At 36.3% G+C, this 67,301-nt stretch overlaps 4 protein-coding genes and 1 long non-coding RNA gene across 7 annotated transcripts; 4 read left to right on the forward strand and 1 right to left on the reverse strand.

The window, feature by feature from the left end:
• The first annotated feature begins 4,329 nt into the window (after positions 1-4,329).
• LOC131601449 (uncharacterized) lies at positions 4,330-6,055 on the forward strand. The gene is made up of 2 exons (XM_058873263.1): positions 4,330-4,665; positions 5,739-6,055. Exons 1-2 carry the CDS (start codon positions 4,479-4,481, stop codon positions 5,858-5,860), a joined length of 309 nt encoding a protein of 102 aa, XP_058729246.1. The 5' UTR covers positions 4,330-4,478; the 3' UTR covers positions 5,861-6,055.
• An 8,354-nt stretch (positions 6,056-14,409) lies between these two features.
• Positions 14,410-16,218, forward strand: LOC131650984 (uncharacterized). The gene is made up of 2 exons (XM_058920689.1): positions 14,410-15,609; positions 15,760-16,218. The coding sequence occupies exons 1-2, from the start codon at positions 14,410-14,412 to the stop codon at positions 16,216-16,218; spliced, it is 1,659 nt and encodes a 552-aa protein (XP_058776672.1).
• A 22,765-nt stretch (positions 16,219-38,983) lies between these two features.
• On the forward strand, positions 38,984-45,683 carry LOC131629307 (uncharacterized). Its single transcript, XM_058900099.1, has 3 exons — positions 38,984-39,912; positions 40,859-42,100; positions 44,848-45,683. The coding sequence occupies exons 1-3, from the start codon at positions 39,452-39,454 to the stop codon at positions 45,449-45,451; spliced, it is 2,307 nt and encodes a 768-aa protein (XP_058756082.1). The 5' UTR covers positions 38,984-39,451; the 3' UTR covers positions 45,452-45,683.
• LOC131629313 (uncharacterized) lies at positions 45,625-46,641 on the reverse strand. The gene is made up of 2 exons (XM_058900104.1): positions 46,267-46,641; positions 45,625-45,924 (listed from the first exon to the last, which is right to left on the reverse strand). The coding sequence occupies exons 1-2, from the start codon at positions 46,492-46,494 to the stop codon at positions 45,772-45,774; spliced, it is 381 nt and encodes a 126-aa protein (XP_058756087.1). The 5' UTR covers positions 46,495-46,641; the 3' UTR covers positions 45,625-45,771.
• Positions 46,642-51,860: 5,219 nt separating this feature from the next.
• On the forward strand, positions 51,861-55,483 carry LOC131601453 (uncharacterized). Of its 3 annotated transcripts, XR_009283667.1 has the most exons (6): positions 51,861-52,152; positions 52,926-53,010; positions 53,313-54,281; positions 54,386-54,557; positions 54,684-55,149; positions 55,237-55,483. It is a non-coding gene; the product is annotated as an uncharacterized LOC131601453 (long non-coding RNA). The 3 variants fall into 3 exon arrangements; XR_009283665.1 differs by having other exon boundaries at positions 53,313-54,557; XR_009283666.1 differs by having other exon boundaries at positions 52,926-53,006; positions 53,313-54,557.
• The last annotated feature ends 11,818 nt before the right edge of the window (positions 55,484-67,301 follow it).

Raw genomic sequence — 67,301 nt, forward strand, 5'->3', positions numbered from 1 at the left:
TATAATTAACTTTTTATTGTATAAAACTAGTATGATACTCGTGCGATCGCATAGATAAATATATTTTATATAGTTTAAATATTTTTGAGTGTACATGTAACTTTAAAATAAATTATTTAATTGTAAAATTAATAATAATTATATAAATCAAGTATTAAATAAATATAAAATAATTTATGGGATGGAGAAAAAATTGTACATTTGAAAATAAATTTTTTATTTTTTTTAAATAAAAATAATTATTAATTAAAATAAAATAGGTATTGTGTTGATGAGCCGTGAGATATAAAATTAGTTGTGATATAAAAAAATTAGTTGTCTGTATAACTATTGATTATTATTCAATTTGATAAAATAAATTATTAATTTTTTTTAATTTTAAAAATTAATATTTTTAGTAATAGTTTGGTTAGCTACTATTTGTTTCCTCTGGTTAACTAGAAATGGTATATGCTTTAGAGATGAAGGTTGTAATGTGAATAATACGGTATGGGGGATAAAATCTTTGGTTTGGAAATGGAGTTTTATAGGAGAAATTACCCATTCCATTTGTAGTTTTTACAAATTTAACAAAGATCCTTTGTTATACCTTTCGTAACTCTAATTGATTTGTAATTTCTCTTTTGTCGGGGTTTCCCGTTCTTGTGTAAACAGGTTTTGAGAACCCTTAGTTCTCTACTATATAATATCCTTGCTTACACAAAAAAAAATAGAATTGATTAAAAATGTCGTAAAAACATCACATTGTAAACTTATTAATATACGATTAAAAATAGTCTACGATAACATTTTATTAAAATACACTCTCGACTACAGTATTTTGTTTCCTACAACTGATGAAGGAAAAGAATGCAAGTTAATGGGATACAATGATTCTAGTTGGTGTAGTGATGTTGAGGATCGAAAATCCACAATAGGTTATGTGTTTATGCTAGGTGGTGCACCAGTTGCTTGGAGTTCGAGGAAGGAACCAGTAGTGGCACTATCGTCGTGCGAAGCAGAGTACATAGTTGCTTCTCTCTATGCATGTCAAGCAACATGGATGGTGAATTTGGTCGAAGAGATTACAGCAAAAAACCATGGAGCAATTACCCTGAAGATCGATAATATGTCAGCTATCAATCTGACAAAGAACTTGATAGCACATGGTCGAAGCAAGCACATCGAAAAGAGATTTCATTATCTTCAAGAGCAGGTAGCTAAAGGGAAGATGAATATGGAACACTGCAGAACTGAGAATCAGATTGCAAACATCATGGAGAAGGGAGTGCATGTCGAAGTATTCAGAAGACTAAGAGCTATAGTGAATATAGATAACTTAGACACAATGAATTAGGTGATGTGTTGAAAGTTTAATTCCTTGTGTCGAAGCATGTGCTCGACAAATACAAGGAGGTGTCAAAATATCTAGGTAGTTTGCTAGATAGGATTTCGAATAAGGCTTATCTTAGAATGAGGTTAAATTCTATTTTGGGGTTTTGTCGTTTTGGGCTTTATTTGGCTTAGGGAGAAAGCTAACCTAAAACTATAAATAGGGAGTGACCCTTATTATTTGAAAACGATTATAATTCACAATTTTTGCAGTTGCAAGTGAATAACAAAATTTCCACAGTTTGTGGACTGAGAGAAATCTGTAGAAAATCATCTTCTTCCTTCCCCTTATTTTCGTAAACCTTATTTTTGCTTCTCAAATATTCTTTCTTTTCTTTCATTGTCATTGCATAGTGATAGAAATTCCTCAAAAGTTTGAGGTGAATTCCAATAGATATTGCTTTCTTTCTTGAAAGACAGTTGAAAATAGATTGCATATAAAAGAGAAAATAGTAAGCATAACAACTGTACAAGTTAATGAGCAAAACATACCTATGACATCGAATCTTCATGTCTCAACCTCCACTTAAACCCTTTTTCCAAAAACAGAGACTAACCCAGTGGCGGAGGGAGAGTATATTAAGGGGGTTCAATTGAACCCCCTGTTTTTTTTAAAAACAGTCCAAATTCCTATATAATTTGCTTTTTGAACCCCCTCAAAAAAGAACTTTGCACCTTTACTTCAAAATTTAAATTAATCATTTGTTCTTATTTTTATATTTCCTATTTTCTCTAGTTCCAAACTCTTTCAAAAAATTGTGGTATTTATTTATTCCATCAAAAATTTTAATTTAAGTGTATACTATTCATGATTATTTAATATAATGATATTAGAGTTTGTTTTATTTTCTAATAAACTTTAGAATTTGCTCTCTTTAAGAGCGTTGACATTTTATTTGCCGATACATACTAGAAAATACATATAAAAAATATTTTTCTTTTAAATTTTTTTCCCTAAAATTCACTTCATAAAATATTAATTAAAAAATTATTAAAAAATTCTTGTATTATTGTACTTATAAACTCAAATATTAATTTAAAAATTATTAAAAATACTTATGAACTCAAAAATCACTTAATTACACATTGTCACTTAAATACTGGTGAATTTAAATCATGAAAAAAATAATTTTCTGTGAGTTAAACTCCTTAAATATTGATAAAAGACGTATTCATTAAATTTTATATAGAGTTGATTATTTAATACTTTCGCATAAAAAACATGTAGAATTTAGTTGTAAAGTATGTATAATTTTATAAATAAAATATATTTTTTAATATATTGTTATAATTATTAACTAAAAATTTTAAATTTGCACCCTGGACCAGGTTCCTGGCTCCGCTGGACAAACCTAAAATAAATTAATAAAATAGAGGGATTGATAAATAGAAAATGAAGGATAAACAACAGTGAAAATCATATAATCAACCATCAATGGTGGAAATCAAACTAGATTACATTGCATACTTACCAGATTTAAAGACACATGGCCTTTGAATGAACAACTTTATTAGTTTCATTTTCCATAAACATGATCTCGCTAGAAAACCATTAAAAGTAGACTCCGAAAAAAAGTCTTTATCTTCCTCAGCTGAAGTTAAGAACAACTTGAATTGTCAAACAAACCATTTAGTAGTCAAGTTTTTGTTTCATACTATTGTTATGTCAAGTTATTACAACCTGCAATGTTTTGTTTTATATTATTGTTATGCATTATAGTTAACTTTGCTACTAATTTAATGTTTTACTTTTATAACAATAATTAATTAATATATAATTGTAAATTAATCATAAAATTTTTTTTATAACAATTTTTTGAAACTGAAATTAATTATTTATAACAATAATATATTTATTTTAAGATGTAAAGCATATAAAAAAATGATGACATTCAAAATTTTACTCGTGGAACACACGGGTACACGCACTAGTAGTGTACTAATAGACTAATAGTATATAGCAATGCTGATCTACAATCAAACTATTAAAAAAAAAGTCTACCAATCTACTCAAATTATTCTTTTTGTTTCAACAATATACAAAACAAAAAGGACTAAATTGTCTTTTCTTTATCCAACCATTTTATTCAACTTACCAAACAAATCAAAATGCAACACATGTCCCCCAATCTTTCACTTTTCAAATTATCATTTTTCTTTTCTCTCTCAAATATTTTCACTTTCATTTTAATTTTCTCTCTCAATTTTCTCTTTTCTTTTTTATTTTTTAAACATAAATAAACTAATAAATTGAATTAACATAATTATTAAAAATATTATTTTCAAATGTCAAAATTATTCATAATTATTAAAAAAATATTTTCAAATGTCAATATTTCTATTTTCTCACTGAAAACTATCAGCAAAATACATATTTTATTTTAATTAGCAATTACTTTTATTTGAGACACAAAATTCTTATTTTCAAATGTCAAAATTTTTATTTTTCTCACAGGACACTATCAATAAAATATCTACATGTTTATTTAAATAAAATCTATTTCATATAAATAAATTTGTAACGACACACAATTAGTTAAATTCACGCAATTTTTTTTTATAAATATTGCTTTCAATATGCATTTGAGTATAAAACCACCATACAAAATTATTCTAACATATGCAAATGCATGAATATTGTTATTCTTTATATAATTATATTTATCATTTAATATTATAAATATCTAAACAAATTATTTATATATATATATATATATATATATATATATATATATATATATATATATATATATATATATATATAATATAATATCAACTAAATGTACGTACGGGTGATTTATTAGTTATTTTATAAAAGAGGTGGACTATATTTTAATTTTTAATTTACATTTTAAAATTAAAAACATTTAATAATAAGCAGAACTTTGTTGAATTGAAATGTTCTACTACTAAATAAAAAATTGATAAAGAAACCGAATATATCCAATAGCTTACAAATTCTAGAAAGTGAACCTTGAAGACAAAGTCACAAAGCAAAAGAAAACACCAAAACCAATCGACACACGTAACTCGTGCTGTTCATCTAAACAAATTCAGCTGAATCTGCAACAACTTGAAGGAGACAGAGAGTGGAACAAGTAAGAAAAATGTACGTAGATCACGCGTTCTCGATTTCCGATGAAGACATGATGATGGAGACATCTTACACGGCGAATAACAAACCGCCGATCAAGGAGATCGGTCTCGCCATTGCTCTTCTCGTCTTCGGAACCCTAGGGATCATCATCGGTTCTCTCATGGCGTATCATCACGTCGGCGGCGACACCGCTCACGGTAACGACCGTTCTCTTTTTTCTGATTCTGAATTGTTATTTTGTTTCATAATTGATTGAACAAGTTATATCTTGTTGTTGTTTCTTATTAGAAATTAGGGATGCTTAAGGATGAAAAGGGGAATTTAAAGGATTTTGATATTGTGTTAGGACTTGTTTGGAATGGAAATAATTGTTTGTTCTAAGCTTAGGAAGAATTTCTGATTATTTGTAGGTAGTTTTGGAGAATGTTATATAAAGAAGATTTTAACAAGAATCTTAATTAACTTTTTAATTTGAGCTTATACATTCGCAAAATCACTTGTAAGACTTTTTAGGGCTCACTAGCACTTACACCTTTGAAAAAAACATATGTAATTACGTTTAATTTATTAATTTTTTTTAAAATTATTACAGTGTTCTGTCAGTATTGGTGCTGTGTTTTGAGTGTCAGTGTTTCATAGGTTTAGGAGAAATTGTGTAAACAACTTATATCATGTTTTTAAGCTGATTTTAGCTTATTTTCATAACATTTTTCAAATAGTTTATAGTTTCTACGAAAACATCTCCACTCTCTGTCTTGTCTTTTGTTATATAAATAGTTTATACATTAGCAATCATATGATAAGTCCTCCTCATGTTAAGTGTTGAATTAAGTTGTGGTATGTCCAAACAAGGCATAGGTTGAGAGTAGCTAGAAAACTTAAATTACTTATTGTCTATCAGTGTTATCAAATATCCGCAATTGTGGCGCTATGGTGGGTATACGTGGCAGTTTTTGGGCTCGCTGCAATGGTAAATATCACCTGATATTGCTGGTTTTTCCGCCATAATCTGCTATACCGATGCCGCATAGCTTCTAGTATGGCAGAATTTTGGCTCTCCACCATGGACAACACTATTTAATTTAGTTTAGTATCATTCACCTTTTGGTTTTAGAAGTGTTTGTAGAAAAATTTATCTTGTGTAGCTCTTACTCTATTTTCCGAGTAACATGAGAATAATTGCACTATAATTTTACCCGAGCATATGATTAATAGCAAGTATTTTGGGTTTTGTTGTTGTTTTTGATTTTTTTTATTGAATGATCTATAGGTCTTTTCTTTGCAATACTGGGATCGATCTTGTTCATACCGGGCTTCTACTATACGCGGATTGCATATTATGCTTACAAAGGATACAAAGGGTTCTCTTTCTCTAACATACCTCCTGTATAGTCTTCTCAAGTAGCATCCTTGTGTATAGATCTTCTATGGTTTTCACTTTTTTTGTTGCTCTTTTGTTTATTTGTTTTGCCTTACATCTAATATATATTTACATGGACTACAAATGCTCTGAACAAATATATTTACAGCTACTAAGAATTTATATTGTTCTATAGAATGAAGAATCAATCTTCCTGCTTTGAAATATTTTTACTGCTTTATAGTCAAACTTCTTTTATGGAATCCACCCTATCTCCCGTTACCTTTAGCAAATGCTGTGATGAATAATAGAAGCATGGTTTTAACTTTTAAGAGTTTTTTCCTTTCTTTTTTCGCTTACTTTCTTTTGTTAGTTGTTAAAGTTCAAGAAACTCATAGGGTATGGGTCAAGTACAACTTCATGTCTTTGAATTGAATGCATAAAAACCTGCATACTGCTACTGCATATTGAAACTTCCAGCATGTGCATAATATTCCCCGATCAGGATTAAATGTGCACCTTTAGTTGAGCTAAGGAAGTCGCAGCAGTAGGTTTAAATGCATGGATATTTTGCACATGGCTCATAAGAGGTCAGATGATAGGGAAGACTATGTATTTACCTCATAGTAGAATGATTCTCATACTTAATTAACCAATCAACATAGAGATTGACTTCTCAAAACACATGATACATAATAAGTATGGAACACAATAGATTAGACTATTAATCTTTAGAAGTAATGAATTGTATGCATGAAACTCTAACTAAATTTTTGGGGTCAACAACTAAATAGCCTTGATACTATGTGATTATGCGATGGCTTTTAAACGACCATGTTGTAGAAGAAGAGTGATAATAAGATGATTATTGACAAAGCTCAGTCAATAGCACATAACATTGACCATCATTGGAGGAGAAATTTGCAAGTCAGTTAGTCTTCACATTCAATTTCAGAAGACTTGGTTTTGGAGGTTACCATAAGGATAAAAAAACTTTGAAAATGACTAAATATATCATTCAAGAAGAGATGAATTCATCTCACTAAGACTTTGATGATCACCTTGAAAATGACATTACATTGACTTATTTCTGAAATTCTTGGGGCTGGCTGGATTATTCTCTTTCATAATAATAGACAACATTAGTGTTTTCACAATATATTCATCTATGAAGGCATATCGAATAGAAAGATTCACAAATTCTCAAGAAGATTCTCCTATCTTTTCTAAAATGTGCTTGAAGAAAAGAAGTTGAAATAGTTCTCCTAAAATTATATAAATGTTTTGCAAGACTACTACATGAAAAAGAAAGGAAATTTCTTTGGCCACCTCCCAACCTTCTAGTGCACCTCTGGTGAAAAACCCAAACTACCCCTGACTTCGGAAATGTATTTTTGAAATGCAAGAAAAAGGTGTTTTCGGAGATGCATCTCCGAAAGCGCCTTTTTTTTTTTAAAAAAATTGTCTTATTTCGGAAGTTCATTTCCGAAAACAGCATTTCGGAAGTTCATTTCTGAAATACTGCGCGTTTTGCAGATTAAGCAAAACAACCCCCCTCCCCCAAATCATTTACCCTAATTTTCTTCCAAACTCAACCCCAAAGAGATTTTTCTGCAAACCACTTCCAAGCTACATCAAAGGCTCCATCTACTTGCTCTATTACATTCAAAAGTCCTCCAATCTATTCAATCGGTAAGCATTTTGATTTTAAGATCTATGATTAAAATTTATATTAGGGTGTTTACAAATAGAAAAAAATGTATTAGGTTAGGTTTGTAATGATATTTAGGATGTTTAGAATGTGTAGACATAGGTTTGATTTAGGATTTTGGGGTCTGCCATTGGAGGTTGCAGAGAAGTTCTGCGCAGGGGTGTTTCGGAAGTTCATTTCCGAAAACACCTCCATTCCCAGTTTCGGAAATGAACTTCCGAATTGTATCAGAAGTGCAATTTTTTTAGTTTTTTCTTCTGTCTCGCATATTAATCGATTTCAATTGTTTACAGGAACATGTAAGGCAACCAACCAGCACGCATCAGACAGGGTAGAGAGACCCAGACTGCGTCGGTTAGACGCGAGCGGGCGGCGGCGCAGCTGGCGTCGACACAGGGACGGGGGCAGGGCCGGGGACGACGTGTGCGAGTTCCCGTGGACGTGGGAGAGGGTACCTCTACATCTGGATCTAGGAGTCGGCTGGCTCGGGTATCTTCTTCCCGCCAGCGAGAGGAGGAGGAGGAGGAGGTGGCAGTGCCATACCACGAGGCGGAGGGGTACCGGATGTTGACCCTCCACCCGAGGAGGAGGATGAGCGGGAGGACAGCTACCCGGGAGGGTCCTTTGATACTTCCGTGCTGATTAGCTACCACGATCACGTCGCTCAGCGTATCTGGGAGGGAGAGGTATTTTTTATAATTTAACCGTTTATAATTTAGACGTTTATTCGATATTTTCTTAACGGTCTATTTAACATATGCTTTTATTTGTTTTTTTTGTAACAGGAGAGAGATCCTTTGAAAATGGTGAACCACGCCCGGAAGATTTTCAGTCTGTTTAAACCAACTGCTGAGTGGTTTAACGACGCAGTGAGAGGTTCAGGGCTTAGTGGGCTCTGCATGACGGGGTACACCACCATCAGCCACGACATGCAGGGGGCCTTTGTGGAGCGCTGACACAAGGAGACGTCTTCTTTCCACTTGCTGGTTGGGGAGATGACGATCACCTTGCATGATGTGCAGTGTCTTCTCCACCTGCCGATCAGGGGGCCACTGTTGACCCACTCCCGGATCCAGAGGGTCGAGGCCAGTGAGTGGATGATGCTCTATTTGGGTATGGAGCCCGAAGTTGCCGACTTCGAGTGCATCACGACAAATGGGCCTCATATCCGGTTCACCACACTGAGCTGCTATTTCGAGCACCACCTGGTGGCGGCGGCCACTTCCGAGGCAGAGGGTGACGAGCTATTTACACAGTATCACCGCGGCTGCGCTCTCCGGTGTGTCGCACGCTCGCGAAAAATGAACAGAGTCGCCACCAATATATTTATCCCATAAGGGAAAGGAATATCAGAAAACCTAGCAAAGGAAGGAACAGGGTCTTGCGACCAGAGAATAGGGTACGGGAGTCGGTTACGCAAGGGGAAGGTATTAGCACCCCTCGCGCCCATCGTACTCGATGGTATCCACCTATGTTTGTTTCTATCTAAAGGGTGTGTACTATGTCTATGTCTATATGTGAATGCATGCAAAAAAGAAGTACGGGGAAAAGAAGGAAATATTTACAAGTGTGCTCGTTCAAGCCCCGCGACTTGATGCCTACGTATCCTTTTCAGGAATCAGAGCGCCGTAGTTCGGCTCCATAGTTTTTGTTTGTTTTTGTGTTTTTTAGTTGGGCGGAGTTAACGCTCGCGCTCTTGCATAAGGGATCGACCTAGGATGCAATAGAGCGGAGATAACAATGCCCTTAAGAGAAAGAGGTGAGAGGGAGATTTTGAGCGTTTCGAGGAAATCCCTTAAGCAAGGAAAACTCGAGTTACTCTCTGGTTTGTGTTTTTTAGAAGTTGGGAACTTACGCCTGAATTGAATCCTTAAGCAAGGGAGATCCAAGTGTCATACCCCAAATTTGTCCTACCATTTTATTTCTAACTGGCTTAGGTTTTGCATTCATGTACATACTTCATTAGGTCATCGACATAACATCATGCATCATTAATCAATAAGATTGGCATCGGAATCAAGGATCTGGAATTATTAGGGTGTCATGGCAATTTTGAGGTGTACATATCAAATAACACTGATTCATCTTGTGATTCTTAAAGCATTGGACTGTGAACGCAGAGTTTGGATTCATGGTTACTGTATACTTCAGGACAAGGCTTTCCTCTATGCTTCCAATATTATCTTCAAGGAGAAACTTTGTCAAGACAAAAGAGGAATCAAAGATTAATTTGCAAAGTGTAAGTCAGGGTGCAAAGATGAGGTTACATATCCATGTTGTGATCAAGGCATTGTTATCAGTCGTTGCTTGCTATGCGGGTGGTTTGGAAAAGGTCGGATCGAAGACAAAATTTCATCGGAGATGGTAAGATTGCCATTATTATTCAAGACTAGATGAAAGGTCATATTGAAAAATTCATTCATGATATTCATTCAAGAAACCGGAAAATTTAAATCCAAATGAGGGAAACCGCTTTATCACTTGAAAAAGTCAATTACAAGTCAACTACAAAATTCCATTGCCAAATATTCATGTTCATTATAAAGCCCAACTTCATCATTACACAGTATATTGGAAAAACTACAAATTACACAAAAAGAAATACCAAATTGCAACAAAAAAAACTAGAGGAGAAGTAATGAAAAAGATCTTAAACATATGCTTGGACAGCTTCATGTTGCTAATACTTCTTCAAGCTTCCATGGCTTGTCATCCTCATGTCTCCATTCCGTGTGGTTTTGATACGTGTGAGCGCAAGAGACGACATAGTGCATAATTCCAACCCTGCACATGATCCAGTCAAAGTCAATAATCAAACATCAACACCATGCAAACTCTATTCAAAAATCAGTCCCTGCGACAATAATGGAAGAGACATTCAGGGCTTGAAATTCATGTTCAGATTCGACATGCTGCTACTCTCATTCAAACAAGAGAAAAAGGGCTGACAGTGGAGCCATCATCCATACACAGTTCAGCATCGAAAACAAAGAAAAGCCAGCAGTTAGACTATTATCCAAAACCTCTGTATGCTGCCAACAAAACCTGCAACCTGCAGCACACACAAAAAAACTCATGTTCACACAGCTGGTCAAAGAGAAAATATCTAACAATTTCTAACACTTCCCATTTTTAACCGGAATACGCACAGTTCAGAATTCTACGCGTATCGGATATACACACCTTGCTGCTAATTCACATAACCAAATAATCAAAGTCATCACCCTGCATCAAACAAGAAAGGGATAACCAATTCAGTACTTAAAAATCCACTGCAACATTTTTGTACATAACTCAAACTATTTCTAACCTATAAGTTCTAGAAATTAACCCTGCATCTACAGTCTACTGACCAAATACACGCAGCCCTGCAAAACAGTCCCTGCAACGCATAAAAAAACCAGTCAACCATACACAATTAACCCCTGCATTATACATTCACAGCATCACAATCGAAATCATACTAGCAGCTTGCATATTAACCCCATACCCTTTAGTTTCCAGCCATAGAATTCATGTTATGCTTCAAAACCATGGCACTGCATCAATGTAAAAAGACAATCAGAAAAAGGCATTGCAAGCTGCAAACAAGGTCCCACACTCAAAAATCAGAAAAAGGCATTGCAAGCTGCAAACAAGGTCCCACACTCAAAAATCAGAAAAAGGCATTGCAAGCTGCAAACAAGGTCCCACACTCAAAAATCAGAAAAATTCATTGCAAGTTGTAAACCTGAGTCCCACATCTAAAAATTCCTAATGATTGCCCAATCATTGTCCTATAAAACCAACTCCACCCACCCATAAGCTGACACCTAAGCACTATCAGTCCTCACCATTGTCTCGCTTGCAGACTTTGAAGGAAAGATTGTGAAACCTCAGTTCAAACGCTCTCATTGCTACCCCCAACTAACCTCACCTCACCACACGCGTACTTTCAGAGCTATTGAAGTTCATCACTAGAACTTCAATAAAGCTCACGCTAAACCACCATCCCCATTCTCAGTTCAGTTGCTCACACTCGTCTCACCGCAACGACAGCGATTCACAAAAATTCGAAAAAGGAACACTCAAAGAGAAGAAGGAGCGAGGAAAGAGAATATTGATGCTTACTTATCTCGCCACTCGATAGAAGAGTTCCACACCTTTCAGGTAAGTCTTCAATCTTTCGAATCCCTGTTTGCATCAGTCTTCCATTTTCGTCTCCTTGTTTCCACTCGTTGAGCTCCTGATTGCGTTAATTTCGGATTAGAGTTTCAAAATCCCCTTTTGATTTAAGCTTATTTCTGAGTTCTTTGAAACGATTGATTGAGAGATGAGAGAGTGAGGCAACGAAGGGGACATTAGGAGGTAGTAGTTGCTCACGGCGGCGTTCAAAACGCTCGCCGGAGAGGCCACCATAGCGCGCCGTTCGCGAGAGGGAGAAGTCTGAGAGCGAGGTGAGAACGAGAGAGGAACGTTCGAGAGTGGGAGGTGAAACGGCGGTCATTTAACCCTAATTCTCATCCGATTCCTTTTAATTCACTCTCCCTTTTTTTCAATTTAATTAATAATTTTGTTTCTTCTCTGAATGCTGGATAATTGGTAAAACTGGACCAAGACAATGACTATGGGCTATTCTCGCTAATAACACCCCCTTGGCCCATTGTCCATTTTTCTGAAAACAAGTTATACTTTGCAAAAATTGCTTTTGGGCCAGACCTATGGGCCAGCGCCCAATTTCTTCTCACACCATCAATTTCAGTATTCACCCCCCTGTTTCCTTTTATTTTTCATTAACAATTTAGATTTTAATTAGTTTTTGTTATTTCTTTTAGTAATAAAAATGCTGATTTTTCTACTATTGTTTTAGACCTTTAATACAATTTTTGACGTATAAAAATGTTCATAAAAAATAGTAATTGAAGGCTATTTCTTTTAGTCTTTTTAATTGTTGCAATTTAAATTTTCCCACATAAAAACTCATAAAAATAAGTAGATTTTAGGTTGATTTTGGCATAACTCATTTCCTTCATAAAAACCATATAAAAAAATAATAGTACTTTTAATTCACTTTTGTGCTATGCTTTTGACTTGTTCGATTTTATGCTCTTATGTTATCTTTGCAATATTCTACTTAGCGCTTTATTTTTCATGCTTCTTTTATTCCTAACCTTAGGTAGAAACCATGATAACATAGATGTAGAAATTAGGACTAGTTCCCTTTTTGCATTCTTTTTCTTTTACAACCATAAAACACTAATAAAAATACTTGAATAAAATCCCCATAAAAAATACCAAGAAAACTCATAAAAAATGACTAATAAATACTTTGACTAATAAAAAGGGAATGGAAGCTTGTAACTTCCCTTGCTTAAGGGATGTTCGAGTGCTTGGAGCTCCCTTGCTTAAGGGTTCCATTCAGGCGTAAGTTCCCAACCTTTAAAAAACACAAACCAAAGAGTAACTCGAGTTTCCCTTGCTTAAGGGATTTCCTCGAAACACTCAAACTCTCTCTCTCTCTCTTCTCTCGCTTTCTTAAGGGCACTGTTATTTCCGCTCCATTGCATCCTAGGCTGTCCCCTTGTGCAAGAGCGCGAACGTTAACGCCGCCCAACTAAAAAACACAAAAACAAACAAAAATATGGAGCCGAACTACGGCGCTCTGATTCCTGAAAAGGATACGTAGGCATCAAGTCGCGGGGCTTGAACGAGCACACTTGTAAATAATTCCTTCTTTTCCCCGTATTTATTTTTGCATTCATTCGCATGTAGACATAGACATAGTACACACCCTTTAGATAGAAACAAACATAGGTGGATACCATCGAGTACGATGGGCGCGAGGGGTGCTAATACCTTCCCCTTGCGTAACCGACTCCCGTACCTTGATTCTCTGGTCGCAAGACCCTGTTCCTTACTTTGTTAGGTTTTCTGATATTCCTTTCCCTTATGGGATAAATATATTGGTGGCGACTCTGTTCATTTTTCGCGAGCGTGCGACAGCTGGCGACTCTGCTGGGGATGTTGCTAGACCTGTTGCTGGTCCATCCTTAGTGAGTCGATCCTAGCCTGCGTTTGTTTGTTTATTTACTGGGTGTTTACTTGTTTTTATGTCTATACTTTGTACATATGATTGCATGTTTATTTTCTGCTTGCATATCATGTTTATTTCTGTTTGCACATCATGCATATGGATTATATTCTGTGTTCCTTGGGGTCTTCTGTTCTGTTTTGCAGGTGGGGGGTTTGTATGAGGTAAAAGGCCCACTACCCAGGCCAAGTGACACATAGGATTAGCGTGGATGCTCATGTTGACTACCGTAGCGCTTGCTATGGATGAGTTCAATATGGGGTACCACAACTGGGCGAGGTTCTTTCATGGAACACTGTGTCTGGCACGCTTGTTGCCTCAAACACTTTGTACCCCATGGGAACTGTAGACCCTGGTGACCATTAGGGACCACCTGTCCGTGTCTAGAATTCATACTCGTGAGTTTGGGGGGGACAGGATACTAGCCTTCATCATACCCGGATTTTCACATTGCAATCTGAAGCCGAAACTTTGAACTTGTCATACCCAGTGTTACTCAGATATTCAGAATTGCGAGAGGCACTCAGTCTCTCACCACATTGCACCATGACACATCATGTCACTGCATCCACCTCACTTCATTTGAGGAGAATTCTAAAGTCCACTTCAAAAAATAAGAAGAAAAGAAAAAGAAAATGAAAAGAAAAGAGGATATTTTACTTCACAAAAAGAAAAAGAAAAGAAAATATGCAATTACGAATGGACTTTAGGATTCTCCCGGTGAAATGCATTCCGCCATGTCATTTAACATGCATGTTTATTTATTTTCAGGAACATTTGGCTTTGTCTCCGACCAACTCATGGCTCCTCCATTGAAGACTGGTAGTCGCAACATCTCCTACACATTTCTAAATCCGAATCTGGATTCTCTCGACTGTTTGGTTAAGAAGATCACGCCGGATGAAACAACCAGGTTCCGTGAAAAGTATGGGTATATTCTGAGTCTTCTCAAGATGCCGTTCACCAAATACGAGCAAGAAGGAGTTCATACCTTGCTTCAGTTCTACAACCTTTCTCTCCGTTGCTTCACGTTCCCTGACTACCTTCTGGTTCCTACATTGGAAGAATATTCTCTTTTCCTTGGTGTTCCGATCAAGAAGGGAGAAGTTCCGTACTATAGCACCATGGAGGCTCCCACTTCTATTGAAATCTCCAAGTCTCTTTATTTGAGCAAGTCAGTTGTTGATGCAAATCTCTCCGAAAGAGGAAGATCTCAGGGTTTTCATATGGAGTTTCTGGTCAAAAAAGGGTGTGATGCTGCTGAAGCGAAAGAATGGGACACTTTTAGGGCTATCCTGGCTCTAAGTATCTATGGTATCCTAATGTTCCCGAACGTGCCTGATTTTGTTGACATGAGTGCAATCCATTTGTTCATTCTGCAGAATCCTGTTCCTACACTCTTGGGGGATGTTTATCATTCAGTTCATCAAAAGAACCGTCAAAAGAAGGGTTTGGTTAGATGTTTTTCTCCTTTGCTATACCGTTGGTTCAGATCACATTTGCCTGAACGTGGAGCTTTCGTTGATAGAAGGCACACCTCTAAATGGGCTGAAAGGATTATGGGACTTAGAGCCAAAGACATTGTGTGGTATAACAGATCTTTGGAAGACAAGGAGGTTATCATGAGTTGTGGAAAGTTCAACAATGTGCCCCTCATGGGTGTCAGAGGTGGGATCAATTATAATCCCGTCTTGGCTAGGAGAACTTATGGATATGCTTTCATCAATCCTCCTGAGCAATCTGAGATAGCTGAGAACATTTTCTATCATGTGGTCACCGACAATGGGCAGATGGCAGAAGCTGTACAAGCCTGGAATAATATTTGTTGGAGAGACAAGAAGCATTTTGGTCAGAGGGACTGTGCGACTTATGAAGACTATACTAAGTGGGTCGAAACTGTGGCTAATACCCAAGGGATGCCTTTCCCTATTAAGGATCCTTTGTACCCTCCTGTTGGCGCACAACCCAACATTGTCTCCATGCCTCGTTATAATCAGACTGTTGAGCAGAATCGGAAATTGACTGAACAAATGGAAACAATGCAAGTTAAGATGAATACTGATAGGCAAGAGAAGCTTTCCGCTCTTCATAAGTTGAAAATGAGAGAAATAGAGCTTGAAGAATTGTATGCTAGAGGAAATACTTCTCAGAAGAGGCCAAGAATGACTGTGAATTCTAAAACTACTGAAACTCAAGAGAAGAAGCTGAAGGAACATTACGAGACTCAGTTGGCAGATTTGACTAAAAGACTCCAGATTCAGACTGAAAAGGCCAATTCAGAGAAGACTCGTCGAAAGAAAGCAGACAAACTCTTGTTGGATCGCCAGAATACCATAGAGAAGTGTTATGAAGAGATCCGAAATCTAAAGGGCCAGATAAGAGAAAAAGACCAGAGTAATGTCCAAGTTCAAGAGGAAGCTAGGTATTGGGAGGTGAAGAATCGCAACATGGAAACAATGCATTTCAGAAAAGACCTGCTGATTCAAGAGATCATTAAGAGGCCCACCCGTGCTGAGACCAAGAAGCTCTTTGAAGAAATGAAGACTTGGAGCGATAAGAACATTGGAGATAGCCCCCTTCGCCATTTGGACATGGGAGATCCTGCTTGAATGTTGATTTGTTGTAGAATCACCACCAGATTTGTTGGATGGGATTCCTGATTTTATTTCTGTATTTGTTGGCTCATGGGGAGCAGAATATTTTGTACTTCAAAAACTTGGTTGTGGAATTAATCGATTATGCTTCCTTGTCCTGTTTGTTTATCTCGGTTGTGCTTATCTTGGGTTTGCTTCATTATCTTCTCCGTTATCTTGTGTTGTTGGTTTGAGACAAAGCTAAAAAATCTTGAAAATAATAAAACATGCACACATGCACCCATGCACTCATAGCATATTGCATTTACAGGTTTTTATCAGATTCTAATTGGGGTCCCTTCCAATCCTCAGATCTCTTTTCCGACGACGAAGCTGACTTTCTTACATCCCTACCGCACCAGGAGCAACGAGAGAATCATGGATCAATTTGAGCAGAATCAGGCTGCCCTCCGTAGGGATATGGATGTTATGGGGGAAAGAATGACCCAACTTATGGAGACTCTTCATGTCGTTGTCCAAGGACAGGAAGAGCTCAGAAAGAGCGTTGCTGGGTTGATCAAAGATACTCCTACCAATTCTGCTGATGGAGGAGTGAAAACTAAGGAGATTCCTGCTGAGGGGATACCGAAGGTAGTGGATGACCACCATGAGGTCATTGACCTTGAACATGATCTTACTGCTGAGTTGATTGAGACTGCTAAGATGTACCAAGCTCTTGAAGAACGCCTTAAGGCCATTGAGGTTGCTAAAACTTCGAGTTTCGACACTGCTGCTATGTGCTTGGTACCGGGGATTGTTATTCCCCCGAAGTTCAAAGTGCCGGATTTTGATAAGTACAAGGGAGTCACCTGCCCAGAGACTCACATTCGTTCCTACTGCCGTAAGATGGCCGCTCACGCTGGGAACGAACCTCTGCTTATGCACTTCTTCCAGGATAGTCTCACTGGAGCCCCGTTAGAGTGGTATATGAAGCTCGAGAGGTCTAATGTTAGTACTTGGGGAGAACTTGTTGATGCCTTCTTGAAACAATACCACTACAATACTGCTATGGCTCCTAGCCGTGCACAACTGCAAAATATGTCACAGAAATCTGAAGAGTCTTTTAAGGAATACGCCCAGAGATGGCGTGAGCTTGCTGCTCGTGTCCAACCCCCTCTTTTGGACCGTGAGTTGATCGATCTGTTTATGGGAACTCTGAAGGGGCCGTATCTTCAACACATGGTTAGTAATACTTCTCCTTCCTTTTCGGATGTAGTCATCATTGGTGAGAGGGTTGAGAACTGTGTCAAAGCTGGTACCATTCAAGGTGTCACTAGTCCTAGCACCTCAAGTAGTAATGGTAAGAAGCCGTATTCTGGGTTTGTGAAGAAGAAGGAAGGTGAGACTAGCACTGCCTCTGTTGACCAAAGCCGAGCTCCTGCATATTCCGCTGTTCCACCTCCTTACTACCCGATGCCATATGCTGTTCCCAATCCGTATGTCCCTCAGGCATACGCTGCTGCATTCCCACAACCATGGATGGCACCCCAACAGCCTTTCGTACCACAACAACAAGTTTCTGCTCCTCAGAACCGTCAACAGAATCCTAGGCCTCAAGGCCAAAGAGCTCCACAAAGGCAGAGGAACCCTGATAGGCGTATAGATCCGATTCCAATGCCATATGCCCAACTCCTTCCCCAATTACTTGCTGGTCAGTTGGTGCAACTCCGTGAAATGGGCCCCCCGCCTAGTCCTCTTCCTCTGGGATATGATGCTAATGCTCGTTGTGAATTCCATTCAGGCGCTCCAGGCCATACTATTGAAAAGTGTAGAGCATTAAAGTATAAAGTGCAGGATCTCCTTGATGACAAGCTTATCTCATTCGCCCCTACTGGTCCTAATGTGCAGAATAATCCTATGCCTCCTCATGCTGGTGCGACCAATGCTATGGAGTTATGTGATGATCAGATCCTAGTAAGTGATGTTAATGAGGTAAGGATGCCGCTAGCAGTTGTCAGAGAATATCTCATGCAACAAAAGGTTTTGTGTGAACTACATGACTACTGTTTGCAATGTTCTTCTAACCCTGAGGAATGCACTAGGTTGAAAGAAGAAATCCAGAAACTAATGGATGAAGGTGTTCTTAGAGTGGAAAGGGTCGTTCCTGTGGAAGATGTGGCCACTCTAGAGATACCTTACTATCCCGCTGAGGTGTCAAAGAATCAGAGTACTCCTTTGGTCATTCAGGCTCCGAGTACTCCCTTGGTCATTCAGGCTCCGAGGACTCCGTTGGTTATTCAGGTTCCAAATGCTCCTTCGACTCCTCCAAACTCATCTCTCGTTCCCTCTCCTGTGAGTAATTCCAAGGCTGTTCCTTGGAGTTATAATGCTGTGTATATTCGAGGAAAGAAATATGATTGTCCTCCAGTGGGTAATTCGAGCATCACTAATATTACTGGCACTAGTGGCATTACCCGTAGTGGTCGGATCTTTGCTGCCCCTCCTCCACTTCCTAAAGAGACCGATAAAGAGGCTAGTACACAAGCAAAAGGAAAGCAAGTTGCTGTTGATCCTCCTGTAACACGTAATGCACAAGATGCCGAGCAACTTCTGAGAATCATTAAGAAAAGTGACTACAAGGTGATTGACCAACTTGATCAGACCCAAGCCAAAATCTCCATCTTGTCTCTTTTGGTGCACTCAGAAGCTCACCGTGATGCTCTTATGAAAGTTCTGGCTTCCGCTCACGTAACTCAAGACATTACCGTGCCTCAGTTTGAAGGGGTTGTGACCAACATTGCTGCTGGTAATTGTTTGGGTTTTAGTGATGATGAACTTCCACCTGAGGGTAGAGCGCACAACAAAGCATTGCATATCTCCGTCAAGTGTCTGGATGCTGTGTTGTCTCGAGTTCTGATTGATACAGGTTCTTCTCTTAATGTGATGCCCAAGGCCACTTTGTTCAAGCTGAGTATGGATGGGATTATGATGAGACCATGCACTATGAGCGTTAGAGCATTCGATGGCTCTAGAAGGTCCGTAGAAGGGGAAATTGATCTGCCTGTTTTGATTGGTCCTCACATGTTCTACATTGCCTTCTACGTTATGGATATAAACCCTTCATACACTTGCCTCTTGGGTCGTCCTTGGATCCATGCTGCTGAGGCTGTGACCTCTACCCTCCATCAGTGTTTGAAATTTGTTGTGAATGACAAGATTGTTGTGATTACTGGTGAAGAGGATTTGATTGTCAATAATCTGGCGTCATACCGTTATGTTGAAGTGGAGGGAGAGATACAAGAGACACCTTTTCAGGCCTTAGAGATCGTGTCGGTTGATAAACTCCCCGTGGTTGAGAATAAAAAGGAACTCGGAGCGCCCTTCTCGTCTCTAAATGACGCTAAGGCCTTCTTAGAAGCTGGTACTCCCCATAGTGCCTGGGGCAAGCTGATTAATGTTCATGAGAAGCGAGACAAGTATGGCCTTGGGTATCAACCGTCTTCTTCTACTCAGCTCAGCATAATTCCTGGAAAGAAGGTGATTCCCCCCATTTCTCAAGTGTTCGTCAGTGCAAGCACCAGTTCTGGAAGTCAGGTTCTCGCCGTGGATGATGATGATGAAGAAGATCTCTCCAGATTCATTTGCCATGCTGCGCCTGGACAGGAGCTCAACAATTGGACTATCTTGGACATCCCCAGAGTCACTTTTATGGAGATGTAATTTTCTTGTTTCGATAAGTCATATGCTTCGCCCTAAGCATTTTGACCACTTGTATAAAGAAGGCCCCCCATGTTGTTTCAATTTGTTTAATATTGAATGAAAATCATATCTTCACATGCAATTACTGTTCCATTTCTTTCATTTTTTACTTAAAAAACTCTTTTTCAAAAATGGCAAAGCTTTTTTCTTTTTCTTTTTTATGTATTGCATTCTAAGGCATAAATCATCCATCGTGCAGATCCAGCTCGAATTCCATCAGAAATGATAATGTTACAGTTCCACGTCTTAATATCCTTGAGAATCCAATTGACCAAGCTGATGAGGATAGTGGGGAAGATTGTGAAGTCCCTGAGGAATTGGCAAGACTTTTGAGACAAGAGGAGAAATCTATTCAGCCACATCAGGAAGCCATAGAAATCATCAACCTCGGCACAGAAGAAGCAAAGAGAGAAGTCAAGATAGGGGTCGCTTTGCAAAGTGATGTAAAGAGAAGGTTGATTGAGCTGCTTCGAGAGTATGTTGATATCTTCGCCTGGTCATATAAAGACATGCCTGGTTTAGACACGGATATAGTTATGCACAGATTACCGCTCAAACCAGAATGTCCGCCTGTAAAGCAGAAACCACGAAGAACTCGACCTGATATGGCTTTGAAAATCAAGGAAGAAGTTGAAAAACAGTTGAAGGCTGGTTTCTTATCTGTGTGTGAGTATCCTCCTTGGATTGCAAACATAGTACCTGTTCCTAAGAAGGACGGAAAGGTACGCATGTGTGTTGACTACCGAGATTTGAATAGGGCAAGTCCAAAGGATGATTTTCCTCTGCCTCATATTGATGTGTTAGTCGACAACACTGCTCAGTATTCGGTGTTCTCCTTCATGGATGGTTTTTCTGGCTATAATCAAATAAAGATGGCTCCTGAAGATATGACCAAGACTACTTTTACCACTCCGTGGGGAACATATTGTTATAAGGTGATGCCTTTTGGTCTTAAGAATGCTGGTGCAACATATCAACGAGCTATGGTGACTCTCTTCCATGACATGATCCATAAAGAGATTGAAGTGTACGTCGATGATATGATTGCAAAATCCCAAACTGAGGAGGAACACTTGGTATATCTTGAGAAATTGTTTGCTCGTCTGCGGAAATTCAAGTTGAGGCTTAATCCAAACAAGTGCACTTTTGGAGTGCGATCTGGAAAGTTACTTGGATTCATCGTGAGCCAACGGGGGATTGAGGTCGACCCTGATAAAGTAAGAGCAATACAGAATATGCCAACACCAAAGAATGAAAAAGAAGTTCGAGGGTTCCTTGGGAGATTGAATTATATAGCCAGGTTCATTTCTCATCTCACTGACACTTGTGAACCCATCTTTAAGTTGTTGCGCAAGAATCAAGATATCCGTTGGGATGATCATTGTCAAGAAGCCTTCGAAAAGATCAAGCAGTATCTCCAAGAGCCCCCAATTCTCATGCCTCCGGTTCCTGGGAGGCCACTTCTTATGTACTTAACTGTGCTTGAAGGATCTATGGGGTGTGTGCTGGGCCAACATGACGAGTCTGGTCGAAAAGAGTGCGCCATTTATTACCTGAGCAAAAAGTTTACCGACTGTGAATCCCGCTACTCACTACTCGAGAAAACTTGCTGTGCTTTGGTATGGGCCGCTCGCCGACTGAGGCAGTATATGTTGACTCATACCACTCTATTGATCTCCAAAATGGACCCGATAAAGTACATCTTTGAAAAGCCGGCTCTCACAGGAAGACTAGCCCGATGGCAAATGCTTTTATCCGAATACGACATCCAGTATGTCACACAGAAGGCCATCAAAGGAAGTGTCCTTGCAGATCATCTTGCTCATCAGCCATTAGAAGAGTATCAGTCAATGAAGTTTGACTTTCCTGATGAAGATATCATGAAACTAGATGATAATGAAGGACCCGAACCAGGAGAGCGATGGACTCTCACGTTCGATGGTGCATCAAATGCTATGGGCCATGGTATTGGGGCAGTTCTGACTTCTCCTCGTCAAACTCACATCCCTTTCACAGCTAGAATATGTTTTGATTGCACAAACAATGTCGCAGAATACGAAGCTTGCATAATGGGTCTCGAAGCAGCCATTGATATGAGAATCAAGATCCTTGAGGTTTATGGGGATTCCGCCTTGGTTATACATCAAGTGAGAGGTGATTGGGAGACAAGACACCCCAATTTAGTTCCTTATAAGGACTATATCTTGGAGTTGCTGCCCGCTTTCGAGGAAATCACTTTCAATCATATCCCCCGAGAAGAAAATCAATTGGCAGATGCTTTGGCTACTTTGGCGGCTATGTTCAGAGTTAGCTCCCCTAAAGAAGTGCCAGACATAACGATCCTCCGTTACAAAGAGCTTGCCCATGCATTCCCTGCTCACTGTCTTACTACTGAAGATGTGTACGATGAAAAGCCATGGTATTACGACATCAAGAGGTATGTTGAGAAGCAAGAGTATCCCGAAGATGCTACGATTGGTGATAAGCGAACGCTTCGGAGGTTAGCATCCAAATTCTTCTTGTCAGGAGACGTCCTGTACAAAAGAAACTATGATTCAGTTTTGCTCAGATGCGTGGATAGACACGAAGCAGAATTGATCATGCGGGAAATTCATGAAGGATCTTTCGGAACTCATTCCAGTGGACATTCTATGGCCAAAAAGATCTTGCGAGCAGGATATTACTGGATGACGATTGAAAGTGATTGTTATGTGTACGTGAAGAAATGTCACAAATGTCAAGTGTATGCTGACAGAATTCATGTTCCTCCGACTCCTCTGAATGTCTTGACATCGCCTTGGCCCTTTGCTATGTGGGGCATAGACATGATTGGGCGGATAGAGCCACAAGCTTCAAATGGGCATAGATTTATTCTTGTTGCTATCGACTACTTCACCAAATGGGTTGAAGCTGCTTCTTACAAGAACGTAACCAAGCAAGTCGTTACTCGCTTCATCAAGAAAGAGATCATATGCCGATATGGGGTTCCAAACAAGATCATCACTGATAACGGGTCCAATCTTAATAACAAAATGATGGCGGAGTTGTGTGAAGAGTTCAAGATTGAACATCACAATTCATCACCCTATCGGCCGAAGATGAACGGCGCAGTCGAAGCGGCTAACAAGAATATAAAGAAGATTGTCCAGAAGATGGTTAGAACGTATAAAGATTGGCATGAGATGTTGCCATTTGCTTTGCATGGCTATAGAACTTTTGTTCGTACTTCAACTGGGGCAACTCCCTTCTCCCTTGTCTACGGTATGGAGGCCGTACTGCCGGTCGAAGTGGAAATTCCTTCATTGAGAGTCTTGATGGACGCCAAACTAGATGAAACAGAATGGGTTCAAACGAGGCTTGATCATCTCAATCTAATTGAGGAGAAACGCTTATCTGCTATCTGCCATGGCCAGTTGTACCAAAAGAGGATTAAGAGAGCGTATGACAAGAAGATTCGGCCTCGAGAATTCCACACGGGTGACCTAGTCGTAAGGAAGATCTTGCCAATTCACACTGATCCAAGGGGCAAATGGACTCCCAACTATGAGGGACCATACATTGTGAAGAAAGCATTTTCAGGTGGTGCTTTAATTCTGACAAAGATGGATGGGGAAGACGTTCCGCTTCCAGTCAATTCAGACTCAGTCAAAAAATACTACGCATAAAAGACCCGCTAGGTCGACGTACCTAGGAAAAAATAAGGGCATCCCGGCAAACCAAAAGGATTTGGGCAAAATTAGGGATAAAACAAAAAAGGAGAATAACCCGCTAAGTTGAAAACCCGAAAGGGCGACTTAGGCAAAAAGGGGCATCCCGCTGGATTGAAAACCCGAAAGGGCGATCCAGGAAAAAGTTAGGGATCAAAAGCGAGAGGATGCAGTCTGAATATCCTTTACAAAGACCACTATACGCCCTTGGCAGAACGGACAGATCAATCCAACCACTACCCTTCTGAAGCAAAGCATTGAGAGGATCGAGGATATGGGAACTGTAGCAATATCAGTTTTAATGGAAATCCGAGCATTTCTCTTTGCCATTTTACTCTTTGCATTTTATTTTATTTTTCGCAACTACCTCATTTAGGAGTTGCTTCCTTGTACAGAAGCCTATTCACAGGCATTCCATCAATAAAATGATCTTTTGATGCAAAAGCTTTCTTTCTTTCTTTTTCGCATGCAAGATGTGGTTTAATTCGTTATTAAACATTGCATTGAAAGCATGGGGAATAATAATCACAAAATCAAAACGAAACATGATGTTACATAAACATAAAAGTGCTCTGAGCGGCACCAGCTGCATCCAAACGTTGGTTTCCCTGCAGGTTGCAGGTTCTTGCCGTCATCTTGGCTCATGATATGTCACAAAGGTCATCATTATCCCACGCGAAAGTTCCGGAGCATAATTCATCAGTACTGGTAAACACGGGGCACCTAAAAAGGTCCATATCCCTCTTCCATATGACAGACGAAGAGCGGTCTCTCAAAACTCGTGATTCCCCAAGCAGCTTAGGATGTAAGGAAAGTCGAGCAAAGTCATTTCGTCTCTAGCAGGGCTATGTTCCAACCCTCAACGCAGTCACCAACAATCTTTGGTACTGTAGGGTTCCAATATCAATTCATGATGATGGTTCAAGACCACAAGGCAACGGACCCCAATGATCCTACTCTCCGGTTCCACCGAGGGCCTTTATTTGGCACTCTTTGCATATAGAATCCATTTCATATAGCATTTGCATCCTCAAAAGCGTAACATATCCGTCAAAAGCGGAACATTACGCCATAGAAAAAGTCAAACATGCATACAAAGCATAAGCCAGATAATGCAAATCATCCCTCAATCAGGACAATGATACATCCTCACATAAAATGTCCTTACAAATTCCAATTGATATCTGCTACTCCATTGCAAATCTCCTCCACCCACGGTGCCGATACTTGGTTTTACCAGTCCCCAATCCCCAGTCTAAGTGCTTTTCATTTCCTGTGGATCGTAGGTCCGTTGACCTTATCCTCGTCTTGTCATTCTTGTGGATCGTAGGTCCGTTGACCTTATCCTCATCTTTTCATTCTTGTGGATCGTAGGTCCGTTGACCTTATCCTCATCTTTGCATTCTTGGGGATCGTAGGTCCGTTGACCTTATCCTCATCTTGTCATTCTTGTGGATCGTAGGTCCGTTGACCTTATCCTCATCTTGTCATTCTTGTGGATCGTAGGTCCGTTGACCTTATCCTCATCTTTGCATTCTTGTGGATCGTAGGTCCGCTGACCTTATCCTCATCTTTTCATTTCCTGTGGATCGTAGGTCCGTTGACCTTATCCTCATCTTTTCATTTCCAGTGGATCGTAGGCCCGTTGACCTTATCCTCATCTTTTCATTTCCTGTGGATCGTAGGTCCGTTGGCCTTATCCTCGTCCTGCATTCTTGTGGATCGTAGGTCCGCTGACCTTATCCTCATCTTTTTTCATTCTTGTGGATCGTAGGTCCGTTGACCTTATCCTCATCTTGCATTCTTGCGGATCGTAGGTCCGTTGACCTTATCCTCATCTTTCAATTTCTGAGTCAGTAGATCCTATCATCCCGTCAGACCCATACTTTCCAAATCACAGTTTCATACAACAATCATTTTCATTGAGAACCTTGTATTGACACCTTGGCTACATTACAAGCTATCTCCATTCATCCATTACTCATTGTAAATTCTTCCACCAGAAAAAACAAAAATTCTCTTTCCCCAACAGATATCAAAACAAAAATTTAAAGAATAAAGATCACTCCATCTTTTCAGGACAAATTTCAGGTCTTCGGTATTTAATCTTCTTCTACTTCGAATGATCGAAAGGCTAGCGCCAATCTCACCTTCGAGTATAAGACGATTAAATGGGGGCAGCTGTCATACCCCAAATTTGTCCTACCATTTTATTTCTAACTGGCTTAGGTTTTGCATTCATGTACATACTTCATTAGGTCATCGACATAACATCATGCATCATTAATCAATAAGATTGGCATCGGAATCAAGGATCTGGAATTATTAGGGTGTCATGGCAATTTTGAGGTGTACATATCAAATAACATTGATTCATCTTGTGATTCTTAAAGCATTGGACTGTGAACGCAGAGTTTGGATTCATGGTTACTGTATACTTCAGGACAAGGCTTTCCTCTATGCTTCCAATATTATCTTCAAGGAGAAACTTTGTCAAGACAAAAGAGGAATCAAAGATTAATTTGCAAAGTGTAAGTCAGGGTGCAAAGATGAGGTTACATATCCATGTTGTGATCAAGGCATTGTTATCAGTCGTTGCTTGCTATGCGGGTGGTTTGGAAAAGGTCGGATCGAAGACAAAATTTCATCGGAGATGGTAAGATTGCCATTATTATTCAAGACTAGATGAAAGGTCATATTGAAAAATTCATTCATGATATTCATTCAAGAAACCGGAAAATTTAAATCCAAATGAGGGAAACCGCTTTATCACTTGAAAAAGTCAATTACAAGTCAACTACAAAATTCCATTGCCAAATATTCATGTTCATTATAAAGCCCAACCTCATCATTACACAGTATATTGGAAAAACTACAAATTACACAAAAAGAAATACCAAATTGCAACAAAAAAAACTAGAGGAGAAGTAATGAAAAAGATCTTAAACATATGCTTGGACAGCTTCATGTTGCTAATACTTCTTCAAGCTTCCATGGCTTGTCATCCTCATGTCTCCGTTCCGTGTGGTTTTGATACGTGTGAGCGCAAGAGACGACATAGTGCATAATTCCAACCCTGCACATGATCCAGTCAAAGTCAATAATCAAACATCAACACCATGCAAACTCTATTCAAAAATCAGTCCCTGCGACAATAATGGAAGAGACATTCAGGGCTTGAAATTCATGTTCAGATTCGACATGCTGCTACTCTCATTCAAACAAGAGAAAAAGGGCTGACAGTGGAGCCATCATCCATACACAGTTCAGCATCGAAAACAAAGAAAAGCCAGCAGTTAGACTATTATCCAAAACCTCTGTATGCTGCCAACAAAACCTGCAACCTGCAGCACACAAAAAAAAAACTCATGTTCACACAGCTGGTCAAAGAGAAAATATCTAACAATTTCTAACACTTCCCATTTTTAACCGGAATACGCACAGTTCAGAATTCTACGCGTATCGGATATACACACCTTGCTGCTAATTCACATAACCAAATAATCAAAGTCATCACCCTGCATCAAACAAGAAAGGGATAACGAATTCAGTACTTAAAAATCCACTGCAACATTTTTGTACATAACTCAAACTATTTCTAACCTATAAGTTCTAGAAATTAACCCTGCATCTACAGTCTACTGACCAAATACACGCAGCCCTGCAAAACAGTCCCTGCAACGCATAAAAAAACCAGTCAACCATACACAATTAACCCCTGCATTATACATTCACAGCATCACAATCGAAATCATACTAGCAGCTTGCATATTAACCCCATACCCTTTAGTTTCCAGCCATAGAATTCATGTTATGCTTCAAAACCATGGCACTGCATCAATGTAAAAAGACAATCAGAAAAAGGCATTGCAAGCTGCAAACAAGGTCCCACACTCAAAAATCAGAAAAAGGCATTGCAAGCTGCAAACAAGGTCCCACACTCAAAAATCAGAAAAAGGCATTGCAAGCTGCAAACAAGGTCCCACACTCAAAAATCAGAAAAATTCATTGCAAGTTGTAAACCTGAGTCCCACATCTAAAAATTCCTAATGATTGCCCAATCATTGTCCTATAAAACCAACTCCACCCACCCATAAGCTGACACCTAAGCACTATCAGTCCTCACCATTGTCTCGCTTGCAGACTTTGAAGGAAAGATTGTGAAACCTCAGTTCAAACGCTCTCACTGCTACCCCCAACTACCCTCACCTCACCACACGCGTACTTTCAGAGCTATTGAAGTTCATCACTAGAAATTCAATAAAGCTCACGCTAAACCACCATCCCCATTCTCAGTTCAGTTGCTCACACTCGTCTCACCGCAACGACAGCGATTCGCAAAAATTCGAAAAAGGAACACTCAAAGAGAAGAAGGAGCGAGGAAAGAGAATATTGATGCTTACTTATCTCGCCACTCGATAGAAGAGTTCCACACCTTTCAGGTAAGTCTTCAATCTTTCGAATCCCTGTTTGCATCAGTCTTCCATTTTCGTCTCCTTGTTTCCACTCGTTGAGCTCCTGATTGCGTTAATTTCGGATTAGAGTTTCAAAATCCCCTTTTGATTTAAGCTTATTTCTGAGTTCTTTGAAACGATTGATTGAGAGATGAGAGAGTGAGGCAACGAAGGGGACATTAGGAGGTAGTAGTTGCTCACGGCGGCGTTCAAAACGCTCGCCGGAGAGGCCACCATAGCGCGCCGTTCGCGAGAGGGAGAAGTCTGAGAGCGAGGTGAGAACGAGAGAGGAACGTTCGAGAGTGGGAGGTGAAACGGCGGTCATTTAACCCTAATTATCATCCGATTCCTTTTAATTCACTCTCCCTTTTTTTCAATTTAATTAATAATTTTGTTTCTTCTCTGAATGCTGGATAATTGGTAAAACTGGACCAAGACAATGACTATGGGCTATTCTCGCTAATAACACCCCCTTGGCCCATTGTCCATTTTTCTGAAAACAAGTTATACTTTGCAAAAATTGCTTTTGGGCCAGACCTATGGGCCAGCGCCCAATTTCTTCTCACACCATCAATTTCAGTATTCACCCCCCTGTTTCCTTTTATTTTTCATTAACAATTTAGATTTTAATTAGTTTTTGTTATTTCTTTTAGTAATAAAAATGCTGATTTTTCTACTATTGTTTTAGACCTTTAATACAATTTTTGACGTATAAAAATGTTCATAAAAAATAGTAATTGAAGGCTATTTCTTTTAGTCTTTTTAATTGTTGCAATTTAAATTTTCCCACATAAAAACTCATAAAAATAAGTAGATTTTAGGTTGATTTTGGCATAACTCATTTCCTTCATAAAAACCATATAAAAAAATAATAGTACTTTTAATTCACTTTTGTGCTATGCTTTTGACTTGTTCGATTTTATGCTCTTATGTTATCTTTGCAATATTCTACTTAGCGCTTTATTTTTCATGCTTCTTTTATTCCTAACCTTAGGTAGAAACCATGATAACATAGATGTAGAAATTAGGACTAGTTCCCTTTTTGCATTCTTTTTCTTTTACAACCATAAAACACTAATAAAAATACTTGAATAAAATCCCCATAAAAAATACCAAGAAAACTCATAAAAAATGACTAATAAATACTTTGGCTAATAAAAAGGGAATGGAAGCTTGTAACTTCCCTTGCTTAAGGGATGTTCGAGTGCTTGGAGCTCCCTTGCTTAAGGGTTCCATTCAGGCGTAAGTTCCCAACCTTTAAAAAACACAAACCAAAGAGTAACTCGAGTTTCCCTTGCTTAAGGGATTTCCTCGAAACACTCAAACTCTCTCTCTCTTCTCTCGCTTTCTTAAGGGCACTGTTATTTCCGCTCCATTGCATCCTAGGCTGTCCCCTTGTGCAAGAGCGCGAACGTTAACGCCGCCCAACTAAAAAACACAAAAACAAACAAAAATATGGAGCCGAACTACGGCGCTCTGATTCCTGAAAAGGATACGTAGGCATCAAGTCGCGGGGCTTGAACGAGCACACTTGTAAATAATTCCTTCTTTTCCCCGTATTTATTTTTGCATTCATTCGCATGTAGACATAGACATAGTACACACCCTTTAGATAGAAACAAACATAGGTGGATACCATCGAGTACGATGGGCGCGAGGGGTGCTAATACCTTCCCCTTGCGTAACCGACTCCCGTACCTTGATTCTCTGGTCGCAAGACCCTGTTCCTTACTTTGTTAGGTTTTCTGATATTCCTTTCCCTTATGGGATAAATATATTGGTGGCGACTCTGTTCATTTTTCGCGAGCGTGCGACACCAAGCACTCGAACATTCCCTTAAGCAAGGGATGTTTCAAGGTTCCATTCCCTTTTTAAGAATTTTCACTTTGATTATTAGTGTTTTAAGTGTTTTCTTTGTATTTTTTATGGGGATTTTATTTGAATATTTTTATTAGTGTTTTATGTTGTAAAAGAAAAGAATGAAAAAGAGGGGGACTAGCCTAATCTCTAAGCCTAATTGTTATCCTAAGAGAAAATGAGTAAGAAGAAACCCTCAAGTTGATTAAAATCAACTTTAAGAACCAAGGGGTATTTTTGGCATTTCACAATATATGGAAAATATTCAAAAAAGAAAAGAATTAAAGTCTAAACTATTTATGAAAATATTTACAAGCAAGCAACAAGCATTTTTTACTCATATGAGAAATTATTTGAATTAACAAAGAAAACTATTTATTTATTATGGTTTTTTTTTGTATGAAAAACTATTTATTAAAATTCTACAAAAATGCTAATTAAAAGTCACTTAAAAGAAATTTAAAAAAAACTAGTTGGTAGGAAAATTATTTTTGTTGTTTTTTATCTAAAAGAAAAAAACAACTAATCAATCAAAGAGAATAAAAGAAAAAAACTATTTTTATTACCTAGTTTGGTGAGGGAGGAGAGAGAGAGTAGAGAGAGAGGGAGAGAGAGAGAGGGAGAGAGAGAGAGGGAGAAGAGAGAGAGAGAGAGAGAGAGAGAGAGAGAGAGAGAGAGAGAGAGAGAGAGGGGGGGGAGAGAGAGAGAGGGAGAGAGAGGGAGAGAGAGGGAGAGAGAGTATAGTGATATAGTGAAGAGTGGAAGTAAGTGAGAATGAAGTGTATGAGTTTCTATTTATATTGCCAACCATTGGTTTGTGATTCACAATTCTTGAGTGTGGGACTTGACTTGTGTAGCTTGTAATACAACTTTTTCCACTTCTCCAATGTGGGACTTGCAACACCTCTTTTTCCATTTCTCCAATGTGGGACTTTAGCTTGTGTTGTAGTATTGCAATGGATGTGTAGCTTTGTGAATAATTTTGCAACATGACTTCATGCAAACTTCAATGGGATAATGCTTCCATGGTAATTAATGGCCTATGGAGACAATATGTTGAACAATTCATGCATAGTGCTGCAGCAAATGCACTTTCTTTGACATGTCCACAGTAGCCACTTTATGCCTTCATATCTCATGCCATGGGGGACCAAATGATGCCATATTACCGTCATAGCAAAGAGGGCATGGGATAGAACAAGATTGGTGTTGGAGATATCTCAAGATAAAGCTTAGAAGTATAAGAAAAACAGCCTTGAACTCATGCAATTACCACTGCACACGCCCAGCAACATGCTGTCACATGCGTATGGTCAGATTGTGACTCTGCGAGGGTGGTACTTTGAGCGTCTCTATCTCGATCAATACATGTCCAAAATCAGTGATACTGGTCTCATTGGATAGAGGACATGGCAAGGAATAGCTTAGAACTGGGCTTGTTTAAGATAGAGACTTGTGGAGGAAGAAATAGGCCCTGACATTTGGCCCACCATGTGTTTGCTGAAATGCGTTGCATGCCCAGAATTCTGTGTCACGACTGCCTGCAGAGTTTGGTCAGGGTTGGGGCACCACTTTGAAGGCTTGCATCTCACTCAATATTTGTCCAATTGTACCCATTCTTGTTTCAAAGGATAGAGGAGATGGCAAGGAAGAGAATGACACCAAGTTTGCATTCATAGCACTTATGTAGAGCTCTAAAAATGGCTGGATATTTGGCATGCCATGTGTTTGTGAAAATGCCAGGTCATGACCTGACTGGTGACCTGGAATATGACTTGATTCAAATGAGTTTTCAGCAACTTCACACCACTCTAACTCTTTATACAAGCTTCAAATGAAAAAGTGTCCAACTACAAAGTTGTTCTCCTCCATGAGAGGAACAACTTTGATGTTGGAAACTTTTCCGGAAAATGTCGTTTGCCACGTGTAATCTGGTGCTGAAGTGGACTGCTCAACAAGATTTAAGACATCAAAAATTTTTCTAAGTGTTGGAATGTCTTTTTTCTATTTTTTCCAACTTTTTGCCGAACTCCCGATTTTATCCATTCTTCGACTTTTCTTGATTAATTTTCCACCAAAAGTCAATATTTGAATAATTTTCCCGATTTTGACCCAAAAGTCAACTGTTCCGATTTTTCCGACTATTGATGAAATTCCCGATTAAATCTCTTCCGATCAAATCCAGTCAAACAAACACATCCACACAGTCAGTATGAGAAGTTTTCCACACATAGAAGCCACTTCTGATTAAATGTTGACCAGAAAGTCAACTGGTTGACTTTGGTCAAAGAAACCCTGATTTAAAGAACCAGATGATTTGCAAGCTTGTACCTTCTAATCAATGCCCTGATTTGAAGCAGAGAGACACCCCAATTCAGGAGCTTCCATGAACATAGAACCACATGATTACACCTCAGTTTTCTCATTCTCTGATCAAACTTCTTTGCAATGGAGCTTCTTCTTGCTAGCCCTTGAATAACACCTATATATGGATTATGACCTAAGTGATGTATGTACATGAATGTAAAGCCTAAGCCAGTTAGAAGTTAAAGGGTAGGACAAATTTGGGGTATGACACGGTGCTGGTACATGCATGTGGTAGGCGCTGCAGTCTTTGTGGACAAGAGTGCAAGGTACGTCGACGTGACCTACCTCCGCTACTTCATGGACCTGACTACCGTTCACCAGTGGAACTGGGGGGCAGCTACTCTGGCATACCTCTACCAGAAGCTGAATGAGGCCTCTAACTGGAGGACGAGGCAGTTGGTCGGATCCTGCACACTACTTACGATATGTTTCATTTTAATTGTTTCGTATTTATTTATGTTTCGTATTTATTTTTAATACATTATCGTGTTTCTGTTTCAGAGCTGGATCATCTCCTACTTCTTCCGCATCCACGGCTTTCACATCGATCCTGCGTACGTTGACGCCATGCCCAGGGCCGCCAGATACGTTCTCCAGAGGGGGAACAATGCGGTGGGACCATACCGTGGATACCTGGACCGCACGATGCACGACGACGTCACTTGGAGGCCGTTCAGCGACTACGCTCAGGTTGTCCCCTTTGACGACATTGCTTTATATTCAGGCTGGTTGGCATGCGGGACCGGCATCATGGTCCGGTATCTCCCTGAGCGGTGCATGCGTCAGTTCGGATTCGTGCAGATGATACCCAGGTCACCCTTTGAGGCTGCCCCCGACACAGTGACCCGAGTGCAGCTCACTGCCATATGGGAGGATCGGCAGCATCATGTGGTACCGCATGAGTACCGTCGCACTCGGGTCACCCAGGACTGGCACAGTGTGGAGGGATATGTCACATGGTTCTACCGGGTGTCCCATCCTCTGCTGACACCCGACGTTCCCGGTGCTCCTAGGTCAACACACGAGGAGATCCTGGAGAACCAGCAGGTCGATGATGACCACGCCATTGATCTCATGCCGATCTGCCAGCGGATAGAGATGCTTGGGCGGGACGCGTTGGATCGAGGTGTCGTTCATCAGGGCGGTCCAGAAGCAGTCGCCGTGATGGAGATGATCGTCACTGATGCGGGTCGTGCGGCGGCATACAGGCGGCAGAGGAGGTCCCAGGGAGAGAGGGTTAGGCACACCCAGTAGTGGTCGGGTTTATTTATTTTTTGTTTTCGGATTGTATCTTTAGCACACTATTTTTATTTGGATTCAGATCGGGTTGTATATATTACTATTTTTATCATATTAGTATTTTCTGTTTATATGTCGCTTATTTTATTTCCCGGTTTCCTTTAATTAAAAATACGAGACTGTTTTCAAAAACATAAAAAAAAAACACAGTTTCTGCATAATTCGGAAGTTCATTTCCGAAACCCCCCAAAATCTGAACAAAGGTGTTTTCGGAAGTTCATCTCCGAAAACACCCCCCATGAGGTGTTTCCGGAGATGCACTTCCGAAGTGTGAAATTTTTTTATAAAAAAAAATACTTCGGAAATACATTTCTGAAGCAGGGGTAAATTGGGTTTTTCGCTGGGAGTGACCCCCATAAGGAGGTGGGTAAAGAAATTTTCAAAAGAAAACATCTTTAACCTCTTATTTCAAGACCTATGGGTTCAAACTACATAAATCAAGTTCACATAAATGAGAAATTAATCAGGCATTCAAACTATGGAGATCTACATTATGATCTTCTCGAAAAAGACTAGGGCATAAAGAGATTGTTGCCTACATTTGAATATCATCAGTATGGTAGAAAGAGATTGCTGCCTACATTTAAATTAGAGGTGCCAAAAAATTCGATATTACAAAGTCTAATAATTAGGCCTCCTCTATTAAATAAAAAAAAATTGCCTTTATTCTTAAGCCTACTCTTTTTTTTTTTAAGATTCCAAAGTAAAGGACTTCAAATATAATTTATTTAGGACAAATTATCTTAGTTTTGAAAAAAAAAATTTCATAAAAAAAAATGATCTTTGTTTGAAAATAAAAAAAATCATGTTTTTTTTCAGAACTAAAAAAATTGATTTGTTTTTGAAAATAAAAAATGTTTTTTTACAGAAACAAAAAAATTAATTTATTTAAAAAAAAACTTTTTTCAAGAAAATATAAAAATCCTTTTTTTTCCAAATTTTTTTAAAAAATATTTTAAAAAAAGTCGATTTTTTCCAACCGTATTTTCGAAAATAAAATCTTTTTTTTTGAAAATATATTTATTTTTTTAAATAACAATTTTTTAAAAAATTTCAAATAAAAAATACTATGGTCTTATTTGAATTTTAGAGGCCTTTAGTTTAAGGAGACTATTTATTTGAAAAATCATTTATTTTTAAATTTTAAGCTCTTTAATTATAGAGCTTTAAAAGTTGAAAAAAACTTAGATACAATTTCTTAGTTGATTTTTACTATTTTCCAATAAAAATATGACAACTATATTTAAATATTGTTTAAGGAGTAAAAATAAAAGAAAAATATATATGTGTAGAGAGATTTTATATACTTGTCATGTTTTCATTGAAAACTAGTAAAAACCCCACCTGATAAATTATATCTAAGTTTTTAATTGACCGCCATCTAATTTAAATAAGTTTTAATTTTCATAAAATACAAGTTTGAAGTTTTTTTACAATAGTTTTTAAGTTTATTCTCATTAAATTTTAATCTTCCATAATATTAATTCTTTAAGTTTTTTAGTTTAATAAAGATGAGAAAATTTTTAAAAAATAATACCGTCAAGTCAGCTCAATTGATAGTTGTGCAGAGACATCATGTGCAGGGTCCAAACCCGCGAAATCCCACTTGTTCATCTTTAAGGGTGAACTACAGTCACTAAACTACATGACCAAAAAAATTAAAAATTTTCAAAAATATCTAATACTACTAAAATTGACTAAATATCCTTTTTGGTCCCTTATGCAACATCCTAAACCCCAAAACTTAATTTTTAAAAGATAAAACACACATAGGATGTTACTTCATCAAAACATGCATAATTTATTCATGCAACTTCAACCAACTAGCAGCGAAAACATCGAAACATGACATAACCTTGAAAAACATTAGTCAAAGAAATAAAAGTTCAATCATAACTCAATAAAAACATAAACGCTCATTCTCCAATGTTACAAAATCAGAGCATTATTCTGAACTAAACAAAAATAAATAAATGCGAAGAGAGCCACAAAGTCATCCTTCAAACTCACAAGCTATCACTCCTGCTTATTATCTGTCTAAAATGACACAAGGGCATCCAACAAACAAAAAAAGGAATGAGAATTCGCCTTACAATAATAACAATGAAAATTAACCGCAGGATGATAAACAATAAATATCAATTTGTTATCAACACTTAAACACAATCAATCACAATCACAATCACAAACATATTTAATATTATATGCAATGTTAAATGCATCAACTCCTCCACTTATATGCATGTGGTACCGCGTTTTTGGATATCAAATGTGTATTACTGATTTATCCAAGGTCTCTGGTCCCTCAATTGAACCAACGATTCCACCAAATATATCTGAGGTCACCATTGGACCGAAGTCCTGCCGATCTCTAAAATATATGCATACATGATAATATGGATAAACAAGCATGCATTTCACCAAAGAGTCGTTTTAAATTAATCACCAAAAATGGTTCCATTTATGAACCAAGCATTGCCAATAATCAGACCACCAAAATATAGTCTCACTAGACTACTAGTCACAACAGAATAATTGTTTCACCAATTAAAATCAACAAACTTCAACACATACTAAATTATTTCAAAAGGTTTTAAAGGTTACAAAAGGCAACTTTTACGAGTGATAACGCTACTAATTCTAAGGCTAGTAGTTAGACTTAAAAATGACTCAAAGGAAATCGAAAAGTATTTACTGTAAAATATTGCATAAAAATCAGCGGAAAAAACTCCGAACTCGAAATCGTCAAAAAACACTTGAAACGCCCAGAACGCTGCAGGGCCCGAAATTGCTGCAGTCGCCCTCCGTTGCCGGCCGCGGTCGGTCAGCTGCCACTGTACGCGGCTTCGTTGCACGACCGATTTCAAAAGGCCACCAGCGCCGCCCGCTGCCAAGGCTCTGCTGCACAATCAATTTTCCGATTTTTTCAGGCGGTCGCCAGTGCCAAGCGTCGTCGCGCGACACCCAAAGTGCGATCTTGCGATGAAAATTCTGAATTTTTGGAAAAACACTGATTTTTCACAAATACATTCACAAAATTCATCGATTCAACAACAAAACACCAAAATTCACTAGATAATGGAATTACATCAAATGATTGAATAATTCCAATTTCATAAATATTTAATTATAACTAAAGACTTATTTTTAAAATTCTATTTATTTTATTTACTACCAAATAACTTATAATTATCTAATTATTACTAATAATTTAAATAATTCTAATTTAAATTCTCACACTCTCAAACTCAATATTTCAATAAATATTAAATTACTAAATTACCCTTAGACATCCAAATCACCCAAAATAATTCAATTAATCAAAATAATTCATACAACACACAAATTAAATATTCTAATATTTAAATAAAATAGGGGTGTTACACCTTAGTTATATCTCGGAGTACATTTTGGTCACTTTTCTTTTAAAACGACAAATTAGATCATTTATCTACTCAAACAACCTCCTACAAGTCTTTTCCGTCTATTTTTCAAAAACAACGTCAAATAATGCACCTGTGACATCTAGGGTGACATTTTCTCTTCAACACCTTCTTCTTCACTGCATGGTCGTTGTCCCCCCCGAAAAAGCCCTAATTTAAAAAAGTTTCTATTTTGATCGTTCATCTTCCATATTCTTCAAAATGAAACCTAAATTGAAAACATGAGTTCCATAATCATGAGTTATGGGTGTTGCTCATCATCTTCAGGGAAAAACAAGAGTACTCAAAGTAGCGATTAGCAGGTTAACAAGAGTTATAATATTCGATGGAAACCTTGTTATCGTTATGGAGATATTAGTGTTCTTCGCAGGCCAAGCAACTTTGGAAAGTTTTTTTTAGGGTTGTCCACATTTTAAGGTAATATTTAATGGTAAGTAGGTGTTTGTGTCAAATTTTTGAAATACATTATTGTGAATATTCTACTGGTTTTATCACATTGTTTGTTGGTTTCTCAATCTAAATAGGGATATAATTAGGCTGGTTATGGTTTTTTTGACTGGTTCTATGAAGAATCTAAGGATGAAAAGAATCAATTCATGATGAAGCAAATAAATAGTATGTAAAAGTTAACAAAAGAAACGAGGGAGCAAAATTGGAGATTGAAAAATTAATGCTCACAATTGTTGAATTATACATTACTATGAAGAACATGATAAAGTGGAAAAAGTTTTGGAAGTTTATGTTTTAAGTTGTTTTCACTATTTTAATAATCAAGATGTTATAATTTTGCTATGTTAGAGAATCATGATTTAGAAGATTGAGGCCGCCTTCGTTTTTGCCACCTCCGATTACACTTTCGCCTTCGTCTTCACCTTCGCTTTCACCTTTGTCTTCGTCGCCTTCTCCGAATTTGCTTTCAAGTTTCTTTGCTAGGGGTTCGCTATGTTAGGAAACAAATATGAAATGAAAATGACAAAGTTAACATTACTAACTTAATACTCTCATCAAACTCCACCTCATCATCTAATTTTCACATCAACATCATTTGGCACACAATTTTTTGAAACACATTTAAATATTCTTAAAAATTTCAAATTATATGATATTTTATAATTGATATATATATTTTTATTAGAAATGTGGATAACCGGTATGATTGCTAAAGCTGTTATCCAAAGAGGTATGGGCTCAAGTATGAGATTTTTTTTAATCGTGGGTCAAAATATTTTAAAGATAAACGACCTAATTGATTCTAAAGAAAATGGACTAAATGAACCCATGAGGTATCGAAAGTAAAAAAAAGTATTATGCCATTAAAGATTTAAAAGTTTAATTCCTATGAAGTTTAACACTTTGTTTGAATCACAAAAGAAAAAGAGATGAAAAAATGTTAAGGAAAAGAAAGTAAGAAGAAAGTCGATAGATTATAAATGTTGTTTTTGGATGTTTGATATATAAGTGAAAGAAGAAAGAAAGATTTATAGTTTAAAATGACAAAAATACCCTAACCTAAAAATAAAATACAAAATAATAAAATTAAAAATAGAATTAAAGAAAATATAATCTCATCAATTAAAATAAATAAGTTATACTTTATTTATGTTAACTTTTTTACAAATGATTTACTTACTAAAATTATTTTTACATTTTAATTTGTTTAGAATTAAAATATAATTTATTAAAGTTATGAATTTCAACTGCCAATAATAATAATAAAATCATATAATTAATATGTATTTACTGTGCTAGTTTGGGAAGAATTATAAAATTGATTTTAAGAGATTGCAACGATAGAATAAACTGGTTTATTTGTCTTTTCCAACAAAATCATGTTCCTTCACCTTTCCGTTTTTTTTTTTATAAATTGAAAATTATCATTAAACGAAAAGAAACAAAACAAAACAAAAAAAATAAGGGGACCAAGCCAAAACTCCTTACAAACCACAAAGCTTTAGCCTAGGAGTGCCCTCCATGTCTAAGATGTGGTCTTTAACTACAAAAGAATGAACAAAATTAAACCAATTATAACTACGCAAAGAAAACCCGATGTTCGCCAGCATATCAGCACAAAAATTGGCCTCCTTATAAATATGGGATATCATGAAGTCCATGGTGCGGGAAACCGCCACACAATGCAAACAACGAGATCTGATAGACCACGGAACAAGGAAAACATCCTTGAAAGCACTTCATATGTGCGCAAAAACATTTTTAGGTGGGCCCCATCTCTTTCTTTCTTTCCTTCCGTTTTGGTGGGTGATCCAAATAAGAAAAGTGTAATCTTTCCATCAACTTTCCTTCTCTTCAAGTTTCTTTCTCCAGAAACAAACATAGTGAGAGACGCAATTTATTGCAGAACAGAGCATTTGCATCTGGAAGAAGAATGAAGAAGCATGCAATGAAGAAGAAAAGAAAACGCTCTTGTTGTGACTCTCAAATCTCCGATCTCAAAACCCTATTCCCTTTGTTACTCGCATCCTTCTCAAACCAACCCCAAACCACTCTTCCCTTTCTCAACAAATGCTTATCCAAATTTCGCAACTCTCCTCTCCTCTCCAAATCCTCCGTCACACCCATCCTCGCCTTACTTCCAACACTCCTCTCTTCCACACACTCCAAAATCGCAATCCGCGCCGCCAATATCATCGGCGCCGCCTCACTCGTTTCCCTCGAAATCAATGAGGAAATCGCTACCGATTCCGAAACTGTTAAGGGATTGATCTCTCTGTTGGAGAATTCCGATAGAGATGTTGTGTTCTCTGCTTGTAATGCCGTGTTGGATTTGTCTATCACCGCCTTCGCTCAACAACAACTTCTCAATTTCGAAGCACTGCACAGATTAATGTAAGAAGCTATTGCACTTAATTTTAGGGTTTGTTTGATTTCACTTATTTGAGCTTATCTGTTTGCCTAACTAGAGAGAGAATTTATGGAAAACTACATACGGAAGGTCCATAAGCTGTTGCAATATATTTTCATAATCTCTTTAGGATAGTTTATGAAAACTAATTGTAGCTTATATGAAACGAGTTTAACAGTATTTTATTTTATGTAACTGAAGTTAGTTAATTAAGCTCGAGTGAAAATAGCTTTGGCTGATAATCTAACTTATAGCTTAGAGTTTATATATGATGTCTGATGGCTTATAGTTTATTTATAGCTTATAGCTGATGACCGATAACTGCAGCTAATTGAAATGTTTGGCTAAATTAGCTTTTACTAGCTGATAAATGTCAAATGAAATAAAATGACCTTTCTTAATTAATACTAAGATGTATATTTAAGATAAAGTGTAAAAGTGAGTTTTGGTTAAAAAATTAGATAAAAGTCGAAGAAAAAATGATTAGGTATAAGGTAAAACGTTAGTTGAAATAGCGGCTGAAAAATAAGCTATAAGTCAGTAAAATAAGCTATAAGCTTGTTATGAAAAAACCGTTACCAAACATGTCTTTTATTATCATATGAGCTTATAAGCTATAAGTTTAAAAATATGTCATGCCAAATAGAGTCACTCTGTGAGAAATGAAATATAAGTAAAAATGTTAGACAACTTGCATCAACTTTTCAAATAGCTTTTTGCTTGTAGTTCATTATAGAGAGAGTATATGATAAGCACTTGTGATTTAAGTGCTTAAGTAAGTTGTTTATCCAATGAGATCCTAACCTGCAATCCTTTTATTTCTAACACGCATTTGAAATCTATCACCGTTTTGGAAAAAATAAATGAGAAAAGCAAAATCTTACAATTGAAAAGTTGTTGTTTTTTTGTATATATTGAAAATTTCCTTAGGTTTGTGTTTCTTCAGATTTTTAAGCGTCTGGAATCTGTCTGTTTATGGTGCGAGGGCAATGAAAGATTTCACTCACTTAAGATTGGGTTTAGGGAGGACGAATTATCAATGGCTTTACTCAGTGCAATTACTGTTCTTATCAATGCATGCGATCTTAAACAACTACACAATATCCCTAGAAGCCTTTCTGAAGCAATCCTGAGGCTTCTAAAAGAGATAAGGGCAAATGCTAGTCATGATTTGTTGATCAAAGGTACCCTGAAATCTAATGATGAAGTACGTGTTTGTAAGAGTCACATTGGCGTAAGTGATCTTGCCGAAAGCATCTTTAGGCTTTCCATTTATGCCTCACAACTTACTGTCTCTTTGCCATTTGAAGTGGTCCAAAGAGGTCTTTTTGGTACAAGTGATACTAGTTTTGAAGATTTTATGTCAAATTATTGGGAAGTTTCACCTTTTCTTCTAACAAGGACATTGGATGATCTCAAAGTGAATGATTTGTTTAATCCATTTATACAATCTTTGAAATGGAATGGGAGTGTTCCTTCCCTCCTTCATTCAACTCTGCAAGGTCTTGTGTCTTGTTTTCCTATTGCTTCAGAGGAGCAAAACATCCTCAATTTTCTAAATGAGGTGAAAGATAGACTTGGTTGTCCTATAATCTACGAGCAGGATATCCGAATTGTAAAAACCGAGAGCCAATCGGAAAAAGAGACACATTACTTTCAGGACTTTCGGCCGGACTGCCTTAAGGAACCTCTGTGTTTAACTACTGAAGATGTCTTAAAGTGTGAGCAAGCTTATAAAGAGGGTTATACTGTTGCTCTGCGTGGTCTGGAGTTTCGATATCAGAGTATTGCTGCTATTGCTGATGCATTAGCACTTATGTTTGGACAGCCTTCAGTAGGTGCCAATTTGTACTTAACACCACCTACTTCTCAGGGTTTGGCCCGTCACTTTGATGATCACTGTGTATTTGTCTGCCAAATTTTTGGCTCGAAGAAGTGGACAGTATATTCTCGACCCGGCCAGCTGTTACCCCGCTTATATGATAATCTCTGTAGTTCTGATGTTGACTGTACAAAAGTTGCTAGAAGTGAGTTCTTTCTCAGGGAGGGTGATGTATTGTATATTCCCAGAGGTTTTCCACATGAGGCCTATACAAATTATGGTGTTGATGATGGTTCTCCTGGATTTTCATTGCACCTTACACTCAGTATTGAGGTTGAACCTCCTTTTGAGTAAGTAAATGTTAACTTAAACTACTTTTTTATAGGTTATAATAAGCTTCAGTTATGATGATTTGGGTTGTACAAATTGCCGTTTTTCAATTACAACATTATTAAGTTTACTATGGCCCCCACTTTTTTTTTGTTGGTCTTTTTTCCTTCTCATATAAAATTTAAGTGCTGTTAATTATACTTTTTCTCATGTAATGAAAATGACAATGGTCGCCTAGATGATGATCAGGTTTTTTGTGGTAAGTTTAAATCTGAATCTGCCAATTTCTCTCTTATTCTATTACATGAATGCACTCGTAATAGGAAGAAACACAACTTATGATAAAAAGGAAATACATAGTTTTTCATGTTTCATAAACTTTAGACTTTCTGCAAGTATGCTATAATTGCCATGTGTATGCATAGTTCACAAGTAGAATCAAACTTTACTGTAAATATTTTACCAGGACAAGGGACCTATAGCTGTTGGTTGAATATGATGGTCAAAGTCTAGAAGAGGGTTGAATAGACTGATTTCCCTTGTTTGAATAGACTAATTTCCCTTTCTTTAATTTGTCAAAACACATCTCATGTGCAAGAAGGATAGCTTTAGCTTCCTCCAGTTGCACCAATTCGAACTTGCTTTCAATTCAACGACAGAGATGAGAAGATTGAAGTCCCGTGGCAATCTTTCAAGAATTACATCTATGTATTGTAAAACAGTGAGAGGATCACTTATTGAGGTTAGAAAATCAATTAACAACTTGATGCGAAGGAGATAATCCTCCATAGATCCATCAGAGAGCGTTGTTGCATGCAATTCTCAACTAAGTTGCCTTGCATAAACACAAATCAATTTTTGAAAATTAGGATCCCCGAGTTGATGAACGGTAATGCAACCAACAAATTGTGTCATGATAGACCCAAATAACGTGGGTTGAAGCCACGAGAGTCACCATTGATCTTGTATGATTTTCAATTCTTTCCGATTGATCTGTTCTCGAAAGGAACTGGGGAGTAATCTCAGGGAAAATGTGGAAGGATTACAGATTCTGCATGTTGATCATAGGCTCGACTTATTGATGCCACAGTGTTATCAAATAGCGGTGTCGTGGCAGATATACATGGCAGTTTTTGGGCTCGCTGCAATGGTAAATATCGGCCGATATTGCGGGTTTTTCTGCCATAATCCGCTATAAAGGTGCCGCAATGCGGCCGGAATGGTGGGATTTTGGCTCTCCGCCATGAACAATACTTATGCCACATGAGGAAGTTCCAATTTCTCATAAATTTTGAGTTGAAATGTGACTTTGGGAAGATCAGAGACAGTAGAAGAGCCACTGATTACACATCAGTGAGGGCAGTGATATGGTGGAAGGAGTGTCGATTGCCATTGATCTTGAGGCTCTATAATATCATGTAAGAAGAGATAAAATAGAGGGAAAAATATTTCATTCTTTGAATTTTCTGTAGATTCTGTGGTAAAGAGAGGAGATTCGATGGGGAGTAGATTAACAAATGAGGATTAGAGATTTATACGGCATTCCTAATCTTACACCCTTGGGTGCCCTAACCTACACCCAGTTATAACTAACTTTTGGTTAGTTATGCTGAGGTGGCAATAGAAGCTAGGAGAAGCTTCTATAAGAAGCTAGGAGAGCGGTACATTCTCACACATCTGTGCCCTGTCGACTAGAATGTGTGTATTATATGCCTATATGAAAGCAGTTAATTCATATTTCAATTCTCATAACATATGACTTCACAAATTCTCTCATACTACCATTTTCTAATTTTCTTCTCAATGTAAAAATAAGAAATATTCTGAAAACAAAATTCTACGTTGCTCAGTTGACAATCTTACCAGTCCACTATCGCTGTTAAACATGCTTATGTTAAACTAATCATTACATCCTGGTGTTTTCGTTCCTATCCAGTCAAAGTTGGTCCATCAGCCTTTGTATGATGGCCTGACCCTAGTCATGGGCCAGACCTCTTGTTCCTTAGTAATTATTTCTCGATTTTCCATTGATTCCAAAAATTATGATTACTTTTATTTTTTAATTTTTCTTTTCTTAAATCTATTTTTTATTGCACTATATCGATTGATAAAAATAATCATTTGATATATGTTTTTGAATCAGAGAACTGTAACAATACATGTGGAGTGACCCACACTAAAATCAATCATTTAAAATTAGACAAGTCTGTCTGCAGGACATTGGGCCAAGCTTTCAGAGACCCATGTCTATGGAAAGCTGATTCATGGACCAGTTTTTATAGTATACCTCAATTATTACCCTGTTGATAAATATGTATATGATATTATCAATCTTTCATCTTCCTGCTGGTTTGTCCTCAAGCCCGCATAAAGAGAGTGGAACTTGGACTTACTATGTTTGGTTATGAGAGATATGTTATGCCTAGGTTCTGTTATTTGGAAAGATTGTTTAACCATTAGGTCTTACTATAAATTATTAATTTTGGTTTCCTGTTTGAATTTTCTTTTCCTTCGACCTTATTTGATTGCTATCTTTATGTTATGTTTGAATTCAAATTGATAATTGTACTTGCGAGGTGATTGAGGAGACTATTAGTACTAAAGTGACATACACTTCATTAATGCAACAACTGCATCACTGCCAATCAAAGATTGTACTTGCTCTCCTTGGATTCACAATTTTATACCGCATCTTAAAAAAAACTTTTACCTCTCCGGTGATTTAGATAACCGGGGTTTCGCTCATTCTATATCACTCTAAATGCAGGTGGGAAGGAGTAGTTCATTTTGCTCTTCGTTGCTGGAGTGAAAAGTGGAAAAGACCATGTTGTGATGCCATTAACTCTCTGTCTCAAAAACTTGTTCTCGTCTCTGTGAATCTCTTACATGTTGCCATTGGGATTATTAGCACTTCTGATCCTAGTTTCCGGAAAGCATGCTTGACTGCTGCAGATTCCTTGCCGTTGGATGTTAATAATAGACTTACCCAGAATCAGAGAAAATTTTTTCTTGACTTGATCGATAAAATATGTAACGAATGTAAATTCTCGGAAGTGCTGAGCAACGTAGAGGCTGCAATTCAGAAAAATAAAGATCCATTTGAGCAAATCCGATGGCTTTGGGTTCTTAGTATGGAAAAAGAGGTCAACAAAGGATACACGGATAGATCTTTCATTATTGAAAATCTACGCTCGTTGTGTGCCGAACACAAGGACAAGTTAGAGGCTGCTTTTCTGAAAGTGAAGTCTAGGTTTTGTGGTGAGGTGGTATTTGAGGACATTGTAACTAGTCACAGGATGCTTCTTCAGAAGTATAAAAGGACAAGAAGGCAATATATTAATGGAATGATTTCACTTCATGATAAATTATAATACTGTTTTATTTTATTTCAGTTTCCCCTGCATTGATGAGGAATTGCCGAATCATTCACCTAGTGGAATGCTTAACATCAGTAGCTTTTTACCGACCAATTCATCAGTTTTTGTATGTTTCTGTGAACTATATATAGCTTACAATTTATGTTCTGGTGTATTTGAAAACTAGATAAGAAAAAAGAATCATGTACTTACTTCCAGTATATAAACATAACTTTTTTTCTCTCCATACACACAGTGCATTACATTTATATATTGATAAGAACTAGAATACATGTCTGCATATATCTTTCACAAATCAAAATTAAAACTGCAGCCTATGGTTTTGGATGCTTAGGAGTTGGATGAGTTGTTACTCCATGGTAATCTGTATGATAGATAAGATCATGAGGACTGTAACTGTTGCTGGTAATTTCTAGTGTTGTGAAATCTGCATTGGCAGGAGCACCTTCCATTCTCTCATCTGCTACCTGCATTTTATACACCCATGTTAAGAAATGGAAAGAATAAGGAAAGAGGGGCATGGTGGACCTCAATTTCCTTTAGTCAATGAAAACACTCATGGAAAGGATATTTATTGATGAATGAAGATCATACGACTCGTATTCTGACTAGAATACCGAATGAGTCATTCGATCTTTATATAATGTTTGAGATCCACGACTAACCGTGTGCAGAAAATCCAAAAGTGTATGAAGGCACTAGGGAGATGAAAAAGACTTGCAGAGGAAACTCTTTATAGTAAGTTGCATCTTACTGCTTATCTTTTCACTTTTTATTCTTTTAACATGATTAATTGCGGCCAAACATACCTGAGTTTCATGATATTTGTGGTCATGGCCAGGGGATGACATGCTTAATTTCCTCGCTGGTGTAAAGTCTAGAGAATAACTGTAGCTTGTGTGTTGGGAGATGGAATACAAAGAGAATGTGAGAAGGCAGTATAGAAGAAAGATTGAAGAACTCATCATGTGATCAAAATCAGGTTTGCTACCATAGGGGAAGTTATGGATTGCTTCAATCATTATATAGATGGGCATGGAAAGTGTATCTGAAGGAAGTGATGGAAGGAGAGAGAAAAGAAATAAGGTGGATTCAATTATTGATTAAGGAGCTAGTAAACATGTTTTGACCTACGTGCCCACAGCTCTAGTGGTTATGTTGGTTTGTTCTCTCCCTCTCTCTCCATCTCTTTGTTTCTTTTCAACTCTTCTCTCTCATGATATGATTATAGTGAAAGAGGTCTATTCTCTTTTTCGGGTAAGTTTTGTTAACGTGCATGTCTCAGGCCAATGAAACCATACAGCTACATCGTCAACTTATGTCTTGTCCTTAACAATAAAGACTGGTTTTGATATGTCATCCTTTGGCTTCTATATCTCAGTGATATCTTAACCCTCTCTCAATATCTTTGTATATTTTGTTTGTTTCGTTAGCCATTTGTTTGTTGCTGGGATTCAGTTAAGGCCTACCCTCTTAACTTGGAATCTCCCATCCTTTCAACTATCACATACCTTAGTTATATTTCATATTTAGTTGGAATGAGTGTCTTGGAAACCTACAATTATTGATTAAGGAGCTGGGAAACATGTTTTGACCAACTTGCACTTGCTAACTCAATTTTATGTGATGTAGAAATGAATATTTGGTTTTGACAATTGGTTCAATGCATGTTTGAATATACAATATTCAAACATGAAGTTACAATAATTTGAATTTATAAAATGTTGTTTTTTGCCAAAGTCACAGTAACACACCTTGATGTCGGTTCGACACGAATGGTCACATTTTAAGTTAAAGTTAATGGGTCACTATTTTGGTTAACGCTGTTTCGGGTTGATCAAATGTCTAACAAAATCAGCTCAATACAACTGCTCTATCTAGACAAAGTTCTCTACTAACCAACGTACATATGAACATCCAAGTTCATTATTTCTTATATGCATCCAACTGTTTTTTGCATTCCTCGTCGGACCAATGGGGAATGGTTCTAACTGTCTATTATATATAAGAGTGATTCCGAGTCATGTTCAGATATTCTTCTCGTTCACACTTGCATAGTTTCATTTCTCTCAAACATATAAGATAGTGTTAATCTTTTTAAGGTAGTTATCTACGGAATACTAGGAATGTAACCCTAAATCTAACTAATGAGCACTTTTCCACCCATTTCAAGATTGATAGATGGAACTTTCTTTTTGGTCCAATGGAAGATGAAACATCAAGACATCAGTTGCACAGTTTGGGTCTACACCACATGGACCAAATTAACAATCGATCACCTAACATGGTCTGAGGATGGGAAAGTAGCAACAATACACGAGCCCTCTTGGCCCAAGTGTGCTAATCAACTACCAAAATATCAGTCTGATCGATCTTATTTCGCAGAGTTACACATTAATTGCAGCAACGTGTCTTGTTATAATATTGTTTTTTCAATATCAAAAATGATTTTATATGATAAGATGTGATTTGATGCTTTGAAAAAAAATAAATTATAAAACTATTTTGTACTATTTGTGTGTATTATCAATTCAATCTTTAAATAATTGGCATTGAAGTTTTCTTTTCCACCTTTTGCTACTTCACCTTCTTCTGTTTGCATTTTTGCTTTCTCAACAGTAACATTGTGAAATATTTTGTTTTTATTAGTTCATTATGTTACTGTTCGATGTTCATTTTTCGCTCTCTGTTTTGTAGTTTCTGTAATAATATTGGTGCTTCACTGTAGAAATACAATTCTTTAAAGAGGTTAATGGGCTACGATGAATGGATCATAATAGAACTAAAAAATGCTCTTAAAAGGGGAGTGTCAAGTAAAACGAAAAGGGTGCCAATGATAAATTCTCTTAATTAGACAACCATTTCATAGTGTTCTTCAACTCAGCCCAGCCCATTTGAAAAATTACTGAGTAATAATAGGGAATCTCATAACACACTCATATAGGGTGAAAAACACCTCAGAAAACCCGAAAATACCCTTCACATGTATATCTGAATGCATCTTTTTTCACATTTTCAAGATGTTTCGGATACGCACATCCGAAATGATATTTTTTTTCAACGTTTTATTATTTAAACGTTGGAATCAAAATATCAGAGGTTTTTTTTGTATATTCATATCCGAAACCACCTAAAACAAATATGTCGGATATGCACATGCGGATTTTGCTCTGAATCTATCATTTTTGTAATTTTTTTTTATCATTACATTGATAAAAACGGAGAAACAGACTAACTAAACTTGATATCATTTATCCGATAAAATGAATTAAAAATAACAATTACGTAAAATATTTCAAAATGCCAAAATACAGCACAACAGTTGTTTTGAAAGTGCTAAATGTATAAATATTACAACATAAAATATAAAACATAGGTTGCTGCTACTAAGTATGCCTAATCCTAACCCCCGCGACCTCCTATGCCTCCTATAGTCCGCGACATTGGACGCCTCCTCGATTATCCTCTCAACTATGACAACCGCCTCTGCACTTCCCCTGAATAATCACTCTGTCTAATGCCTCCTGCCCAATCAAGTGTATCCGCTGACATATCGGTAGGACATCAGTGGCATGATCATTCTCGGCTTGCTGATTCTTCAAGAGCTCTTCATGAGTTGGAGATTCTTCAAAGGAGCTTTTGATACTTCAATCTCAGTGAAGTATGACTTTAAATGAGTAAAAATACGATTTTTGAGAAAAAAATGAGTTTAGTCTTTTGGGTGTCTTTGAACATGCAAATGAAGAGTGAGGGGGAGGGTTTGTTAGCGCTGGAATATAAGTTTAATAACTTCAGATATGCATGTCCGAATTAATCTTTTTTTTTTTTTTTTTAAAAAAAAACTTCGGACATGTATATGCGAAGTCACATTTTTTTTAGAAAAAATGTGAGTTCGAATATGCACATGCGAATTCTAGGGGTAATATGTGGCAAAAAGAATGGTCATGAGAAAAGTAAAATTAAATTTATGAATAGGCTTAAATAGTCTTCTGATCCCTGTAAGTTAGCGAATTTTTGCGTTTAGTCCCTAAATATTTTTTTTAGGCTCGAGTCGTAGTTTTTTTTTTTTTTATTATTTTCCATTTCTTTTAATATCTCTAGAGGGTTGCACCCATAATCTTTGCAATAACAAACAACTCTCTTTCTTTCAGGCGAATCCATCATCTTGTTTAAATAACTATAATAATAATATATATTACTTAAAAGCTGTAATATTACAAAAATACTTTATTAAATAGTTTATTTTTTTATATCACTAAATATTTTTTTAATTAATAAAATAATTTATTAATTTAATAATTATTCTATTAATTTATAATGTTAATATTTTATTACTATTTAGTAAAATAGTTGAAATATAAAATATTTCATAAACTATTAATATTTAATAAGTTATTTAATATTTAATATTTAAATTATTAAGATTAAATAAATTATTTAATCATTCATTGATAGTTTTGATATTTTCATCCCAATGTTCATCTCTATAATTAGGAAATAAAACTAAATAAATGTGTTCATATCTTCATCCACAACCTTCGTACACTCCGAATTTATGTCTTATATAGTCTTTTCATTTTTGTAAGTTGACGTATTTTTTATTTTAGTCCCAAAATCTCTTTTTTCTTTATGGTTTTAGTCCATAATTCTAGGTTTATGTTCCTGCATTTTTTTTTTTTGCTTTAGACCCTTATTCTGGGCTTCTCTTACTTCATTTTATTCTGAGTATAATTTTTTGACAGAATAGATGAAAAGAATTATTGATCTCATCATTTGGCTTCAGTAACTCAAACTAGGTTTTATACACTAAATGAGAAGAAAAAGAATGCAATGGTATTGAAGAGAGAATATGAAGATTAAAGTAAACATGAAATTGAGAATGATGGTGTAAATGATTGAGAAAAATAAATGTGATCTTGTGCATGATAAAATAGAGGTTGGAGATTTGAAGGTGAGAAAAAATTAAGATGGAGATGAATTTAATTTATTCCTGGCACACTAATGTAATATATATTTGTTTTGCAATGTTAACAAATTCAATGGTTGACATAGTGGATGGAGAATTGTCCCTTCTTGGGACCATTTTTACATTTTAAGATAAAATAAAAAAAAGTTGTCACGTCAGCAACATTTCAAGTTAATTTTTTTTAACAGACCAAAATCAACAAGAATGTGAGATATAAAGACTCAGACCTATAAAAAATATTTAAAAATTAAACACAAAAACGGACTAAATTACATGGATCAAAAAACTATTTAAACTTTATGAATATTTAAAGGGAAAAACTAACGTGTGCCCTAAGAACACAAATTAATAAGATATTTATAGAAGGTAAATTCTTATTTACCCAACTCAAAAAGTTGGGTAAAGTTACCTTTAGTGTAAAATACATTGAAAACTTAAAAAAATTATTCTATATAATAAATAATTAAATACATAAAAATTAAATTGTGTCATCTGATTGATGGAATGTACACTACCAATCTTTTTGTGGTGGGTAGAAAAGTTGTCCCCTTTATAGAAATATTTTTTTAGAACACGTGCATTCAATGTGTTAAAACTTTAAATATGATTTTATTATATTTAAATATATTTAAATATATTTAATTTTTTTTTAATTATAATATCTTTAACCTGTGTGATAGCATGACCCATATTTAAATCGGCAACGTGAACATTATTGAAATGCATTCTTGCAAAGGACTAGTGGCGGCGGCAGACGAAGATCCGTCGTTTTTAGTGAAGTTGGTGTAGTAGTGTACCATACTACCATGTAAATTGTCGCATACTTAACTAATATTCTTTCATTGAGTAAAATAAAATGGTAGTATCATTACTATTGCTAGCTCGGCACTATTTTGGCTGCCATAGACGTTGCCGCCTACAATGTTGGTAGTTAGGTGGCTGTACCGCCGGCTGTTAACAAACCATTGCTGTTACTCTATATGGATCCAACTATACCTTGTAATAGCTGCCTTTTAATTAACATGTGAATATTGTAAAGTCATTTTTCTAATTTCACAAATATTAAAAAAATATAGTTATTATCTATAATATAAGAAAAGAAATTGTTCTGGTTAATACATTATTACCCCTTCTTAATTATCTGCCACTACACATAATTAAGGGCAAATTGAGTCTAAATCAACTAAATGTCAGATAATTAGTTGCTTTTGGTTACATTAGAATGCTGGTTTGAAACAAAACTAGCTGCAAATGTTTTTTTAAATATTATAATATTGTAACAAAGTTTCATTTCAACCAAACCTTTCTATATGCAAAAGCTTTTTAGATGCTGCTACTGCTACTGCTACATGACATAAAGTTCTGCTGCTACAAAATATATCTTCCCAATGCATACTTTTGTTGCTTCATGTTCTTTTTCTTTCCCCTTTTTTTTTCTTTTTCTCGATTTCCTTCTCTTTCTCATTCTCACCTTCATTCATTTTCTTCTTCTTATTCTCTTTCTTTCTCATTTATTTCACTCATCCTTCTTCTATCCATATTTTAATTTGTTGTCTTCAAATAAATTTGGGAATACATTTCAGATTAGGGTTTTTATAAATTTATTTATTTTCTTCTTCAACTTTCATTTTTAACCAATATCTTATTTGACCATTTTTAACTTTTTTTTTTGCTTATTCTATTGCAGGTTATAAATTTGTCTTTCCCCTTGATATGATGCTTTCATTAGGTATGTTTTGTTCTACTTAATCACTATATATTTCTTTTATATGTTTATCTTGGTGATATTTTTCTTTGACAAGTCATTGAATTTGTTGTGTTCTATTCTTTTTGGTTGGTTTAGTATTTTACATAAATGTGTGAATCAAAATCCTAAGAAAAAAATTTGACAGATCTGGAGAAAATTATATTTGGAGAAAAGTGATGTCAATATGGAGAATCAAATCGGAAGAAAATCCTTTTGTTTGATTTCTGTCATTTGTATTAAATATCCATTCTACTTCTTTTTCATAAATCTCTTTTTTACTCTACCATCCTAAGGATTTTCTAAAGAAATTTGTGTTTTAAACACAACACATGAACATTAGGTTTATTTAAATAAATTTGTGTTAAGTATACACACATAAATAAAATGTTTTGTTTTTATTTTCAGGTAATCTTGCTTTGAAAATAAAAAAGATGGAAGGTAAGAAAAATGTAAGAACTACAGAATCAAGTAGCAATGAATAAAAATAAAAAATTGTTTTTATATTTAGGGTAATATCAAGCTTGCAGTGAGAAATTGGATGAACAAAATGCATCTATTAATGCTTCTATGGTGTGTTTAGGTTTAATTTTATGCTTTTTGATTTTATGGGTTCAATTTTTGCCTTTCAATTTTATGGGTTTTGATGAAGAATCGTGTTTTTTGAATCTTGCCTTTTAATTTTATGCATCATTTGTTCTGTAACTTCCACAATGGATTCTTGACTTTTTGAGAAATATTTATTTTTATGTTTGCAGTTACAGTATTAAAGTACCAGTCCAGAGACATGGAAAGGCATAGATGGGAAAGCTGGGAAAGTTGACGCATTTGTGTCTGTGGTAGGTATGGGTGGAACCATAATAGGAACTGGGAAATATCCCAAGGAGAAAAATTCCAATATAAAATGTTTGTTTTCCTCTCTAAATATAAATTTTGATACATTTAGGGATACTTAGGACAATATTTAACCAAAAAATGAAGTTATTTATAATATACATGTCATTTTGTTTTATATACTCTCAACATTGTTTTGCTTTATGTAGCTGATTTGCATGGAAGAATCATCAATGTTAGCTATTGTTCCTACTAATGTCATTCTTTGTGGAACTCTCATTTTCGTTGTTGTTCAAATGTGCTTATTTAAGGTTGCGTTGAAGGAAGGTGTTGGAACATTGGGGGGGACTGACATTTACCGACAATTCAAGCTGGATAAGGAGCAGTAAATTCATGCTTGACATGAAGATTGCATCAGGTTTATAAACTGTGGTTTTTCTATCATTTTCTTTCTTGCAACATTGAATTTTTTTTACTGCATTTTCCATCTTAACGTTTTGGTTTTTCTGGATTTTTACTGTCATTCTTGACGATTTCGGAGATAAGAAAGATATCGAGGAAAGATGTGAGTAGGGTTTTTTAAATTTCTTATTCAATTTGATTTTAACTTTGTCATATCGATCTAGGTCTGGTTTTTCAATAATGTTGCATTATGGTGGCCTTAAATCCCTTTAACGAAGTTTCTCCATGTTCCAACCATCAGGCCTAACGTTTATGCAATTACAGGCCCAACCATCAGATAGTTGACACAGGGTATCATTTTTTTCCTAATAGTTACATATATAGATCAAAGAGATAATACTGAATTTTTGATGATAAGTTTTGTTCCTTACATTGTTATGTGATTAGATTCACTTTGGATACTAATTGGAGTAGAATTTTTGACGCAGTTGACATTGCTAAGGAGCATAAATATTGACGCAGAATTCTCCTATCATTGTTTTTTAACCAATTTCTTGAACTTTTGTTGATAGCAAAATGAAAAATATGATTTGAATGGTCTGAATATGACTGTGATGTTTTTAAAGGTTGGCGTTGGTCTTCCTGTGATAGCATCCTTGAATCGCATTATCTCGAGAGGGTGATATGTGATTTTTTTTAATAATTTATATAGTTGTTTTTTTCATGAACTCAAATTTTGAAGCAACACTATAGTTTGTAGAATAGTATGTTTTTACTCCCAAGAGGGTGATATGTGATTTTGAGGTACATAGTACAGAAATTGCAGGAGTCTTGCTGAATGACTTACATGTTTTCGAAAAGTGTTGATTGTCAAGAAGGTATGCATGTTTCTATTATGCAAGTTTCTAATGTACACTCCTAGATTTGTTTTCCTAATTAACATTTTCTGATTTGTGTTGAATGTTTACTCCTTTTATCTTAGATCCTGCTGGCAAGAGACACTACATGTTATGTGCCTTGACAGTAATTGTCCTTATAGCTCTTTGGTCCATCTTCACAGGTTCAGTCACCCTCAAATGGTCCACAAACAATCTTAATCAATTATCAAGTGGATTGGATTCTATGATTCTTGAAGATCTAGATGTGTTGATATGGTACCCAACAAGACATAATTTTACATTTAGTCATTCATATAGATATAGATGTGAGTTTTCATGTTGTTATTTGGTTCTACAATTACTGAACTGCAAATACTATGATTTTATGAATATCTTCTACAGATGGGAATTTAATCAGGTGCAGCTGCTATAAAATTTGGGAAAACACCAGAAAATGCAGGAAAGCTCATCGTTGTAAGTTTACAATCCTTAATAAGTTTTATCGTTGCAGAATTATAAGATGAAGTCTACGACTTGTACCAATATTATTATTTCCTGGGAGATCTCTGTTGGTTGAAAATATTGAGTTGTTCCTTTTAATTCTTCTACCATTTAATTATGACTTTCTTCTTTGTTTTCTCACATGAAGGTCCTCGGGTTTCATTCTTATGCATGTTAATTAATGGTTGATACACTAATTGGCCTGCAAACAGTTGTTTTATGAGTTCTAATAATTAGAGAAAGAATTGGATAATGTGACATATAAGGGAATGTTTACTTACATGTCCAAAATTGTCAATCAATGGCAACGGATAATAGGCCAACAACAGACATTCGAGATGGATCTAACATGCTATCTATGTGTAATGTAATGTTCAGTTTCTACCTTCTACCCAATTTTGTATGTTCCCATTTTTTTGATAGCCAATATTCCCATTTTCTTATTTGTTGGCAGGAATTGCATTAACTTTGATTTTTATCGGAGGGTTTACCATAGAGTGGAGATTGCTGACAAGCATGTATTAGTGGCTACCCTACTTGCAAGAGTATTGGAGGGTAGACAATGAAGATTCTGTAGAATTAGATTAGTTTGCTCTACATGCTTCTGTTATTTATCAACTTTTCTCATTTGTCTTTAACTGCAGTGTGTTTTGGAATGATTTAATTAGTGTTTTTTTTAAGTAACATGAAAGAGTAATATTGGATGTTTCAAGTCATGTGTCAATATTTTTGCTTTTTTCGAAGATATGTAGAATTGTATAGTATTATTCATAAAGCTGATTTTCTCTTTCTGTACACAGCAGGGTGCTGTTATCCATTTTACGCATCTGTTATCTGCAACTATCTGTCCTCATGTACATCTTGATACTCAAATATATTTTTTAAAAAACTCATTTTATTATTTGTATTCGACCTATGACTAAAATAATATAAACAATTGTTATTACAGCAAAAAACTATAACAAGTGGAGGGAGTTCATAGCATTTATTGGGTTGATTTGACTTGTGGAATTATTAGTAAAACTACATATTTTAATTAATGACTAATGTCAATTACATTTTTTTCGAGAATAACTTATTTGTTTAATATTAAAGTACATGTTTACTTTTTCAATACTCTTTGACAATTTACTATTGCAGAGATCATGTACTGCCTTTCTATCCTGTTCTCATAATAGAGTAGCTTTCGTATTTGACATTTTGACAATTGATCTAGACAAAACGAAAGACAAAATTTTCCTATGTTTTTTATTTCAAATTTCTTCTATAGTTGAATATTAACTATATGTTTAGGAGGCAAACATTAATGAGTAACTAATTAAGTTTCACATGAGTTATAAATATAGAAAAATATTTTGAAATATTTTACTCTATATTCCTTAATAAATAATAATTTTTATTTGATGTTCTTTTTTAAAAATATAACATATGACATATTAATTACAAATATCATAGCAAATATATTATGATCCAAATGTTCGTAAAATCATATCCTTTTCTTTTGTCTACAAACTCATTTGTGTTTGGTTCGTCTTTTAGGGATCTTAGCTAGAAAATTTTCATTGAATCTATACCATCAAGGATTTGTAAATGATATCTAAATATAAATAATATTTGTATACGGGAAAAAATATATTATTGTTCTAAATATTTTTATATACAAAAGATGGTATTATTGTTCTACCATCTTTGAGGACTTTATTGTGGACATTTATAATTCATTTTAATTTCTGTACATATTATCCTTTTATTTTCCGCTTTAATTTTCAATTGGGTTGTAATAATTAGTATTAAGTTTCATCTCCATTCGTTTAAATTTGTAATCCCCCATCCCGAAGCCTTGTAATAATTTTTACCGCTTTCCTTTATCGCTTTATTTTATTACTGCTTGCATGCTTTAAACGTTTTTCAAAATAAAAGAATATTAGGTTCTTAGCCGTTTTCTACTATAAGTCAATCGCACTTCACGCATCGCCATCAACCGTACCTACACATGCACACTTGCACGACTTGAGACTGGGCTTTCTTACAAATGACCTACTCGATTAATCGTTCCGGTTGATCATATAAAAAATTGTTTTTATATTTAGTATTACATTTATTTATTTCTTTCTTTCTACCAAATAATTAAGAACATTATCTATAAAATAATAACTATTGTCGCGTTAAACTTTAAAATTGATAACTATTTAGATATTTTATTTTTCAACAAAAATAATAATTAAAATAAATAGAAAAAGTATATATTTCAAATTATGAACAACCGCCTAAATATTGAAATGCATTTGATTTCTTGAAATGCATTTAATTGTACCCGGACATAGTTTGAAACAGCCTCAAGTTTTTCAGCATATTTTGAAACATTTAATCTTACCATAATTTTTGATACGGACATAGTTTGAAATATATAGGCTTTTGCAACCTAATTGAAACAAGTTTTTTATTATATTATTTCTGGAATGCAGAAATGCATTTAATGTATAGTGACTAATATTCTCGAGATGTACATTATCATAATCTTACCATATCTCCATTCTCTGGTATCTCTCATCATTGCTTTTGATTTTTTTTCAACCCACTTTCTTCAACAAACCAAACCCATTTTCTGAAACAAACATATTTATGGATATATCTTCTCTCAACAATTTAATTAATTAATGTTATTAATTAAAATTTATGCAATTTAAATAAAAATTTATAAAAATTTATTTCTTTTCTAAGTGGTTTTTGTTTTTGTTTTAAAAACTGAAAAAAATTAATTTTAATATTTTTTGTAACATATATTTTTATAAATGTAAAAAAATAAATTATTGATATAAATATTTTATATAAACGGGAAACAGTTTACTATTGGTACAATTATTTTTATAAATGAGAAAAAGTGTATTGTTGATATAAATATTTTTATAAACGGAAAATGTGTATTATTGAACAAATATTTATTAACACGGGAAAAACGTATTGTTGATATAAATATTTTTATAATCGAAAAAAAGTCTATTGTTAATATAAATATTTTTTAAAGGAAAAACAGTATATTGTTGATACAAATATAAACGAAAAAGTGTATTGTTAATACAATATTTTTATAAACGTGAAAAAATGTTTTGTTGATAAAAATATTTTTATAAATTGGAAAAAATTATTGTTGATACAAATATTTTTGAAATTGAATATCAAAATATTTGAAAGTAGTGATGTAATATTTAATGCTATATTCACTTTTTTCCACTTTTTTCACTTTTTTCTTGACATTGAATACCAACTCTCACTGATCTAAACATGTAGTGAGTCTATAAAATTTTATTGTTTATTTTCTTATATCGTAGAAATTATATAAAACGGGAAAAAATAAAACAACTGATCCAAATATTGATATCATTTACATTTCATCTTCTAAATAAATAAACAATAGATAAATTTTTTTGATTTAACAATTTAATTTTTCTTTCATTTTATTTTTATTATATATTAAAACAAATGCGCGTACCATACCAGTACCCGTGCGAATGCACGGGTATCCCGCTAGTTATGTAAAAAAGAAAATTTATGAGATTTTATAAAATTAATTTTTATTAATGACATTAGAAAAATAAGTTTAAATAATAAAATAAATAAATTTAAAGGTATAATAGAATGAGTGGAACCCGAAAGGGTTGGCCTAGTGGGAGGATGCTTGGGTCTCAAGGGTTTGCTTCTCTTGAGGTCCTGAGTTCCAAGGAGCCTAGGACCAACTTTTGGAGGCGTGGCATTAATGACTCACTTCTATTATTAAACGAATTATAATTTGGTATATTTTTTTTCTCAAAATAATAATAAACAATGGGATATTTTATTATTAATATTATTAAAGTATTAAGTCATATCACGCGAAATGCAAGATACACTTTCTGATATATACTTTTCACTACACTCATCTTGAATCTTGAACTGACTTAGGCTTTGGAGTGCTAACTTTGCAAGGTCACCCCCGCGTCGCCGTATCGGAGATCAGCACCAGCGGTTTAGGATTCCTCATCACCAAGTTACACATAATTCTTGCAAAAATTCTACGAAGGGATCATCCTAGATGCAAACTCAGATTTGTACCAAGATTTCTAAGAGATGGAGACAATTACCTCCAAGATCACCAAGAGAATCCTCAACTAACCTTTCAAGATCAGATTTGTACATAAATTTGATGAGAGTTCTGATCCTACTCATAACAAGCCTTTGGTTCAAAGCTTAGTTGGCAATGACTCATCTGTTATCAAAGCACCAAAGCTCGAGAAACACATGCTCCACAGGCAACATACTACTTAGCTCATTATAATTCATTGACCATTTCTAAAGAGCATAAGTCACATACATGGTTTGCAGACTTTGATACCTCTTATCACATAACATCTATCATTAGAAATTTGTAACATGTTACTGCTTGTGCAAGGCCAAATAACGTAGTAATTGGTAATGGACATAACCTAGTGGTCAAAACATTTGTTCACTCTAAAATTTACTCCAATAGTGTGTAAAACCATGTGCTAAATCTAACTGATATACTACATGTGCCTTCTATTACTATGAATCTGATTTCTGTTTCCAAAATTGATAGTGAAAACAATGTCTACTTTGAGTTTCATTCTAACAAATGTTTAATTAAATCTCAAGAATATAATGTGGTGCTACTTGAAGGATTCCTAGATGAAAGTGGCTTGTATTGCTTCACCAACCTTTCCTTGGAACCTTTAAGAAATTACTTAAGTCACAAGTCACAAAGCTCTTACCCAATATCTAATACCACTTTAGCTTCTAAAGTTCATCATAATGTCCAAACTATGAATATTGGTGTTAATCATATTGTCTGATTCACATGGCATGCTAGATTAAGAAATGCCAACCCTATAGCTATAAAGAGCATATCCCAGCTTTGTAATATTCCTATAAGCAATAAGATTTTTTCTAATTTTTGCAATTCGTGTTGTGTTGGTAAATCTCACAAGTTATTTTCTCCTTTGTCCAATAACAATTACACACATTTGTTTGAGCTAGTTCACGCAGATATATGGGTACCTTCACCCTCACCATGAAATTGTGGTTACAACTACTTTATTGCATTTGTGGATGCTTTGTCCAGGTACTCTTGGATATATATCCTTAAGCAAACAAGTGATGCAATTACTTCCTTCATTTAGTTTCATAGCTATGATCAAATATAATTCCAAACAAAGATCAAAGCCATTTGGTCAGACTTTGGAGGGGAGTTCAAGCCCTTCACCAAATTGCATCAAGAACAAGGCATATTGCATAGGTTAACATGCCCTCATATTTCTCATAAAAATGGAACAGTGGAGAGAAAGCATGTGCAAATAGTTGAAATAGGGCTAACACTTATTGATCATGAGGCATTACCTCTCAAATTTTGGGATCACAGTTTCACTACTGCAATTTATTTGCTCAACAGGCTTCCTATAAATGGTCTACCTGACTATGTGTCTCATTTCTCAATTATACACAACAAACAACCTAATTACCACTCATTAAAAATCTTTAGGTGTGCATAATTTCCACACTTGAGACATTACAATAAGCACAAATTGGAACTCAGAAGCCCGAAGTGTGTATACTTAGAGGTGTCTCCAACATATATGGGCCACAAGTGTATGAATATGGAGGGAAGAATTTTAATTTCCAAATATGTTGTGTTCAATGAGAATGACTTTCATGTCAAGAATGGTTTCCAAAGGGGTGATCACTTAGCCACTACCTCACAAACTCACACGACTCAGTTTCCTAAAAATCTTATTCAAACCTCATATGTTCCTAACACATGGGCTAATAAATCTGGTCTTTAAGCTTCACATAAGGCCCTTACAACACACACAAATGATGAAACAATACACCATATAAAATCCCCAACTGGCTTAGAAACACACAACTCAAACACACTACCTTAGTCACCAAGTAACCCTATTTATGTTTCTGAAACTAATAATTCATATCTCAATTCCCACCAACAAACTGATAATGAAGTTGCCAATTCACCATATCTCATGTTTTCCAGTGACTTCACACACAAGGTACCATCACCACAATCTTCTGAGTCAAACCTACCTTCATACATCATGTCAAGATCGACAAACTCTTTGTCCTCTTCATATCATAGTAAAGCCACCCATGCAACTCTTGTGCATAAAGATAATCCAATGCTCACACGTGCCAAAATAGGACATTCAAAACCTAATATTTTTCTAACACACACTGAACCCAGTTAAGTCAAACAAGATTTGTCTCAAGTTCATTGGTTTAAAGCTATGAAAGTTGAATATGACTCCTTTATGCACAATGGCACTTGGGAACTCACAACTCTACCTCTAAATCGATAAATAATTGGATGCAAATGGGTTTTCAAGGTTAAATAAAAATCGAATGGTAGTTTAAACAAGTATAAGGCATAAATAGTCACCAAAGGGTTTCATCAACAATAAAGTTTTGATTTTCATGAGACTCGTTCACCAGTGGTGAAACCCACACAACAATTCGAGTGATTTTGAGTTTGGCTCTCACTTACAAGTGGGAAATCCAACAAGTTGACATCAACAATGAGTTCCTCAATAGATAGTTGTAAGAGGAAGTTTACTTGTAACAACCTCTGGCTTTATGGATTCAAGTTCAGAACTAGTCTACTAGCTCATCAGGGCCATCTATGGTTTCAAGCAAGCTCCATGCGCATGGTATAAAAACTATACCAGGTATTGGTTCACTTTGGCTTTCTGTCGAGAAAATGCGATCATTCCCTTTTTGTTTACAATCATCACAATGTTACTTTGTACGCACTAGTCTATGTCGACAATATTCTCTTAACAGACTCCTCCTCCAAACTAATACATGAGCTTATCAACAAACTCCAAACAAAGTTTTCCCTCAAGTAGGTGTCCCTTAATACTTCCTTGGTATTGAAGTTCCTCATCAAGATAATGACACTCTATTAGTGACACAAACGAAATACATCAATGACTTAGTGAACAAAGTTTGTCAATTCATGTCCATGCCTCTTAATTCACACTAGGATGCAATCAAACACATTCTTCGTTACTTAAGTGGCACAACAATATCATGGATTGCTACTTTATCTAGATATGCATCCTCTGAAATTCTCTTTGAGTGCGTACGACGACTCAAACTGGGAAAGAGACCCTGATGATTGTCGCTCAACTTTTGGCTCATGTGCGTTCTTTGGCCCTAATCTGGTGGCCTGGAGCTCTAAGAAACAAGTGATTGTAGCACGATTAAGCATATAAGCGAAATACGTGGCTTTAGCACACACTACTGTGGAATTATTTTGGATTGAATTCCTTCTTTCTGAGCTACACATCGAGTATCATGTGCCAACTTTGCTATGTAATAACCTAAGTGCAATGATGCTTTCTCATAACTCGATACTTCATGCGAGGAACAAATTAACATATTGAACTCGATATCCATTTTGTTAGGGAAAAATTTGTGGCCAAACATCTTCACATTCAACATGTACCAGCTCATGCATAACTAGCTAATGCACTCACAAACCACTACCAACAACCATGTTTTTAGACTTTCGAAACAAGCTAAAAGTGGTTTTGTTGAGTCCATCATGATCTTGAGGGGGTGTATTAGAAGAGAGTATGTACATTGGTACATGTATGATGATAGCCTATGCATTAGTATGTTAAATGATGTACATGTTCATACTAGATAGTTAGTTAGGTATGTAACTAACTTTGAGTTAATTACAACCATCTCGAGCAAGCATAATGTATATAAGCCTAGTTAATCTTGTAATGCAAACTAACATAATAATACACAAGCAAGTAAAGCTTGCACAGATCGATGAAGCTCTCCCATTCCACTTTTTTCATGAACAAGCTAAGTAATTGTTTTAGAAAATTTCTTTGGCTACCTCCCAACCTTCTAGTCCACCTCTGGTGAAAAACCCAAACTACCCCTGACTTCGGAAATGCATTTCCGAAATGCAAGAAAAAGGTGTTTTCGGAGATGCATCTCCGAAAGCGCCTCTTTTTTTGAAAAAATTGTCTTATTTCGGAAGTTCATTTCCGAAAACAGCATTTCGGAAGTTCATTTCCGAAATACTGCGCGTTTTGCAGATTAAGCAAAACAGCCCCCCTCCCCCAATTCATTTACCCTAATCTTCTTCCAAACTCAACCCCAAAGAGATTTTTCTGCAAACCACTTCCAAGCTACATCAAAGGCTCCATCTACTTGCTCTACTACATTCAAAAGTCCTCCAATCTATTCAATCGGTAAGCATTTTGATTTTAAGATCTATGATTAAAATTTATATTAGGGTGTTTACAAATAGCAAAAAATGTATTAGGTTAGGTTTGTACTGATATTTAGGATGTTTAGAATGTGTAGACATAGGTTTGATTTAGGATTTTGGGGTCTGCCATTGGAGGTTGCAGAGAACTTCTGCGCAGGGGTGTTTCGGAAGTTCATTTCCGAAAACACCTCCATTCCCAGTTTCGGAAATGAACTTCCGAATTGTATCAGAAGTGCAATTTTTTTTAGTTTTTTCTGTTGTCTCGCATATTAATCGATTTCAACTGTTTACAGGAACATGTCAGGCAACCAACTAGCACACATCAGACAGGGTAGAGAGACCCAGACTGCGTCGGCTAGACGCGAGCGGGCGGCGGCGCAGCTGGCGTCGTCACAGGGACGGGGGCAGGGTCGGGGACGACGTGTGCGAGTTCCCGTGGAGATGGGCGAGGGTACCTCCTCATCTGGATCTAGGAGTAGGCTGGCTCGGGTATCTTCTTTCCGCCAGCGAGAGGAGGAGGAGGAGGAGGTGCCAGTGCCATACCACGAGGCGGAGGGGGTACCGGATGTTGACCCTCCACCCGGGGAGGAGGATGAGCAGGAGGACAGCTACCCGGGAGGGCCCATTGACACTTCCGTGCTGATATCCTACCGCGACCACGTCGCTCGGCGGATCTGGGAGGGAGAGGTATTTTTTATAATTTGCCCGACTACATTATTTAACCGTTTATAATTTAGACGTTTATTCAATATTTTATTAACCGTCTATTTAACCGGTCTATGTAACATACTTTTTTATTTGTTTTTTTGTAACAGGAGAGAGAGCCGTTGAAAATGGTGAACCACGCCCAGAAGATTTTCAGTCTGTTTAAACCGACTGCTGAGTGGTTTAACGACTCGGTGAGAGCTTCAGGGCTTAGTGGGCTCTGCATGACGGGGTATTCCACCATCAGCCACGGCATGCAGGGGGCCTTTATGGAGCGCTGGCACAAGGAGACGTCTTCTTTCCACTTGCCGGTTGGGGAGATGACGATCACCTTGCATGACATGCAGTGTCTTCTCCACCTGCCGATCAGGGGTCCGCTGTTGGCCCACTCCCGGATCCAGAGGGTCGAAGCCAGTCAGTGGATGGCGCTCTATTTGGGCATGGAGCCCGAAGCTGCTGACTACGAGTGCATCACGACATCTGGTCCTCATATCCGGTTCACCACACTGAGCTGCTATTTCGAGCATCACCTGGACACGGCGGCCGAGGCTGAGGAGGCGGGTGACGAGCTATTTACACAGTATCACCGTGGCTGCGCTCTCTGGGGTTGGTACATGCATGTGGTAGGTGATGCAGTCTTTGTGGACAAGAGTGCAAGGTACGTCGACGTGACCTACCTCCGCTACTTCATGGACTTGACCACCGTTCACCAGTGGAACTGGGGGGCAGCTACTCTGGCATACCTATACCAGAAGCTGAATGAGGCCTCCAACTAGAGGACGAGGCAGTTGACCGGATCTTGCACACTACTCACGATATGTTTCATTTTAATTGTTCCATATTTATTTATATTTCGTATTTACTTATGTTTCGTATTTATTTATGTTTCAGAGCTGGATCATCTCCTACTTCTCCCGCATCCACGGCTTCCACATTGATCCTGCGTACGTTGACGCCATGCCCAGGGCCGCCAGATACGTTCTCTAGAGGGGGACCAATGCGGTGGGACCATACCGTGGGTACTTGGACCGCACGATGCACGACGACGTCACCTGGAGGCCGTTCAGCGACTACACTTATATTGTCCCCTTTGATGGCATATCTCTATATTCTGGTTGGTTGGCATGCGGGACTACCATCATGGTCCGGTATCTCCCTGAGCGGTGCATGCGGCAGTTCGGATTTGTGCAGATGATACCCAGGTCACCCTTTGAGGCTTCTCCCGACACAGTGAGCAGAGTGCAGCTCACTGCCATGTTTGACGATTGGGAGCATCATGTGGTACCGGAGGAGTACCGTCGCATGCGGGTCACCCAGGACTGGCACAGTGTGGAGGGGTACGTCACATGGTTCTATCGGGTGTCACATCCTCTGCTGACACCCGACGCTTCTGGCGCTCCTAGGCCAGCACACGAGGAGATCTTGGAGAACCAGCAGGCCGAGGATGACCACGCCATTGATCTCCTGCCGATCTGCCAGCGGATAGAGATGCTTGGGCGGCGCGTTGGATCGAGGTGTCGTTCATCAGGACGGTCCAGAGGCAGTCGCCGTGATGGAGATGATCGTCACTGATGCGGGCCGTGCGGCGGCATACAGGCGACAGAGGATGACCCAGGGTGAGAGGGTTAGGCATACCCAGTAGTGGTCGGGTTTATTTTATTTTTTTTGTTTTCGGATTGTATCTTTCGTACACTATTATTATTTGGATTTGGATCGGATCAGTTTGTATATATCACTTTTCTTATCATATTAGTATATTAGTATTTTCTGTTTATATATCGATTATTTTATTTGCCGTCTATCTTTAATTCCAAAATCATAAAAAAAAACACAGTTTCTGCATAATTCGGAAGTTCATTTCCGAAACCCCCCAAAATTTGAAAAAAGGTGTTTTCGGAAGTTCATCTTCGAAAACACCCCCCATTTGGTGTTTTCGGAGATGAACTTCCAAAGTCTGAGAAATTTTTTTAAAAAAAATTACTTCGGAAGTTCATTTTCGAAGCAGGGGTAAACTGGGTTTTTCGCTGGGGGTGACCCCCATAGGGAGGTGGGTAAAGAAAAAACCTTGTTTTAACAGTTTTACACACATTAATAATATATTACCATATTTTCTTAAAATATGTAATTGCTGCTTATAAAAAGGGTCAGATGTAGTATTTTTCAATTTTCACTTTGTGTTTTAATAATGAAAATTTACTAATAATTAATAAAAAATAATTTAATAAAACTTACAATTATATTTCTTTCATTAATCATATTTTCTTAATATGTAAAATTCTCAGATATCACACATATGATTGGACGAATGAAATAGTAAATAGTTATAGATTTTATAGGTAAAAACAAATAATTTGAGCAAAAGTTATAAATGAGAAAAAAATGATTAGACAAAATGGCAAATATCATTATAAACTCAAAAAATAATAAAAATTAGTGAGTTTGATTATCAACTTTTTATTTTATTTTTATTTTAGTCTTTAAATGTATTTTTATTAGAAAATTTAATCGAAAAAAATATTCAAAATATTTATTAGACAATTTTAAATTTGAATATATATACTTAAATTATACACAAATTTTAAAATCAAATTGACATTTTACTCAAATTAAATGAAATCCCTAATACCATAGCTCTCTTTTATTTCACCGTAACCAACAGGTAGGAATAAACATTTGAGATTGTTGTCGACTTGTCTAGTTCATGCACATGTAGTATGTTGCAACTTGCAAGTTGCAAAGATTACAAGTCGCTGCATAATTATATGATTAAGGCAGTTCCTTGAGTGGGCATCAGTCTCTTCAATTTCACCCTCTTAAAGTGGCAACAACATATAGGGAACAAATTAATACACTCCATGCACCACTTTGCCTTTGCCTTAGGTAACCACTCATTCATTTCTTCACATTTTAGCCGTTTCTTGAATAATTGGTATTTGACATTTTACAAACTATAATTAATTCATCACTTTGGTCCAACCTAAAATATTTATTATCAATGGAATAACAACACCTAATTAAACTAGCCTCAATATGTAATTTGTGATTTTACAAATACTTTAGTAGTGTTGACAAAAGATATATTTTTTGTTTTGAAACTCAGTTGGACCAGTTCCAAACACTCGACAATGTTAATTTTTAATTTTTTTTAATAGTTTATTGTAGTTATCTCCGTCTTGAGAGATTAATTTCTATAGTAGCGGCAAATGATATTTGGTTTTTACCAAAAAAAACTATAAATATATTTTACAAATAATAATAAATAATTTTTAATTATTCAAAATGAAATTTAAAGTTGGTAACAATATTATAATTTTCAAATGAGAGTTATATTTAAAGAAATAAATAGCAAAATCAATGGCAAGGATGTTTACTTGTAAGTTGAAACAGTAGCTAAGTATATCTTTTAAGTGGGTATTGAATTTTTTCAGTTTTGGTCAAATATCAAATATATAATCAATTGCTACATCATTGTCACAAAATTTAAGCCAAACAATTTTTCTATAATGCCCATAAATTCA

The sequence above is a fragment of the Vicia villosa genome, linkage group LG1 (genome assembly GCF_029867415.1).
Source record: "Vicia villosa cultivar HV-30 ecotype Madison, WI linkage group LG1, Vvil1.0, whole genome shotgun sequence".
Lineage (NCBI taxonomy): Eukaryota > Viridiplantae > Streptophyta > Magnoliopsida > Fabales > Fabaceae > Vicia > Vicia villosa.

What these genes read in the sequence shown, in the direction of transcription:
- LOC131650984 (XM_058920689.1), top strand. Translation starts at nt 14,410, where the DNA reads ATGGCTCCTCCATTGAAGACTGGTAGTCGCAACATCTCCTACACATTT. An exon ending in TGCCTCGTTATAATCAGACT is followed by an intron (nt 15,610 to 15,759) that starts GTTGAGCAGAAT and finishes AATACTTCTCAG; the next exon opens with AAGAGGCCAAGAATGACTGT.
- LOC131601449 (XM_058873263.1), top strand. Translation starts at nt 4,479, where the DNA reads ATGTACGTAGATCACGCGTTCTCGATTTCCGATGAAGACATGATGATG. An exon ending in CGGCGGCGACACCGCTCACG is followed by an intron (nt 4,666 to 5,738) that starts GTAACGACCGTT and finishes AATGATCTATAG; the next exon opens with GTCTTTTCTTTGCAATACTG.
- LOC131629313 (XM_058900104.1), bottom strand. Translation starts at nt 46,494, where the DNA reads ATGCCCATCTATATAATGATTGAAGCAATCCATAACTTCCCCTATGGT. An exon ending in ACAAATATCATGAAACTCAG is followed by an intron (nt 45,925 to 46,266) that starts GTATGTTTGGCC and finishes TATAAAATGCAG; the next exon opens with GTAGCAGATGAGAGAATGGA.
- LOC131629307 (XM_058900099.1), top strand. Translation starts at nt 39,452, where the DNA reads ATGAAGAAGCATGCAATGAAGAAGAAAAGAAAACGCTCTTGTTGTGAC. An exon ending in GAAGCACTGCACAGATTAAT is followed by an intron (nt 39,913 to 40,858) that starts GTAAGAAGCTAT and finishes AAATTTCCTTAG; the next exon opens with GTTTGTGTTTCTTCAGATTT. An exon ending in GAGGTTGAACCTCCTTTTGA is followed by an intron (nt 42,101 to 44,847) that starts GTAAGTAAATGT and finishes CTCTAAATGCAG; the next exon opens with GTGGGAAGGAGTAGTTCATT.